The sequence below is a fragment of the Camellia sinensis genome, chromosome 8 (assembly GCF_055761805.1).
Source record: "Camellia sinensis isolate YWXY chromosome 8, ASM5576180v1, whole genome shotgun sequence".
Lineage (NCBI taxonomy): Eukaryota > Viridiplantae > Streptophyta > Magnoliopsida > Ericales > Theaceae > Camellia > Camellia sinensis.
The window spans coordinates 176427919-176500007 of NC_138968.1; the positions used below are offsets into that span (position 1 = coordinate 176427919).

General features: G+C 39.9%; 2 protein-coding genes and 1 long non-coding RNA gene across 3 annotated transcripts; all 3 read left to right on the forward strand.

Moving 5' to 3' along the window:
• The first annotated feature begins 19688 nt into the window (after positions 1–19688).
• On the forward strand, positions 19689–21247 carry LOC114262866 (anther-specific protein LAT52). Its single transcript, XM_028203281.2, has 2 exons — positions 19689–19893; positions 20696–21247. Exons 1-2 carry the CDS (start codon positions 19743–19745, stop codon positions 21031–21033), a joined length of 489 nt encoding a protein of 162 aa, XP_028059082.1. The 5' UTR covers positions 19689–19742; the 3' UTR covers positions 21034–21247.
• A 21410-nt stretch (positions 21248–42657) lies between these two features.
• Positions 42658–48368, forward strand: LOC114262826 (ubiquitin-conjugating enzyme E2 35). The gene is made up of 8 exons (XM_028203242.2): positions 42658–42838; positions 43049–43076; positions 43392–43478; positions 44136–44194; positions 47226–47267; positions 47358–47431; positions 47648–47745; positions 47941–48368. The coding sequence occupies exons 1-8, from the start codon at positions 42803–42805 to the stop codon at positions 47976–47978; spliced, it is 462 nt and encodes a 153-aa protein (XP_028059043.1). The 5' UTR covers positions 42658–42802; the 3' UTR covers positions 47979–48368.
• A 706-nt stretch (positions 48369–49074) lies between these two features.
• Positions 49075–54752, forward strand: LOC114262827 (uncharacterized). The gene is made up of 5 exons (XR_003629483.2): positions 49075–49168; positions 49549–49625; positions 50387–52696; positions 52779–53699; positions 53790–54752. It is a non-coding gene; the product is annotated as an uncharacterized LOC114262827 (long non-coding RNA).
• Positions 54753–72089: the final 17337 nt, after the last annotated feature.

A 72089-nucleotide genomic window follows, 5' to 3' on the forward strand; every position in this document is an offset into this window, starting at 1 on the left:
CAATGAGTTACAGCATGTCCCGGCAGACTGGGATTCAGTTGATTGGCTTGACTCACTCTGTGTTCTATTTTCCATTCCGATTCCAGTGCCAGTTTGGCCATGATCAGGTTTGCCCGCCAGAGGGAATAGAGTACCCAGCTGCATTCCCAGTCCGAGGTGCGCAGCTTGCTCGATACACGACAGCATGGAGGATTAGAGAGCTCCTGGCCCCCGCTCCCACTTTCAGTTGCACTTTGTCTGATGAGTGCATAGATTGGCTTAATGAAGTGGCACAGATTGGGCCTAGCTTGGCATCAGAGGCTTCGACCAGCTCTGGGAGGAGGCGCAAGAACACCTGATATATCTATGCCCCGGATTTATTGCTTTATTAGTACTTTCAAGTTTTCTTTATGAATGTAATAAAAAACAACTTCAATTTATATGCAAGAGCAGGAGAACTCTGTATTGAAATCAATGAAATTGAAGGTTGTGGGTACTGAAAATTTTTCACTTTGGTCCAGAAATGGTCTAAGTTGTAAAAAGATTAATTTGAACAAAGTCAACTTTTATCAAAACTTTTCAAAGTCATTTTTGATATGGATTAGAACTGGACATGCCTGAAATCTGTCACTGAGATGCACAACCTCGGATCCTAGCAACTGGAAAGTTGCCCCTAGTCTGAATAGTACCGTAGTACTTCATGGCAACGAAAAGTTGCCCCTAGTTTGAAAAGCACTGCACCGGAGGTCATAACCGAACTCTTGAATGTTGAATAGACAAAGATGACCGAGATGATCAAATGGACAAAGTTGATCGAGGAAAAGCTTATGGCTAAACTTCAGGACGAAGTTGCCTACGTATCCCAAAGATGGGAATCAAGCCTTACGTAGTTCAGGCTTGGGTTCACTCGAGTATTTTCATTCTCCTTTTACGCTCTAACTTTTGTCAAGGCCGCCCTTTGCAGGTTTTCAACCTTGCGAGCTCAGTTTTTATAATTTCAAATTTTTTTCATGCTCTAATTTTTGCCTAGGTCGCCCTTTCGGATTTTCGGCCTAGCGAGCCTCTCAGGGGTAATATTTCTTCAACTTGTCCATATTGATCGGTTGTGAGAACTCTAGGCCATCTAGGTCCATCAGAACCACAGCTCCACCTGACCAAATTGACTTGATGATGTAGGGGCCAGTCCAATTAGGTCTGAACTTACCCCTAGGGTCATGAATGGGAGCTCGGTTGTCCTTGAACACTAAATCTCCTTCCTTTAGATTCTTGGACTTAACTTTCTTGTTGAAAGCTCGGGCAATTCTGCGCTGATAACCTTGAACATGGTACAGTGCTTTCAGTCTTCTCTTATCAAAGAGCATGAGTTCCTCAAATCTACTCTGTTGCCAATCTGCTTCGGCTATCTGACACTCGGCCAGTACTCGCAAAGACGGAACCTCAATTTCAATAGGCAGAACGGCCTCCATCCCGTAAACCAACGAATACGGAGTCGCCCCAGTAGAAGTTCTAATTGAAGTTCGGTAGCCCCACAGAGCAAACGACAGCTTATCTAGCCAGTCCTGGTAGGTTTCCACCATCTTCTGCAGTATGTGTTTGATGTTCTTGTTGGTGGCCTCAACTGCTCCATTGGTTTGCGGCCGATATGTGGACGACTTATGAAAAGCCACGTTGTACTTCTCCAACAAGTCAATCACTTCCTTCTTGAAGTGGGAACCATTATCTGAAATAATCTCGTTTGGGACCCCATAGCTACAGATGATGTTGTTTCTGATGAACTTCGCAACATGTGAAGCCTTCAATACCGCATAGGATTGGGCTTCAACCCACTTCGTGAAATAATCTATCGCGACCAGGATGAACTCATGCCGATTCGACCCCTTCGGAGTAACAGCCCCAATCACATCGATTCCCCAAACTGAAAATGGCCATGGCGAAGTCATGTTGTACAGCTTCGATGGCGGAATATTCATGCGGTTTGCCTGGATCTGACACTTGTGGCATCGCCAAACAAAGCTGATACAATCCTCCTCCATGGTGGACCAATAGTAACCTTGTCTGAGGATCTTCCGCGCTAGCATTACCCCGTTCATATGTGCTCCACATTCTCCTCCATGGATGGCCTCCATTAGGCGCTTCGATTCTTCAGCTTCTACACATAGCTTATGCATTCCCAGATGACCTCTCTTATACAGCTTACCCCCGTAGATTATGAACTGAACGGCCATTCTTCTGATTGCCCTTTTATCCTTGGCATTTACCCCTGGCAGATATGCTTCATTCTCTAAGAAATTCCAAATGTCGCAATACCAGGGGTTCTCATCCTGAACCTCGTCTATGGCAGCAATTGATTCGTATGTCGGCGCAAACTTCTGGTCAATGATGACTGGACGCATCCGGACTCCAAACGGGATGTCTATCATGGAAGATAGAGTTGCTAATGAGTCTGGGAACCTGTTGTTCTCTCTTAATAGATGAGTGAAGTTTAGCTTCTCAAACCAAGGAATTAACAAGTCCAAGGTTTGGTGATACATTATCATCTTTTCCTCTTTGACTTTCCAGTCTCCTTTTGCTTGAGACACAACAAGGTTCGAGTCCCCGATGACGTCCAATCGTTTAGCCCCTAGTTCCAGGGCTGCTTCTAGACCGGCAATGCATGCCTTATATTCTGCTTCGTTGTTCGAGACTTTGAACCGGAGTTTGAAGGCTAGAGGGATACGGGAATTGTCGGGTGCTATCAGCAACACCCCTATCCCATATCCGTACTGGTTTGACGCTCCGTCAAAGTACATCGTCCAAGTTTCATCTTCGATATGCAAAATGGCCTCATCTGGGAATAAGTACTCAACTGCTTTACTCCCTTTCACCGGATGATCGGCTAAGAATTTTGCTACTGCTCTTCCCTTGACTGACTTGCGCGTCACATATTTCAAATTGAATTCGGAAAGCAACAGCAACCAACGAGCTAGCCTACCCGTAAGTGCCGGTTTCTCAAAAAGATATTTGATGGGATCGAGTCGTGAAACCAACATTACAGAGTGAACTAATAGGTAGTGCCGCAGCTTCCTGGTGGCCCATACCAAGGCTAAACAAGCCTTCTCCAACGATATGTAGCGAGTCTCATACTCTAGCTTCTTCTTGCTCAGATAGTAGATGGCTTTCTCCACCTTGTTCTCTGATTCTTGCGCGAGCACACAGCCCATTATAGTCTCAGTTACTGAAAGATACAATATCAACGGTTTCCCCGGCTCTGGCAGTGACAACACGGGCGAGTTCTGTAAATATTCTTTGATCTGTTCAAAAGCAGCTTGGCATCGGCCGTCCCACTGGAATTTCTTTCCTTTCTTCAGGAGACCAAAAAGTGATTCACAAGTCAAGGTTAATTTTGTGATAAACCGTCTTATGAATTGCACTTTACCCAGAAAGCCTCGCACATTCTTTTCAGTCCTTGGTGGTGGCATTTCTAAGATGGCCTTGATTTTGGAAGGGTCAACTTCAATGCCCCTTTGTGTAATCAGAAACCCCAGCATTTTTCCCGCTGTAACACCAAACGTACACTTCTGAGGATTCAGCCGCAACCGAAATTCTCTGATCCCTTGAAAAAACTTTTGCAAGGCGGTGTAGTGGCTCTCTTTTTCTTTGGACTTGACAATCATGTCATCCACGTACACCTCAACCTCTTTGTGGATCATGTCATGCAATATTGTGGTCGCGGCCCATTGATATGTAGCTCCAGCATTCTTCAACCCAAACGGCATCACTCTGTAGCAGTATGTCCCCGACGGGGTGGTGAAGGCAGTCTTTTCCCGGTCTTCTGGTGTCATCACTATCTGATTGTAACCTGAGAAGCCATCTATAAATGAAAGTAAAGCATGCCTCGCTGTGAAGTCCACCAACTCATCAATATGTGGCAAGGGAAAGTCGTCCTTCAGACTGGCTCTGTTTAAATCCCTGAAATCCACGCACACCCAGATCCTGCTATCCTTCTTCGGCACGGGAACGATATTGGCCAACCAAGTCGGGTATTCGGATACCAGCAGGAAGCCTGCGTCGATTTGCTTGGTGACCTCTTCCTTAATCTTGAGAGCCCAGTCCGGGCGGATCCTTCTGAGTTTTTGTTTGATAGGTCAGGCCTCGGGGTCAAGAGGGATCCGGTGCTGTACAATCTTAGGATCGATTCCAGGCATGTCTTCGTAGGACCACGCGAAAACATCTTTGAAATCTTTTAATAAAGCGACTAAATGCTCGCGTTCCTCCGAAGACAACATGGACCCGATCTGGACCAGCCGTGGGTCCTTCTCAGTACCGACATTCACAGTAGTGATTTCATCAACTAAAGGTTCAACAAATCTTTCCTGCTGTTATTCAATTAAGCGTTGTAAAACCAGCAGAATTTCTTCCTCGTTTTTTTTATCAAAATTTTGAAAGTCCTGATTCAAGCAATAAATCAAAGGTACAGAAAAGTACTTAGAAACCACAGCCACATCATTCTCATTAAGCACATCCAAATTGTCCGATTCTTCGGTTACAACAGACTTAAAAGAGAAAGAAAAAGACGACCTGGACAGGACTGTGGTATCCGGGTTATCACTCCCAGGAATACCGAACTTAGACTCAGTCGAGCTGGAACCTGATTCCGACTCACAAGACTCGGTGGAATTAGATTCCGGCTCACTACCTGACCCAGTGTTGCTTGACAAAAAACCCTCTTCATACTGCCAAATGAGAGATGGTGCGATGGATGCATCCAAAATGTTTGCTGGTAGGCCCGCAGCCGTTTCATTCCCGATCATGGACACTGAGAAGTTATCCCCCAAGCACTTCTGTTCGATCGGAGGATCTGAAAGTAGACAAGCCAGTGCTACCCCCATTTCAATTTCAAAGTCCTCAAACTCCACTTTCTTGCTCTGCTCAGCCTCAGCTAATGGGTCTGTCTGCTCTTCGGCAAAATCATTCCCGGATAACTGCAGATCAAAGAAGATCTCAAAGCCCGGTACGCGCTTCCTCTCCGCGTTCAGCCACGGCTCTGGGAAGCCACAAAAAGGAAAGTCCTTCCCCTCCTAGATGAAGGGTCTGTTTAGGGTACCCTGAATGGGTCGGTGCATTAGCTCATAAGGCTTTCCGGCCTTCTTTGCTCTGGCTCTTCCGGCCATTTCCTTGTCTTTCCTTATCCAATCCTCTTTGGTGGGCAGGTAACCTAAGCCAAAGGTATGTGGGTTGTGTGGCACTTCGGCCAATACTGCGACGCCCTTCCGGCCACTCTTTCCCAATCCCATCCCAGGGATGTGCTGAAGTTTGTTCATGAGATACACTGACTGTGCACTAACGTACAACCCCTCATTATCAACCAAGATGTTCTGAACGACCCGGGCCTTGGCCAGGGTAAATCCTGATAAGAAGACATCCTCCGCGCTATGTTCGATTTCCAAAACCGGTGTGGACACCTCTGGTGGCGGATGGATCGATGAATTCTCAAAAACTATAGCCACCCCCTTCCCATGGGGGTATTTCAACATCTGATGCAAGGTGGAAGAAACTGCCTTTACCTGGTGCAACCATGGTCGCCCCAAAAGTAGGTTAAAGGTTGCGGGAACGTCCAAGACATGGAAATCAATCTCATGTTGTCCTGGACCAACCTAGGTCTGAATTTTGACAGTCCCCATCACCTCCCTACTTGTGTTATCATACGCCCGAATCACCTGGGCAGTTGGCACGAAGTCCGCGGGCTTCAATCCGATTGCATATGTCGTCCTTGACAGGCACACATTAATGGCGGATCCTGTGTCAACAAGAACCACTGGTACCCATTTGCCTCTACATTCCACAGAGATGTAGAGAGGTTTGTTGTGATTTATGCCCTCAGGCGGTAGTTCTTTGTCGGAAAAGGTCAACGTCGAGGGACCTCCTCCCGAAAAAACCAATCTAACTAGCTGCTCCGGCGTGGTGTCTACCGAGAGTTTGGCCTTGTCCATGGCTGAAAGGACGGTCTGTCTATGTACTCAAGAAGCCATAAGTAGTCCCCAGATGGAGATGTCTGCTTGTATCTTTTTCAACTGTCTCAAGACGGCCTCATCTTCGAGTTGCTTTTCTTTCTGCTTCTCCGCTTCCTTATCCTTCCCAGATGCCTCTGGTTGATCTAGGTGTAGAGGCTTGAAATACCGTCCACTCCTAGTCATATGATCGACTTCGCCGATGTACCAGGTATCATCTTGTTGGTTACTTCCCCAATCCTCGTCCGTGTGGGCAAGACATAGGTCATCGTCCTCCCACCACATTCCATCGACAGCCGACAGACACCTGTCCGGCTCCGGTATGACCGTTCTCGTACTCACAGTACCCTTCATCCATATGCTCGCAGCATTCTCTGTCTCTGCGCACACAACAGTTTTAGTCCCCACGTGGGCCTTAGCTTTCCTGATTCTCTCAGAATCCTCAAACCTTTCCTGTTCCAACTGTGTCAGTACAGCTGGCTGTTCATCAATTCCTGTATTCAAAATGCTCCAATCCTGAGCGAAATTCTTGACACCGGTGTTCTTCGGTGATTCATTTTGACTTCCGGCCCTTCCGGTCACAACTGATATTCTCGCCCCTGCCGAGCCCTGTTCTGGTTGGAATTCTTCCACAACATCTGATTGATCATCCAGCCACCCGGTAGCCTTTGTCGATTCCTCATAATCAAACCAGTTGACTGTCGTGTCCCCTGGATCTTGGTTATTGAAAAACTGGAGGTTGGCAAAGTCCTCTCCCACAGCTGCTAAATCATCTGCCCTTTGCTCAAATCTATCCCCTGGATCACACACATCTCTGCCCTCTCTAGCAATTCTACACTTAACCTAGCCTGGCCTGTTGACAGAATGTAACCACTCGAATTGTAGGCTTCCTCAGCGAGACTCCCAGACTGCTCAAACCTTGACTTAACAATCCCATCATCTTCTGCAATCTCCCCTGTTCTATCTTCGACAGTCACCACCATTGGTTCGGGTTGGGTTCTGGAGATGTCCAACATGCACAAGTCAGTGCAGTCGGGAAAGAACACCTCCGGCTTAGGTAGGTGGGAAAGAGTGATATAGATGCTAGGATCGTAAGACACGACCCCAGTCTGGATGAAGTTGATACGTTTGGGAGGTGGAGCTTGGTTGTGCGGAGGGAGAGGGTTGGTTATGACGTTGGGTTTTTCTGGAGGCAGGATCACCCCGTTATCGATGAGATCTTGAATCTCATGACGTAATCGGTAGCATTGGTCGGTGTCATGACCATGCTGTTGGTAAAATGCGCAATATTTGGCTGGGTTGTGGGTAGGGGGAAGTTTTTCCAGTAATGGCCGTGGCTCTAGGGGTTTCAGGTGCCCCTTTCTGATTAAAACCCCTAAAGCCTTGGACAAGGACATGTATAGTGGGGCGAAGGCTCTTTGGCTTTTGGGTTGGTATTTGGCTGTTTGTGTATTGCTTCCAGACGCGCCGGAGAAAGGTGTGGCTGCCATGGGTCGTGGAGGGGGGATGGTGGTGACCATGCTGACTTCCGAAGCCTTTGTATTCGCAGCACTGCTTGTGCCTACGTTGTTGTTGCGGTTGAAAGTCCTTCGGGGCTGCTCCTTATCTTGGTCAATCAGACCCTGGTTCATTACATCTTTGATCTGTACTCCCATCTCATGCAGATCAGAAAAGGTAGGGAAGGGGAGCACGATCATTTTTTGCATCAGTTTCGGCTGGAGATTGCGCATAATCATCCGGATTTGATCTTTGTCGGTAGGCCTCAGGGTCATCATTGAAGCCTTCGCCCTCCACCGAGTTACGAAATCCGAGAAGCTCTCCTTAGGCTCCTGCCTTGTTGTTTCGAGATCTCGGGTTGCAATCTCGATTTGGGTATTGTAAGAGTATTGTGCAATAAAAGCCTTGGCCATCTCGTCCCAGTTCCGCTTGACATCATCTTCTAATTTTGCATACCAGATAGCGGCCACACCTGACAAGGTCCGGCCGAATAGTGAAAGCTTCTATGGTCTGGTGAGGCCCATCGGTCGCAGTATATCTGAGAACAACCGAAGATGGACCATGGGATCCCCGGATCCGTCAAAGCGGTCGATTTATGGTATCTTGAACCTATCTGGCAGCGTCACGGCCACGTCAGTATATTCGTCCTCAATGTCTGGGATGAACTTCACCCCCTGGGATTTCTTGAACAACTTCTCGAGCTTGCTCAATTTCAATGTTGTATGGTCTACCTCGAACTCAAAGGGAGAGTCCGGTTGATTGACAGGCGTAGGTGCCTTAGATAACTGTGGTAGAATCGGGGGTGGAGCAGGCCCCGTCGGGATGTCCGTATCTCCCTGGACATTTAGTGCCTCCCTAGGTACTGGAACTCCTGGTGGGGGAGGAGCTGGGTGTAAAGCAGATGCCCCGGTTTGTTGTTGCACCCTGGCAATTAACTCTGCCTGCTGGGCCATGATCTTGGCTTGTTATTTGGCAAACTCATCCCGGCGAACAGCGTCCTGTTGCATGGCTCTCATGGTCTCCTGCATCTGGCACATCATTTCTTCAACTCCTGTCGGTCCCACCATACTGCCCTGATCTATCTGAACTACTGGCAGGTCTATCTCTATAGCAATAATTGAGATCTCAGTCCGACTGTCCACTGATGGGGTAATCCACTGCTCTGCAACCTCTGCTCGGATACACTGCGTCTTCTCGACCTCCGTCTGATAACCGAGGGTAGGGAATGATACACTGGTTGTCCGTCGACCAGATCCTCAGATCGATAGAGTCAGCAACCTCTTATCCAGAGTGCTGGGGGAATATCTGCTTGGTCTGAAGCAATAGTGCTAAACTGCCCCCTAACAAAAAGATAAATAAAGCAATAATAAGGAAATAAACGAGCAGACAAACGGACAACATAACAGCATAAATAAACACAACACATAGTCAGGTATATTTAACACGCAATTGATACACTGTTCTCAAAGACTAATCAGTATTCCCAAATCACTGTCCCCGAAGCTGAATTTGATACCCGCAGATAACTGATTCCGAAAAAACTGAACTGGTGCCCGCAGGCTTGATACCCAAAATACTGAACTGGCGCCCGCAGGCCTAATGCCCAAACTTGTAAACTGATACATGCATTCGTATAGAGACGCACTATAAAAGCACATAACAAATGAGTGAGAGCCAAATCACCCCTATGTTGGGGTAAGGTTTCCCTGTCCTATTTTGTCAGGAGCTAGGGTTTCACTACGCACGCAGCGGTTTCAAACAACCTACAATCAGGCAAGCAACCTGTCCTAGCTTTGGAATGGTCACTATGGATTTCGAATATGCACTAGGTCGAATGGTCAAAAGGGGTGCCCCGGTAAAACCGTGGTTTGTGTTCCCATACTGGCAGAGCCCATAACCAGTAAGCCTTATGGCACGCAGCCTCTGGCAAACCGCTCAAGAATAGCATATGACAAACACGGTATCCTAGGCGCACCAATGTAAATGCAATGCAGAAAGACACATAAGTGCAATCAAAACCAGATATCATGAGCTCGAGTCAAGTTCTCTAAATCCCCAGCAGAGTCGCCAGAAACTGTAGACGTCCCCGAACGCCCCGAGAGGGAATCTCGTTTTGTTCATTGGGCTCACTACAGTTCAGGACTCAATGTCACGGTCCTGTATCTAATCTCGCAGAGTGCAATGCAAGACCGATGAATCGTCAAAGAGTCAAATCCGGCAAATTGTTTTTGAAAATAGATTTTTTGAAAGAAATGCCAAACATGGACTGCTTTGCCAAATACAGAGTCGCCACCTAAATATTTTATTCTTAAAAAATTTAGGAAACCCTGACTCGTGCCTAAGGCCACGTGTCCGTCATCACCAAAGTTGCCTCGGCTCGGGAATTTAGGTACGATTGGGGAAGGTCACTTCGTGAGCACCCCCGCTCGTCCGATCAAAGATCGGCCTCTACTAACCATGATATCGAGTTTTGAAAACATTATGCGTTCTTATTCCGCTTATTAGCCTAGATTTACTATGTGATGCGCACAGCATACAAGTATAGACTGGATCGCCTGAATTGGAACTAAACATCTCATGTTTATTTTTTTGAAAATGGTTTGATGGTGCTACTCGTAAGTAGGCTAAGACGTGGATTTGCCACCCTCGGGTGGGCTTAGAAAAAAATGATTTTACCACTCTCAAGTGGGCTTAAAACTCGCATTTAATGAATTGTTCTAATCCAAATAACCCAACCTTCACCCACAAGCATTCAGGCAGTTATATCACATAAGCAATTAGCCTGATGGTAAGCATGCTATCATGGCAGTCACTCACACGCATGCAAGGATGCTAAAGCATAAACACTTACCGAGTACTCCAAGCCAAAACAGAAGCTACATTAGAAATCCATGCATGATCCTAACTATACAGAAATGCCTAATGCAACACATGGCATATGATGATGCTATAGCTAACACGTATTCAATTTGGAATTGAAATACAAATGCAGTTAGTATGATACGTCGAGCCCGGTGCATGCAATACAGATGAATGAATGCAAACATGTGAGCATAAGTATACTAATTGAAACACGCCCTAATCTAACCATCATAAGCTGGTAAATAAAAGGGAGAAAGACGTGGGGTTGGAAGACATACATCACACACACGCACACTTATTACAACATTGCCCTCTCTCGGAGGGTCCGAATAAATAATATACAGTCCGAAAGTAATACAGTCCGAATGAATAACGAATTACAATTAATTATTACACAACCACTAACTAATTAACAAATTAGCTAAGTAAGCAAATAAATTAAATGAATGTGACTACCTCGGCTCTGTTTTGGATGATAATAGATGCATGCATGCTCGATGCGCTTTGTCGGTAAATTCCATCACGATGCCTCGTCTCGCCTTTGTTTGCAGCTGATTTCAAAAACTTACACAAAGCTCCAGAAGGCTGAAACTCCACCTTGGGAAAGCCACCGACCAGGTATTGGCTTGGAAAACCCTTGCCGACCACCCCTTATGGTGGAAACCAAAAAAGGTGGTCGGCCTACCAGGAAACCTGGTCGGCCGACTACTTTCTGCCCCTGGACTCTGGCTTTTCTGCAACAAAGGCAAGAAGGAAAGAAAGTAAGGTACTTTCAACATATGTGTGCGCAACCACTCCTCCCCGTCCTTGCACAAGCTCTAGGGAGTGTGGCCCTCGGTCTTCGGGCCATCAACCACGCATCTCAATGCATGATGGCCGAAGAGTCAAATTGCAGGTTTTAATGTGACATGAATGCACAAATACACACTTAAGGCCTAAACTCCATCATGGGAAATTCGAAATGTTGGCGACCGAGAATCGAGGCACGTTTCGTCACTTGGAGTACGAAACGTCCCTCGTTTCCCGTGCTTGGACTAAACCCTACTCCAAGCACAATGCAACAAGCAATGCATGGCACATGCAAATGCGACTAGCATGCAATCCTAAATGTGATGCAACCAAGTGATGCAAGCATGCAAAGGATAAAATGCAAACATGCACCTAGCATATACAATGCTAACACTACATGGCATGCACAATGCTCGTGAACTAAGGCATACTCAATGCGACTATCAACCTAGCATACACAATGCGAGGAATGGCATATCATGGCATGCACAATGCTCCTAACAACCTGGCTTACGCAATGCAAAGGCTAAACATGCAACAACATGAACTACATGGCATACTTGATGCAAGATGGACTTATACCAATGTGAGTGGACCACAGCCACACTCACATCAGTGGCCATTAGGATGGAAACGAGACAACCAAAACACATGCAAACTTGCACGGATACAAAGGACCGTCCCTAAGGCATAGCATACCACTCTACCAAAGCATGGCAAGGGATGTAATATGGCATAGAATAGCATAAATTACAACTCTGAAACAGCATGCAATATGGTCCCGAAACATGCAAATATGTCACACAATGCAAGCTAGGGGGCCCGGGTACCGAAACTAGTGAAGTGCGTTACACTAGAGGTACCCAAAGCAATGCACCAAAGGCAAAACCAACCCCAAACAGACCCTAGGCAGGTCTAAAACAGTGGGGAAATAGCCTAAAATGGTGGCTCAACATGCAAGAAAATGGAGCTCATTCAATGGTCCGAAAACAAGGCATTCATGCACAACTCTCAAGCACACTTAAGGAGTACAAAACATGGAAATATGGCACTGATACAAGCTCTAAAATATGATGTATAATGAGCCTAAAACATGAACACACCTCAGCACATGCATGCAATGGACCTCAAATCTCAAAGTTAAGCATGGGTATTGAACTACAAGCATGCAAAACAAACATCATTCAATCACGAGACCCAAAAACAGAGCTAGGACAGTCCAAAATAAGCACAATATTAGTTTATGACATGGCCAAAAAGTGATAAAATCAAGGGCCCACAAAGCATACAAAGAAAGCTAGTGAACCATGAGTTGTTCTACAATTATATGAAGCATATGAAAGCTCATTAAACCAGCCAAAAACATATGTATGCCATGCCAAAATATGCCCTGCCAAAATATGCCCAAACAAGCACTGAAACTCAGTCAATGCATGGAAAAATGATGAGCTCCTTTGGAAGGCCATGCAAGGGGGTTACTCTATACCTATATGATGGACACATAAAAGGTCAAAAGCACCTCTGGAAATGAGTTATGACAACCTTAAAACTCACCAAATAGGCCCTAGAATTGGTCTAGGAAGCATGCAATAAAAGGTCCCTTTGAAAGGCCTTGAATAGGATTGCTCTACACATGCATCATAGACATAAAATATGGAAAAATGGGCTCTGGACAGAGCTAATGCAGACCATAAAACTCACAAAATAAATCCTGGAATATGACTTCACAACATGCAAAATGGAGCTCCTTTGGAAGGCCAACAAAGCTAGTAAAGAGAATGAGGGGTGAGAGGGTCACCCCTCTATGATTTTGGAGCTCAAAGACACATCAAAGCCACAAAAATACACTGGATTTCAGTGGCTAAGAGGCCAAAACAAGGCCAATGCAAATGTTCAAATGCATGGCTCAAAGCATGAGGAAATGAAGCATGCAAGGAAGAAGATGACTTCAAACAGAAAAGTGACCTCAATAAAACTTAAAGAGGAGGTCAAAAAAAGACTTTCTTCAGTTTAGGTCGAAGTCTAAAAATGCTCACAAATAGGGCTAAGATTTGAAGCAAAATAAGCCTTAAAAGAGAGATGGAGCAAACAAGGAGGTAGATGGCCTCAAATAGAAAAGTGTCCTGAAACAAAGTTCAAGAGGGGCTCAAAATAAGACACTTTTCAGTTCATGCCAAAGCTCGAAAATTCTTGCAAATGGAGCTAAAGTATATAGCAAAATAGTGCAAAAAGGGGGTAAATGAAGACTTACCCTTGTAACACAGCAATGCAGCAACTTCTGGACCAAGAAAGTGAACCTTCAACCTCTAAAAATCAGTCCCAAGGTGCTTGAATGGATGGTGGAGGTGGTAGGCTATGAGGTGTAGTGTAAATGGCCAAGAATAAGGGTCTATGGAGCTTAGAATGTAGAGATATGGAGAGGTGTATGCAAATGCTCCAGCCAAATATTTTTCTAACCCTTGCAAATGGAGAGGAGGGTTCATTTTTATAGAGGAAGAGAGCCAAGGCTTCTTGGAGAAGCCTCAAGAAAGGGTCAAAGCTTCTCAAAGAAGCTTAAGCAAAAGGGTCAAGCTTCTTGGAGAAGCTAGAGCAAAAGGTTCAAGCTTCCTCAAGAAGCTAAAACAAAAGGTTCAAGTTTCCTCAAGAAGCTAAAATAAAGGTTCAGAAGGTTCAAGCTTCCTCAAGAAGCTAAAACCGAGGGTTCAGCCAGCAAAAAAAAAAAAAAAAAAGGCCAATTGGCCAACAAAGATGGCTGACCGACCATCAATGGTACCGATCGATCGACCGACCACAACTGACCGACCGACCATCAAATGGTGCCGACCGATCGTCAACGGTGAGACCGACTGTCAACGGTGCCGACCGACCGTCCATTAATGGTGTCGACCGACGGTCCATCAAAGGTGCCGACTGACCGTCCATCAATGGTGTCGACCGACCGACCGACCGTCCATGGCTGGTGGCAAGAAACCAAGGTCGGTGGCCTTAAGCCATGGCCGGTGGGTTTAGAGAATGGCAGACAAGCCACTCTCTACCCTTCAAAGCAAAAACCAACAAGTGTTTAGTCCAACCAAGCACAAAACAAACAAGTTAAGAGATCCTGAGGCAGGGCACTCGGCCGAGGCCTCCAGGAACTCAAAACGAATGAACATGGATGATCATCGAGTGTTCAAACGATGACGTCCAAGTCTTGAGGACGGTCAAAAATGGGGTATCTACACCTGTCATCATTTTTGTTTATCCATCACTGTCCAAGAAGAGTGATTGAACAATAACTGAGTTGCAAGTTTAATTTGTGAACATAATCAAAGTTGAAGACATCACTTTCTTGCCTTAAAAAATTAAATAAAAAAGTTCTAAATTAAAAAATTAAACTTCTGACATCAGTCATGTATCTGAGTGCCTGACTGATCAACAATTTCTAAATTAAAAAATTAAACTCCTGACTGAGATTCCTTTTTGTTTTTGTTTTTGTTTTGTTTGTTTGTTTTTTTTTTTTTTCCACATGCTTAGACTTGAATAAAATTTTAATTGGCAACCTCATCCCGACTCTATATTGCTCATCTTAGTTTTGTTTAATTTCAATTTATAGAAGAAAATCAATTTTGATAATACCAATATTTTGAACCAAGAATTTTTAGTGTCTGTACATGATACAACCTAAAATTATATGAATGAAATATAATTTTACTTTTTTCTTCTTTTTCATTTAAATATAATTCCAATTTAATTCCGTACCCACCTGTTGTGGATTGTGTTAAGCATGTTATATTGTTATTGTTGTTGATTGTAACATTATTTTTGTTCATGCTTTTGAATTATTTATCCATAAATCTATATTAAGCAGGTTATAATTTTTAAATCATTTTGTTATTCATGCTTTTGATTATGAATGTATTAAGCAATTTATAATTGTATTAAGCAAGTTATAATTGAAATTGATAGATTTTAGGGATTAATCAGGAAATCAGACATTTTGGGGTTGTTTTTCCTATTAATAATCCAATGATGGGTTGTGTTTTTCCTATTTTTTTCTTTCATTTTTCTACTTTCAAGTAATCAGTATCATTTATTAATCCGGTAAATTGGATTGTGATAATTGAAATGGATTGTCTTGCTTTTTGGCTTCTTATATAGTTGTGGCTTTTTGCTTATATTATTTTTTAATTGTAGTTGGTTTTCTATTTGGCTATATCAAACCCAAGTATGTATTCAAAAAATAGCAAAACTTAAGCCCTTTGATTTTAGAAACTAATATAACCTTAAGTCAAAATGGTTTTTCAAGAAATGGATAAAACACCAAGTTTACACACAACTAGAGAACTATATTCAACTGTTTGGTCCAGTCCGATGAATGCATATTGCAAAATTGATCAGTTTCGTGCTCCAAGTTAAAAGTGTGTCAAGCCAAAGGGGAAAACCAAATGAAGAGGTAGGAAAATACAGAGTCTTATATGACATTTAGTCAAAAAACCACTTCCCATCCCAACGGCTCTGATATGTAACTCCCTTGCTCGAAGCCCTCTCCCCACCCCCACCTTCAACACCCATCATTTCATTTCATTTCATTTTATGTCGTTACATATCTATTTTAGTTTGTTTTGAAGATTGATTGTAACATTCGACCTTTTTTTTTTTAAATATATTTATTACATTGTTACAGTGATGCTTAGTTTGTTGTTATGCCTTTGAAATGGATTGAGCAGGCTGTAATTTTATCTTGAATCATTGTTTATTATGAATGAATAATGGAAATGGGTTGTTTTTCTTTGTTATTTTCTCATCTCAGGAAATCAGACATTTTTGGGATATGGGATGGAATTTAAGTTGTTGAACATATGTTTTATGTGTTGTTGGAAATTGTTGTTTAGCGGATAAAGCTCTCAACTTTGATAAATAGGAATTGTTGCTTATAGGCTTGGATAGTCAAATTTGCTGATTTTTGAATTTTTCCTATCATTACATTTTTTTTTTCACTATGTGTTAATCTTCTATAATAAAGTGCAAAGATTCCTTACACTTCTCATATTTGGTTGATTAAAAGAATAATGAAAAATTCATTGCAATGGGAATCATCATTTATCTCATTCCAGTGAACCAAATAAAGTATCAATGAGATTGAAGTGTTTCAAATATGATTAGTGTTTTGATAAATGATTTAAGTTATTTTGATAAATGTGTGAATTGAGTTTCCTTTTTTAACATGCAAAGTAATGTTCTGTGATCTTTTATTTTTATTTGATTGTTAAAAATTAGAATTATAGTGAGAAAGAAATAGCCCATTGTATTTAAATCATGGCACAGTTAAGTAATCAAATAGTCATTGTACAGCCCATTGGTATTTAAACTTAATCTATTTATGGCACTATTAAATGAGTTATTTCTTTACTACAGATCTTTGGTGTTTTAACCTCTTTAACAACCTTGGAGTTCATTTTAATTTATATCATGGACAACATTCATATTTTTGGTTATGTATGTTTACTTTATAGCTTATGAATCGAGGCTTAATTTCTTACTTATTATTTATAATTTTTCTTATAATCAAATGCTCTTGTATTTTTTTTTGCAGGTGGATGATATGTTAGAGGAAACAGTAACATTAGATCTCTATACTCATTTTTTATTTATACATTCCTTAATATAATTTTTCTTTGACCTTTCAAATGCATTATACACAGGTTTAGTTTCTTCAAAACAAAAATGTCAGTGTTATGATCCATAATGAACGAGACTTCAATGTCCTCTATGTTCGTGGGTTAAACCCACTAATCAAATTTATTTGTTTCTCATTTTTTTTTCTTAATAATTTTTGCTTATTTTTTTAAAGGCAAAGGCAAATGCAAAGGCAAAGGAAAATGAGAAGTTTAAAGGAAAAGAAAAGGAAAACTACTCAAGAAATGGAATAAAAAATACACAAGTGGTATGGTTCTTTTCAAGTTTGTTTTGGAACATGTATAAAGAAAATCATGGGAGAAATGTGATATTTTGAAGCATGCATAATCTCTGAGTAATTTTCTTAATATTACTGATTTTCAAACTAAATTATGCATCCTTAAAAAATTATAAAGGATCTTTTACAAAGATATATAAAATTTCTCAAATGGAATATGGAAGTAACTAAAGTTTAAAAAAGAACACAAATGATGAAAGAAGGAAATAAATTGAAAGTGTATTTTAATTAAAATTGTGTTTAAATTATGATCAAGTCAAACTTTTGTAGGATTGGGTTAAAAAAGCTATGGAGCTCAAGAGGATAAATAAGACTACATTACTTCGATGAAATTGTAATAAGGTATCTTTGGTTCATATTGTTTTAATATCTATTTTCCGTATTATGTCAATATGCTAATGTTATTGCTTTTTTAAATATTAGATTGTTGTGTATGCTCCTCACTGGAAAAAGTACATAGAACTTGATACTCGGACATTTCAGAACGTGATGGAGAACAAGTTTGAGGGTGTCCAAGCACTTTAGAGGCGTCCAAGTACTTTTTTGTAAAAAAACAAGTTTAAAGACATTATATGGCATAAATTTTGTAAAGTTGACAAATATTTTGTAAAGTATATCCTTGATGTTAACCATTTTTGTAAAGTTTCCTACTGGTATGTACTTCAATGAATTTCTAATATTTTTGTAAAGTCTCTTATCAATATAAAAGATTGGACCTTATGGATTGTTATTGAGTGTGGACAGTAAAGTGCCTTTGAAAATTCACTAAATTTAGTATCTTTGCATATTTTGGTGGAAGTCACATATGCTTGACATGGATTTTGTGTAAATTTAGTGTCTGTTGTGCAGGAATAATTTATTAGTGAGTTGAAGGAGGATGTTATAGTATGGCTATGAATTTTATGTTTCTTGATTAAGAAAGACCAATGTATTTAGATGCACTATTTTCATGGTTTGTTTATGAATTCATTTTTCTTTTCATGACCTATTGATGTTTGATGTTTTATTCCTATTGATAGTTGATGTTTTATTAGACTAATTTGAACTATTTCTTAAACATGGCTGACTTTGAAAATATGTTAGAGAATGAGGTGGGAACTCTTAAAGGTATCACCCCAATTATGTGAATGAGGAGAGAAGTTTACATTCATGATACATTCATTAGGAAATACAAAATTTGAAATATATTAGTTATTTATTTCAGTTTTTTTTTTTTATATCATTTGTTCCTGTTTTATGTGATGTTTTAAATAAGAATGATATTATCATTTTAAATTGATTTATTATAATTGAATTTTGTAGCACGTGTGGTATCAAACAAAAATTGTTCACAGTGCCTTCAAGCATGGGTTATCCCTAGTCATTCAATATAACCCCTCATGTTCCCAATCACCCAACACAATATCCCACCTATCCACCTTCTCCACCAATTATAATACTACGTGTTTGAGAGGATAATTTATATTTATAAATTGGGCCGAGCTGGGCAATGAGCCGTTATGGGCCACAATACGGAGGACAGAGTAAAAAGACCTTGAAAATTAGTCCGGTCCCAGACGGCCCGAAAGTTAGTCCGGTCCCTGAAAGCGTATTGTTATCTCAGTCCAAAGTAAGGCTCTTGCCACTAGACTAAGTAAAAAGGCTTGGTAATTAGTCTGGTCCTAAAAGAGCAACGGTTAGCTCGGTCACCATACTAAAAGTTATACCAGTCATGGCGCAGTGGTATTAGATCGGTCGGAACCATGATAATAGTTAGCTCGGTCCAATCATACTGTGGTCTGTACAGGGGAAACCGGGATAAGAGGAGTGAATGGAAAAGCCGAGCTAAGGTTAGCTCGGTCTAGTCTGCGGCTTAGCATAGCCATGCTTACCTCGGTCATGTTGGAGTCTGGCCATGGTAAAACCATCTAACTTGGTTTAAGCAGTGAGTGGGGTGTTGAAGGATAAGCATTGTCTTTCAAGAGTGTGAATCCAAGGAGGACTCTACATGGAGGAGTAAGAGTCCTACTAGGATTATGCCACGCGGAACCTATAAAAGCTCACAACATCACTTATGGAGGGGTAACACACAACTTTGATTCTCGAATACACAAAGCTTTTTGTTTTTGTCTATTTTGCTGACTTAGGCATCGGAGAGGTATCTGGCACACACCCGCTAGCTAGCTCACGTTTGTATTTTCAGGAAGTAAAGCGATGACGTACGGAGGAGCGCAAACTTGATCAACAGGATTATACGAGAATGTTTATTTCTTTCCCGTACAGTGTTCATAGTTCGACATTATTGAATAATTATTCATTTTTGGAAATAATCTGAAAGGATAAAAGTGATATATTTTCATAATTAAATAAGTTAAAATATTCGAATTCATACATGATGATACAAGGTGATATCTATCAAAAAATGGGAGGGGTGTTAGCGTAATTATAACCCAAAACTTACACCATTATTAACATTGAATTGAAAGAGTCTCCTTGACAAAAATATGTAGAGAAGAATAAGGAATCACCGCACACACATAACGGTTCACCTCTCTTTTCTCTCAAAACCACCACCTCTACCATTGTCTCTATCTATAAAATGGCCTCCCTATACCTGTATTCACCGCAACACACCAACAACACACCACAACACACACACCAAGAGGATCCTAACAACAACCCCAAAACCAAAAATAATGGCAAAGGCCGTCGCCCTCCTCGCCCTCTGCGTCTTGGCCTTCGCCACCATCGCCCAATCCCACGAAGAGGTATTCAACGTCGAGGGTAAGGTCTATTGCGACACATGTCGTGTCATGTTCCCTACCAGAGTCACCCAGTACTTGGAAGGTACACCATAATACATCCTACCCTACCTATATCGTCATTTGCATTGATACATGCACACAAAAATTAATGTATAATTTGATTTTATGTTTCACTTTTTTGGGCAAGAAATGTGGATGTTGTGTTGCCATGCAAAAACACACACAGTGACAATGTGCTTTGATAGCTATATAAATGGACATAGAAAAGAGAGGCTCCACTAAAACATCTCCTTTTTTGTTTTTTAAGGTCAAATATAATTTTAAATTTTTTATTTTTAGTATATTTTTATGTTTGGTATTTTTCTTTTCATATTTTAGTTAATTTTGAAATTTACTTAAGGGTTCATTTGGGATGTCAGTTAATTTTTTAACTTTTTGATTATTTTAGCCTGTAGTTAAAAAGTCTCGTTTGTGATAGATTTTTTGGCTTTTTTAACTTTTGTCAGAGAGAAAATGAAATGATTATGAGCTGAATGTGATATTTTGTCTTATTTAGCAAAAAAATCTATTTTGTCTTTTTGTTATTAAAATAGTCAAAAAAAAAAATTAAAAGCCTAATCAAACAAAGGCTTAATCTGTATGTACATAAAAAAATAAAATATTTATAAAGAAATATGGAAAAAAATTAAAAATTCAAAAAAAAAAACACACAAAAATGCTCTATAGTAAATTTTTTAAAGATTTCTTTAGATCCATCTAAAAAAAAAATAATTAATTAAAATATTTTTAAAAATTAAAAAATTTCAAAAACTCAAAAGGTACAATTTTTTTTACTAGCATAAAACAGAGAATGAAATAGATGATATGTGCTTATTCCTATGCAGGTGCTGAGGTGGAACTGAGATGCAGGGCCATTGAGAATGGCACAGTGACCTACTCAGTCTCCGGAAGAAGCGGAGCTGGTGGTTGCTACAGCCTGAAAGTCCACGGCGACCACCAGGACGAGATCTGCGACGTTGTGGTTGTGTCGAGCCCCGACCCCAGCTGCAACGAAATCGTCTCTGAGATCGACAGTACCAGGCTGTGCCTCACCCATAACAGCGGCATTGAATCTGCTGTTCGCTATGCCAACCCCATCGGATTCGTCAAGACTGAGGCTCTCACCGACTGTGCCGAGGTGCTCGATGAGCTTAGTTTCGTCCCAATTGAGCTCCAGCACTAATTGAAGAGGTGACTAAGGCTTTTGCCATGAATAAGGAACACTCGTGGCTTCTTTTTTATTTATTTCTTTTCTTTCTTCTCCTCCTCCTCTCCCGTATGTGTGTGATGTGATGAACTTTGTTTGAGCAGTAATGCAATATGTAACAGTGATGTGTGACGAAGTGTATTTGTAGGGGAGAAGTTTATATTAATAAAATGTGTTTTGGTGCGTCAAAGCGTATTTGTATATCTTTTATATATATATATATATATATATATGTTAGAGGAATGGATTTCACTATTAATTTCCGGTAAATTTGAGCTTTTATTAATATAGGTCCCACACCTCGATTTGGATGGGTCCAAGTGGCAACACGTTCCTTGCCATGTGGTGAACAAGAATATATACTCAGGTGGTCGAAACCATTTACGAGTGAATGAGAAATTGATACTGTAGTAAGCCTCATAAACATGAAATGTTTTGTGTGGTTCCCTTGAGTTGGTATCTAAAACCTTGTCCCACATAGGAAACTTAGAATAGTTTCAAAAGTGTTTATAAGCTCTAAGTTGGAGACCTTGGGTTGGGCCCCAAGGGGTACCCAAGTTTTGTAGGAGGAGGAGTTATGGACAAACCCAAATCCATCACCACACGCGCGCGCCGCCGTCCGTCCGGCCGGGCCGAGGCGGGCGCGGGTGTGGGTATGGGTCTAACCCGTCCTTTATTTTTACTCCGAAATTATTTGAATTTTTCCAAATAATTTTCAGCGGGAAAAGGAAGTATAAAACTGAAAGTTTGAATTTAAATTTTTCGGTTTCTCCTTCTCCAACAGTTGCGTCTTAACCTTGTGACGGTTCTTTCCAATGGGCATCTATTCCGGTTTAGGCACTTCCCTGCCTATATATATATCAATCCTCCATTCCAGATAAAAGAGATATATAGTTTTTCCCGTAACCAGTCTTCTCCTTTTTCCCTGTTTCATACATTCTTCATTTTGTATCTGGTGTGAGTTCGAAATACCACAGCCTGGTTCGCTGTACAATCAGTTTGCAGTGCTGCATCTGTTTGGGGTGATTGTTGAATCCTGGAGACAGGACGTCCGTAATTCTCAAGCACCTAGGAGAGGACGAATTTCTGTCTTAAAGACACAGTGTCCAAACACTGGCCTCAATCACAACATTTGATTTAAGTTTGATTCTGAAGAAAGTTGTAAGTGTTCACTAAGTCTTGTGTTTATTCATTATCTGTTTTGTTATTCTATTAAGATTATCTGTTCTGTTTTATTATTCTGTTAAATTAACTATTATTGAACTAATTTTTGGATAACAAGTTTAAGACAGAAATTATCTTTTGCTTTAGTTGCTGTTTTACGTGTTAGATTCCAGTATATATGTTCTTCGGTTTAAAACAAAAACAAAATTTAATTTACAGCATTTTGAAGTAGTCTGTGTGTTTATCTTCTAGACAGAATAATAAAATAGTCTGAGTATAGATTCCAATTTATTTGGGATCCACTGGTGAATGATAACATTTTGAGTGGTTGTTTTATTCTTTATTTCATAACTGCAGAAAGTTACGTTTTATCACATGCCTGTTGAACAACATGTTTTTCTTTATTTTATTAGAGCACTGGTACCTTTATCACATGCCATGTGTGTTGATAAGTTTTTTAATATATGAGTAGTCTGTTTGTTTCTGGTTTTTTCTTTTCTTTTTTATTTTTTTTTGTTTAAACAAATTCGTAGTGCTATTATATTTGGTTATCCATTTATTTGGTTTCATGGAGCATGATTAGTTTTGTTGTTAACCAGAAAAGATATATACAGAATGTAAATCAAACAGACATGTTGTACTGTTTTTAAATAAGAATAAATTTTTGTATATAATTAATTTTTCTTTAATACACAGTATATGCTCTATAATTCTTGTTTTATTTAGTCATATTCTGTTGGTCTTTATATTTTGATTAATTTGATAAGATAATTCATTTGGTGAAATTAATCGATTCTCTTAAACAGTTTGTTTGTTTGATTTAGTTTATGCTACTTATTTTGTCTGTTTCCAATAAATATATATACTTGATCTCCTCATATTTATTTGTTTATTTTCATATAGAATATTTTGTTATAGAATTTTGTAAGATTATTTATTCTTTTGGAAAATAATTTCTGTTTAATTAAATTGTTTTATTAATCAGAAAGATGGCAACTGAGAGTACTGTTGTTACTCCTAATCCCATTGTACCTCCACCGGTGGTTTCTATTCCGGTTGTTACTCCTGCTCTGACTCATGGCCCGGGTCATGGACATGTTCCAGTGAACCATGGGGAAAAACCTGAAAAATTCAGTGGTACCGATTTTAAAAGGTGGCAACAAAAAATGTTATTTTATTTAACCACCCTGAATTTGGCAAGGTTTTTACGAGAAGATGCGCCAACATTGAAAGAAGATGAGAGTGATGCGCAAGTTGTCGCTGCAGTAGATGCATGGAAACATGCAGACTTTCTCTGCAGGAACTATATCCTCAATGGATTGGACAACACACTTTACAATGTGTATAGTCCGATCAAAACAGCAAAAACGTTGTGGGATTCCTTGGATCGCAAATATAAGACGGAAGATGCAGGAACAAAGAAATTTGTTGTTGGTCGCTTCCTGGATTTTAAGATGGTGGATTCCAAGACGGTGATCAGTCAAGTCCAAGATCTACAACTTATCTTGCATGAAATTCATGCAGAAGGTATGTCTCTAAGTGAGTCTTTTCAGGTAGCAGCTATGATTGAGAAATTACCGCTATCTTGGAAGGATTTCAAGAATTATTTAAAGCACAAACGCAAAGAGATGTCACTGGAGGACTTGATTGTTCGGTTGAGGATTGAAGAAGACAACCGTGGGTCTGAGAAGAAAAATGGGCGTCATCCCATGGAGGCCAAGGCTAATGTGGTGGAACAGAAGCCTAAGCACAACAGTAAGAAGAGGAAGTATCCTGGTGAGAGTTCAAAACGTAGCTCTGGTTCAAAGACAAGTGAAATTCAAAACTTCACAGGCAAATGCTATGTGTGTAACAAGCAAGGACATCGTGCCAAAGATTGTTACAAGCGTCGGACTCAACGAACCATGAAAAAGAAACCTGCTCAAGCCAACATAACAGAGGAGGAAAATCTTTGTGCAATGATTTCAGGATTACATGTGTCTGGTATGGTGTCTGAAGTAAATTTGGTAAGCAACCCCAAAACATGGTGGGTGGACACAGGTGCTACACGTCACATTTGCTCTGAGAAAAAGATGTTCTCCACATATCAAATGGTAGATAACGAGGAACAACTTTATATGGGCAATTCTTCTACCTCCAAGGTTGAAGGCAAGGGACAAGTAGTACTCAAGATGACATCAGGCAAAGAGCTTACTTTGAAAGAAGTCCTGCATGTACCAGAAATTCGAAAGAACCTGGTATCAGGATCATTGCTGAGCAAGAACGGGTTTCGCCTTGTGTTTGAATCTGACAAATTTGTACTCACTAAAAATGGGATGTATGTGGGGAAAGGATACTTGAGCGATGGGCTCTTTAAACTAAATGTAATGACTGTGGTTCCTATTTCTAATAAGAATAACACATCTTCTGCTTACTTTGTGGAGTCTTTATATAGTTGGCATGGTAGATTAGGACATGTTAATTATGGTACCTTGCGTAGATTAATTAACTTAGAATATCTACCTAAAGTTCATATTGTTGCAAATCATAAGTGTGAAGTATGTGTTGAATCAAAATTGACTAAGGCATCTTTTAAGTCAATTAAAAGAAATACTGCACCTCTGGATCTAATCCATAGTGATATATGTGATTTGAAATTTGTTCAAACACGAGGAGGGAAAAAATATTTCATCACCTTTATTGATGATAGCACTCGGTACTGCTATGTATACTTGTTGCGAAGCAAAGATGAAGCCTTAGAAAAATTCATAGAATTTAAGGCTGAGGTAGAGAATCAACTTGGCAAGAAAATAAAAGCTATAAGGAGTGACAGAGGTGGTGAATATGAAGCACCATTTGGTGACTTATGTTCACAATTAGGGATAATACATCAAACCACTGCACCTTATACACCTCAGCAAAATGGAGTTGCTGAGCGGAAAAATCGCACTTTGAAAGAAATGATGAATGCCATGTTAATTAGTTCAGGGTTACCTCAGAATTTGTGGGGGGAAGCTATTCTTTCCGCTAATTATATTCTCAATAAAATTCCTCATAAGAAGTCTAATAAAACACCCTATGAACTGTGGAAAGGTCGAAAGCCTTCCTACAAATACTTGAAAGTGTGGGGGTGTTTGGCTAAGGTAGCAATACCAGAACCGAAAAAGGTTAAAATTGGACCTAAGACTGTTGATTGTATTTTCATAGGATATGCAAACAACAGCAGTGCCTATCGGTTTTTGGTACATAAAAGTGAGGACATAGAGATTCATGTCAATACAATTATCGAGTCTAGGAATGCATCATTCTTTGAAAATGTGTTTCCTTGTAAATTGACACAAGAGCCTAAAAGGACATATGATGCTGCTTTTGACAATGATCAAAGGCAAGTTGAGGAAAACCCAGAGGAAAAAATCGAGGAGGAACCCAGACGTAGTAAAAGAGCTAGGACGGAAAAAACTTTCGGTCCTGATTTCTTATCATACTTACTGGAAGAGGAGCCTCGAACTTTCAAAGAAGCAATGTCCACTCCTGAAGCTCCTTCCTGGAAAGAAGCTATCAATAGTGAAATTGAATCAATTCTGCAAAATCATACTTGGGAATTGGTGGATCTTCCACCAGGCTGTAAGCCTCTTGGTTACAAGTGGATTTTTAAAAGAAAGATGAAGCCGGATGGTTCAATTGATAAATACAAGGCGAGACTTGTAGTTAAAGGTTACAGGCAAACTGAAGGAGTAGATTATTTTGATACTTACTCACCTGTAACAAGAATAACGTCTATTCGAATGTTAATAGCTATTGCAGCTTTGAATAATCTTGAGATCCATCAAATGGATGTTAAGACTGCATTCTTGAATGGCGATCTGAATGAGGAAATTTACATGGAACAACCAGAAGGGTTCGTGGTTCCAGGGCAAGAGAAAAAAGTGTGCAAACTTGTGAAGTCTCTTTACGGTCTAAAACAAGCACCTAAACAATGGCATGAAAAATTTGACAATGTAATGATGTCAAATGGCTTTAAAATTAATGAATGTGATAAATGTGTTTATGTGAGAAACACAGAAAAGGGATATGTCATTGTTTGCCTATATGTAGATGATATGCTCATCCTTGGTAGTAATAATGATATGATCAAAGCTACCAAGAAGATGTTGAACTCTAAGTTTGACATAAAAGATATGGGAATAGCAGATGTTATACTTGGAATAAAAATTACAAAGACATCTGAAGGATATACTTTGTCACAAGGACATTATGTTGATAAAATACTTGAGAAATTTAACAAGCATGACGATCGTCTCGCTAAGACCCCTATAGATGCTAATCTTCATTTGATGAAGAATATGGGTGAAGGTGTATCACAAGTAGAATACTCCCGGATCATCGGAAGTTTAATGTACCTTATGAACTGCACTCGTCCAGATTTAACATATGCAGTTAGCAGATTAAGCAGGTATACTAGCAATCCAGGAACAGACCACTGGACAGCAATAGTTAGGGTACTTAGATATCTAAAGTATACTCGAAACTATGGGCTGAACTATATGAGATATCCAGCAGTTTTAGAAGGTTATAGTGACGCTAATTGGATATCAGACACTAAAGACTCTAAATCTACCAGTGGTTATGTCTTTACATTGGGAGGCGCAGCAGTCTCATGGAAATCATCCAAACAGACATGCATCGCAAGGTCCACAATGGAGTCCGAATTTATTGCTTTAGATAAAGCAGGTGAAGAAGGAGAGTGGCTTCGTCAATTTCTAGAGGATATCCCAATGTGGCCAAAACCTGTGCCAGCCATTTGCATTCATTGCGATAGTCAAGCAGCAATGGCAAGAGCACAAAATAATATGTATAACGGTAAGTCTCGTCATATTCGACGTAGACATAATACTGTTAGGCAACTGCTCTCAAATGGAGTGATCTCCATTGAGTACATAAGGTCAAGAGATAATATCGCGGATCCATTAACCAAAGGTTTGACCAGAGAGCAAGTTTTAAGATCATCGAGGGGAATGGGTTTAAAGCCTTTTAACTAAAGAGTCGTCATAATGGCAACCCAACCTAGTTGACTGGAGATCCCAAAATCTAGGTTCAAAGGGACAACCGAATTATGTGTGACTCATTAGTATCACTAAGGGAAACTTTTTCCTACCCTTTCCTATGATGACATAGTGATGTCTGCAGCGCTAATCAGGTTAAGCTTTGCTTTTAATGATATTCATAGCTTGGAAATCCAAGTGGGGTATAGCAGAATACTCTTAATGAAAATCACCTATATGAGTGTGAACTGGGCCGGTTCAATGAGAATTGATAAAAGGCTGAATTCTCTAGAGCACTCAGGAAAACCAGGTATTGTCCAGGGCCAAAATGGGCACAACCGATAGAACCAGATTGTGTAAGAAAATAAAACTGTGTGACAGACTGTTGTCTCGGTTTACACCAATGGCAGAGTAGTTCAAGACATCATGTTCACTAATCAGCCAGTAAACCTGATCGTCTTTCACAAGGGAAGGTTCAAAGTCAAAAGCTACCTATCCTGTGCAGGATATTTTCAGTTTTGTACTCTCAGTGTCTGCATGTTGTTGCATTTTTCGTTTTCAATTTCATTCATGTGGGGGATTGTTAGAGGAATGGATTTCACCATTAATTTCCGGTAAATTTGAGCTTTTATTAATATAGGTCCCACACCTCGATTTGGATGGGTCCAAGTGGCAACACGTTCCTTGCCATGTGGTGAACAAGAATATATACTCAGGTGGTCGAAACCATTTACGAGTGAATGAGAAATTGATACCGTAGTAAGCCTCATAAACATGAAATGTTTTGTGTGGTTCCCTTGAGTTGGTATCTAAAACCTTGTCCCACATAGGAAACTTAGAATAGTTTCAAAAGTGTTTATAAGCTCTAAGTTGGAGACCTTGGGTTGGGCCCCAAGGGGTACCCAAGTTTTGTAGGAGGAGGAGTTATGGACAAACCCAAATCCATCACCACACGCGCGCGCCGCCGCCGCCGTCCGTCCGGCCGGGTCGGGGCGGGCGCGGGTGTGGGTATGGGTCTAACCCGTCTTTTATTTTTACTCCGAAATTATTTGAATTTTTCCAAATAATTTTCAGCGGGAAAAGGAAGTATAAAACTGAAAGTTTGAATTTAAATTTTTCGGTTTCTCCTTCTCCAACAGTTGCGTCTCAACCTTGTGACGGTTCTTTCCAATGGGCATCTATTCCGGTTTAGGCACTTCCCTGCCTATATATATATCAATCCTCCATTCCAGATAAAAGAGATATATAGTTTTTCCCGTAACCAGTCTTCTCCTTTTTCCCTGTTTCATACATTCTTCATTTTGTATCTGGTGTGAGTTCGAAATACCACAGCCTGGTTCGCTGTACAATCAGTTTGCAGTGCTGCATCTGTTTGGGGTGATTGTTGAATCCTGGAGACAGGACGTCCGTAATTCTCAAGCACCTAGGAGAGGACGAATTTCTGTCTTAAAGACACAGTGTCCAAACACTGGCCTCAATCACAACATTTGATTTAAGTTTGATTCTGAAGAAAGTTGTAAGTGTTCACTAAGTCTTGTGTTTATTCATTATCTGTTTTGTTATTCTATTAAGATTATCTGTTCTGTTTTATTATTCTGTTAAATTAACTATTATTGAACTAATTTTTGGATAACAATATATATATTAGTGGCTGATACGCGTAATACGTGTGCAATTCAGATAAATTATAGTTGTGTATTTGTGTGACAAAGTGTATATGTATATTTTATATATATATATATATATATATATATATATATATATATATATTTATGTATTAGTGGGTGACACGCGTAATACATATGCAATTTAAATAAATAAATATAAAAATTAATAATAAAGAGTGTTCTTGAATGAAACTTAAGGTCTTAAATTCAAATATTACCCACATTTTTTACTAATATTTTTTTATTTTAGGATAGAAAAATTTGTTACGTGACAGAAGAAAAAGTCACTACACTATTAAATATCAAGTCATGTATTCACATATATAATAATATAGATATATACAAATATATATATATATATATATATTTAAATTAATAAATGGTGTGCATTGTCGTTCTGAATTAGATAATAAATAGAAAATTGCAAAGTAAGCTTAGAGTCCATTCAGGATCATGACGTACTTTTTTAAAACAAAATTGTGTTACTATACTTATTGATTAAATTAAATGCACGGATTTGATACAATAGCAACTTCTAATATATTGGATTGTTTGCTTCTAAAAAGTAATTTGCTCTCTGTCACATGCACTCACAATTATAAAATCTTGTATTTAATAATTTTTACAATGAGAGAATTAGATGGTGTAATTGTAAATACATGAAGATAAAGTGACACGAAATTTTTGAATACAGAAAATCTCAGTCTAATAAACAACTTGTCAAAAGACAATGGTTTTGGCTATGTGATAAAAAAATCACTGGTGAAAAAGTATATTGGATTATCAAAATTAAGATTTGTGAGGATGTATTTTCTGAATACCAACACGTGACAAGGTGATGCTGACGTGTCAGCCGAGGTGCCACGTGTTCTAGTTGCGAGGCCGAGGTGATCTCGGTAAGGCCGAGGTTATCTCCGAAAATATCGGAATCCGAGATAAGAGGATAAAAGATAAGGGACAAGAGTCCTAGGATAAAGAGGAGACTTTGCTAAGATAAGGATAAAGCTCTTAGGGAGTTTATCTTTATCTCTTGTGAAATCCAAAGTAAGCACTGAATGGGAGTCCATAGAAGTCAGGCTTCTAATGGGATTAGGATTGAGTTGGCTATAAAAGAAAGGCACCCCCATGGGTCTAAGGTATGCTTTTTATGTTTAAACTTGTGAGTTTAGCACTTGATTATCTTTGAGAGATATACTGACTTGATCGTCGAAGTGCCCCCAGGTGGAAGAGCCACCGCCGGAGCCTTTTCTTTCTGTTACAGGTTAGCTGAAGCCATCTATTCTGCCAGTGCTTTTCCAGCTGATTACTAAGCGGGCAGTGTGGTCAGAAAATCACCCACACAATTTGGCGCCGTCTGTGGGAAAGAAAGAAGAATAGATGGCCAGTAACGGACAGAAGAAAAACATTGGGGGCGACACTCCTGCTAGGAGTGGCAGACCAATTGACCTTGACATTGAAGGAGACAACCACAATATAGAAACTCATGACCAGGGCCACGGAGAAAAAGACGTCGGCCAGGAGGGAAACACTTCGAAGAGGACAGACCAAGGCAAGTACTATCACAAAGATAACCTTCAAGTATGGAGGGATAGGCGCCTACGGAGGGATGAGGTAGTAAAAGAATTGGCAAACAAGTTGGCAGACCTACAGTCGGTCGTCAACTTCATAATGCAAAACAATGTCATGCAGCCACCATACCCGCTGCAAGATACCCCGATGCCAGCAACTAATACCCAGAAGGGAGAAGGAAGAACAATTCCCGAAGTCCCTCAGCACACCAGGAGCGGAAGGCACTCTCACCGACCTTCCAGGGACGTCGAACGAGAGGAGCCGAGACGAGAGGAGTCCCGAAGAACGTATCACACGAAGGACCCAGAGCCCAAAGAACATCGGCATGTTCAAGGGCAGGCGCTCTGCTTTGACACAACACATGGAGAGAGATCAAAACGAGCCCACCACGAGGCTGAAAGTAGTGTGCCAAAAAGATTGAAGTCCAAAGATAGCCGAGCTCCAGGGAGGAGTAAAGAAGACTTGAGAGATTACCTCAAGAGGAAACAACAGAATGCTGAAGCCGAGGCAACATCCCCGGTTAAGCCAAAGACACCATTCTCGGTAGAACTGGACAAATTTGAAGCACCAAAAAGATTCAGTATGCCGAGGTTCCAAATATATGATGGTAAGTCAGATCCCAACTTTCACGTTGGACTATACCTGAATTCAATGGCGTTATATAGTGGGAACGAGCCGTTGCTCTGCAAAGTATTCCCCTCATTCTTCGGGGAAATTGTATCAGATTGGTTCCATAAACTACCGAAGGGAAGCGTAAAAACTTGGGAAGGCCTGGCCGAGATGTTTGTGGCCAGGTTTGTGACAAATAAACTACAGCCCTTGAGGGTCGACGCACTGATGGCTTTAAAAATCACCAAGGACGAAGGCCTTAGGGCCTACGCAAAAAGGTACTACGAGGTGTTCAATCGAATACCTGATTGGAAACAAGAGGTGGCGGTCGTGTCCTTCAAGAACGGCCTGAAAGATGACTGCCGACTACGGAAATCTTTGGCAAAGACACTGCCAAAAAACATGAAAGAACTCATGGCGAGAATCGAGAAGTACGCCAGAGCCGAGGAGGATGCGTCGGGAAATAAAGAAACAAAGCAGGAGAAAGGAAACGGCCCGCCGAAGCGAAGTCGAGGTAACAACGAACAGACCAAACAATAAACGGAATTGAAGGCTAAACAGGCAGTAACGACTATATTTCGAGTCCTGATCCACAAAGTCTTGGATCAAATACGAAACCAACCCTATTTTAGAGGACCGACAAGAACACTAGGGGAATTTATGGGAAGAAACGTCGGTAGGTGTTGCGCTTACTACAATGAAGAAGGGCACCCAACTCAGGGCTGCAGAGCCCTAAAAGCTCACTTAGAAGACTTGGTAAGGCAAGGACATCTGAGGGACCTTATTGATGAGGCCAGGACTAGAGAAGAACAGGCAAGATTGCCTCAAGCACCAGCAGCTCCGCCTCCTCCAGCACAGCAACCACCCGCAGGAGGACCACTGGTGGTTAACGTAATTCACTCAAAGGTGAACGAAAACGACATACGAGGGGAAACCCAGAAGGTAAAACACCTACAACACGTGAACCAGGTTGGACATAAAAGACCTCGGCCTGAAGAATACCAGAGACCGACGATAGCCTTCACTGAAGCCGACCTAGAGATGGTCCAGCATCCACATAATGATGCCTTGGTAGTATCCTTCCAGGTTGGGGAGTGCCAAGTGAAACGCATCCTGATTGATCAAGGCAGCTCTTGCGACATCATGTATGTTAGATGTTACAAAGAGCTGGGCCTTCATCCTGATGACTTGGAGCAATCCAATGGCCCGATGGTCGGCTTCAATGGAACGCCGACGTGGCCGCTGGGCGCAACAAGCTTGGAAGTACAAGCTAGCACTAAGAAGATCAGGACAGAATTCATGGTGATTGACACACCTTCGCCATACAATATCATCTTGGGAAGGCCATGGTTGCATGCAATGGGGGCAGTTCCCTCAACATTGCATCAACTACTGCGGTTCCTAACAGTGCATGGGATTGAAGAAGTCAGAGAAGATCAACTGTAGGCAAAGAATTGCTCCATGGCAGCAATGAAATCCACCTGCAATATTCGAGAACCAGAAAAGGCAGAAATTAAAGATGAGGACGTCGAAGTCCTAAAAGACGTCGGCAAAGAACCATCCGAGAAAAGCGAAGAGGCATTGAAGAAAATCTTCGTCCAGGATGGGGATGAAGAACGCTTCTTTCTTCTCGGATCGGGCTTAGCCGAAGAAGAGGAAAAAGAGTTGGAGACTTTTCTAAGAGCCAACATTGAGGTGTTCGCCTGGACACCTTACAAAATGCCTGGCATCGACCCCGAGGTCACTTGCCACAGACTGAACGTCGACAGGTCGGCAAAACCTGTGATTCAACGAGCCAAAAGACCAACGTTGATGCACGTCGAAGTAGTAGAGGAAGAAGTGGACAGACTTCTGGAGGCCGGGGCCATCGGAGAAGTTCATTACCCGACATGGCTATCCAACACAATAGTGGTAAAGAAGAAGAACGATAAATGGAGGGTCTGCGTAGATTTTACAAGCCTGAACAAAGCTTGTCCCAAAGACAGCTTTCCTCTACCTAAGATTAACCAGTTGGTAGACGCCACATCCGGACATGGAAGGATGAGCTTCCTGGACGCTTACAGAGGATACCACCAGATAGCCATGTACCCCCCAGACGAGGAGAAGACAGCGTTTATCACCCTGAAAGGGCTGTATTGTTACAAGGTAATGTCTTTTGGGTTGAAAAACGCAGAAGGAACTTACCAAAGGTTAGTAACCAAGATGTTCAAAAACCTGATTGGCCAAACAGTAGAAGTCTACATCGACGACATGGTCGTGAAGACCAAGGAACCAAAGGGCCATCTTGCCGACCTAAAAAAGGTCTTTGATATACTCAAAACATACCGGCTCCGACTCAACGCATCGAAGTGCGCGTTTGGAGTTGGATCAGGTAAATTTTTGGGGTACCTGGTAATAAGAAAGGGCATTGAGGCCAGCCCAGATCAAATCAAGGCCATCCTAGAGCTGAAAAGCCTGACGTCGGCAAAACAGGTTCAAATGCTTACTGGAAGGGCCGCAGCCCTAAACAGGTTCATAAGCCGAAGCTCAGACAAATGTAAACCTTTCTTCAACCTGGTGAAGAAGGCTACGGACTTCCTATGGACTGAGGAATGTAAGGCCGCCTTGGCCGACCTAAAGAAATATCTGACCACGGCTCCAGTCCTCTCAACACCTGAACCTGGGGAAGAACTGTTTTTGTACTTAGCAGTTTCAAAACACGCGATAAGTGTCGTGCTAATCCGAGAGGAAAAAGGGGAGCAAAAGGCTGTTTATTATGTAAGCAAAACCTTGGCCGACGCAGAAACAAGGTACCTACCACTAGAGAAACTAATGCTGGCCTTAGTAATGGCTTCAAAGAAGCTAAACCATTACTTTCAAGTGCACAAGATTATAGTGTTAACAGAGCACCCACTAAAGTCCTTGCTACAACAAGGAGACTTAACTGAAAGAATAGCAAGATGGGCAGTGGCCTTGGGCCAGTACGACCTGGAGTTCAGACCAAGAACAGCAATTAAGGGCCAAGTTTTGGCCGACTTCGTGGCCGAATTCACACCAGAATCCATCGAACATCAGGCTCCGTTGAGCCAAGATGAACAATGTCCAAGCAAATAAGGAGAAGCCCAGCCAAAGGCAAAAGAACAAGAAAAGGAAAAACTCAAACCCTGCAGCATTTACATCGGCAACTCCTTTCGCCTATTTGTCGATGGGAGTTCAAACCGGCAAGGAGCAGGGGCAGGAGTAGTGTTAATATCTCTTGATGGGGAGATATTGGAACAGTCTATTCGATTGGGGTTCAAGGCCTCAAACAATGAGGCAGAATACGAAGCACTGATTGCAGGACTAAAGCTAGCAGAAGCAGATGAGGTAATAATTTTTTGTGATTCACAACTTATAGTAAATCAAACAACAGGAGAGTTTGCAACCCGAGATGAGAGAATGTCGGCATACGCAAAGGAAGTCATCAGGCTGGCAGCCTTGTTTCGCAACTGCCGACTACTTCACGTCAGTCAAGATGATAACAACCACGCCGACGCGTTGGCCAACTTGGCAAGCTCAATGCAAACTAGAAAAACAAGAACAATAATGATCGACTATCTGTCAAGCTCGAGCATAGACCAGCTGATCACAGAGCAAGAAGCAATGTGTGTGGACTTGGGACCAAGCTGGATGAATGCAATTATTGCATTAAGAAGGAAAGCTGCCAGAAGACCATAAGGAGGCACACAAGATCAGATTGAAGTCGGCAAGATTTAGTCTGACAGCGGACGGACATCTCTACAGAAGGTCCTTCACTGGACCCCTTTTAAGGTGCATACACCCTTTGCAGGTGGAAGATTTTCTATACGAAATTCATGAAGGGATTTGTGGAAGCCACGCTGGGGCAGATCATTAGCTCACAGGGCCATTACCCAGGGATAATGGTGGCCCTACATGCAAAAAAATGCAGAAGCCTACGTGAAGAAGTGTGAACAATGCCAAAGGTTCGCACCTTTGATACACCAGCCAGCTGCTGACCTGAACTCTGTATCCAGTCCATGGCCATTTGCCCAATGGGGCATGGATCTCATTGGGCAGTTACCCAAGCAACTAGGCAAAGGAAGTACTTACTGATAGCAACAAATTACTTCACGAAGTGGATAGAAGCGGAACCTCTTGCCAAAATCCGAGATATGGACGTCAAGAATTTCATATGGAGAAACATTATCACCAGATTTGGTATTCCAAGAGCAATAGTTGCCGACAACGGAACGCAGTTTGACAGCAAACTTATCAAGAACTTCTGTGCGAAATTTAAGATAAAGAATTATTTTTCAATACCAAGTTTTTCCCAAAGCAATGGGCAAGCCGAAGCATCCAACAAAGTAATTCTGGACGGAATAAAGAAGAGACTGCAGGCAGCAAAAGGAAAATAGGTATACGAGTTGCCCAATGTACTCTGGGCATATCGAACTACGCCGAGAAGATCAACAGGGGAAACCCACTTTGCCATGGCCTACGGCACAGAAGCAGTTATCCCACTGGAGGTCGGCATCCCAAGAATCAGAACCTAGGAAGTAGAGAATGGAACTAATGGCATACTTCTAGCGCAAGATCTGGATCTCTTAGAAGAAAGAAGGGAAAAAGCTGCAATTCAGCTCGCATCATACCAGCAGCAGCTTACTAGAGCTTACAATAAGAAGGTCAATCCAAGGGATTTTCAGGTTGGCAACCTAGTTCTAAGAAAAGTTGTTGGCAACAAGAAGGATCCCAGAGAGGGCAAGCTTGGCCCAAACTGGGAAGGGCCCTACAGAATCACTTCGGTATTGGGCAATGGAGCATACAGACTTGAAGACAATGAGGGCAAAGCATTGCCAAGACCCTGGAACACTTGTAATTTGAAATTTTTCTATCATTAAATGTTCCTTGTTATTTCTTACCAACATCAACAATAAAATTTTAGCAAAGTTCTCCAAAGACTTGTAAATTGATAAAAGATGCATAATGATTGTTTCTGAAATAATGAGAACCCAAGTGGAACTCAGGTTCACATTGGGGGCAGAGAGAAGACAGTAATGCTTAACGCTTGTTGAAATTTGTAGCAATTTACAAGTTGAAGTTAAGCTGAGATAATTGTTTATCTTCACTTGTTGAAATTTGTAGCAATTTACAAGTTGAAGTTAAACCAAAGCAATGCTTAACGCTTGTTGAAATTTGTAGCAATTTACAAGTTGAAGTTAAGCTGAGATAATTGTTTATCTTCACTTGTTGAAATTTGTAGCAATTTACAAGTTGAAGTTAAACCGAAGTAATGCTTAACGCTTGTTGAAAGTTGTAGCAATTTACAAGTTGAAGTTAAGCCGAGATAATTGTTTATCTTCACTTGTTGAAATTTGTAACAATTTACAAGTTAAAGTTAAACCGAGATAATTGTTTATCTTCACTTGTTGAAATTTGTAACAATTTACAAGTTGAAGATAAATCAAAGACAAGAAACTTACCGAGGTATATCATCGGTAGGCATAGTCGAGGTGTGTCACCCCGAGAAAGTTACATAAAGGAGGAAGAGTGTACATGTGTAGAATATACTAAGTATAGAATCATGCAAAGGCAAAAAAGAAAAGACAGGAGTGAAAGCACTTAGAAAAAAAAAGTTATATTCATTCACCAAAGGGCACATCGGCCATACAAAAAACATACATTGTTCCAAAAGATAAAGAAGCAACAAAATACAAGTAAGTAAAAGAAGAACATAAAACTAAGGCTTCTCTCCTCCAGATTGTTGAATTTGAAGATCAGATACCACATTGGCCTCCTTCTCTGCCGTTATCTCGACGTCAATTCTTGGAGAGTTTCTTCAACAGTCTTGACCTCAGAAGGGATGTCGGCTGGTGCAATGTCGGGAACAACTTCTTGGACAACCTCATCGCCTTCTTCATCATGAGTCAAGTCTAGGACTTGCTTACTCTGAAGAGGGGACTTGGCCCTATTAGCATCTTTTGATTTTCTAATCAAAGCCTCGTCCTCTTCCTCCTCGGCCTCATCCTCGGCATCAGATTCGCCGACATCTTCACTCGGAGTTGGGGCTGGAGGAAATGGCAAGGGAATGGCATCGGCTTTCCGCAATGGAGAATCATCAGGAACATTAAGCTTTTTAAGAAGGGACATCCAACCAAGGGTGAAACCCTTGTTGCATGCTTCTTTCACTTGTTTTTCATAGGCCTCAGTAACGTTGGCCATACCCTGTGAGTACGCCTTTTCGTCAGCGTCTTTGATTTCAGCTTCTTTGGTGGCCAGGGCCTTCTGAAGCTCTTTTTCAGCTTGGGCCATTTTTTCCTCGGCCTCTCTCCTTTGCGATTCGGCCACCTTCCTAATGGCCTCAGCAGCCTCAGCCTTTTCTTCGGCTTCGGTCTGAGCCTTGATAGCTTCCTCAGCTTGGTCTTCCAGCTTCTTCATTTTTTACTGGAAGCCTTTGTTGGTCTTTTGGAGGCTGGAGACCTCCCTCTTCATCTCGGCAAGCCTCTCCCTGTTCTTAAAAGACTGCATTGAGAAAGAGTGGGCATGCTGGATGGCCTGAAAGAAAACAGAGGTATTAAAGAATATTCAAAGTATGAAATAAAGAGAAAGAAAAATTTACCAAGTAGAAGACATTTACCTGAACAGAGTGTTGAAGCATTAAAGCATAGTTCTCATATTCACTATACGGGGCATTTCGCTCCAGGTCGCCTGGAAGAAGCAGGGTGGTACTGAGTGCGACGCCGACGTTTATATCATCAGCACTATCACTTGCCATGACAAGCTTGTCTTCCAAAGTAATTGTGGGGACCCCGGGGGCATCGGGCTTTTTTTATCCCAAAGTTGTGGCGGAAGAAGACCTCGGCTTTTTTGGTTGTTGGGATTCTGATGGTTGAGACTCAGAACGCCTCTTCCCAGCAGGAGGCTGAGATTTATCACTCTCAACCAACTTTGAGATAGGCAGAGTGTCTTCAGACTCAACCTGAGCTATCTTGGCCTTTGGTTGAGCCTTTTTTATTCTTTTTGGTTTTGCTGGAGGTTGGGTTTGTGTTGGTTGTTCGTCAATGGATGATGGAATGTTGGCTAGGAGGTCTTTAGCGACTGGCTTTGCACGACCCATCTCGGCTGTAAGAACAAAACGTCGGCGACGCTTTCTTTGGGATGGTGGAATGAGGTATGGAGTTGAGGTCGACGGCTGTTCTGCTGGATCAGAGGTTGATCCTTGGTCTGTTCGCGATATTGATGCAGCTGGAAGAGTTGTAGCAGATGGAGGAGATAAGCTCTTCTTTTTGTTTCTCCTGGGGACGTCGAGGAGAGCTGATTTGTATGTTGGGATGAAGTTGAGAAGCAGGGGTGCCTTTCGCTTCTGAACTGGCAGGTCTAATAATTTCTTTAAATTCTTGTTGAGAACAAAGGATTGGCCAAAGTTTTTTGGCGGCTGAGGAAGAACTGCAAAAGCAAAGACAAAGTAGACATTAGGAAACGGATAAAGTATACAAGACTTTAAAAGTAAAACAAGTATGAATGTAGGGCTCTTACCATTACCCTCTATAAAGATTGATCGTGGGAGAGGGAAGAGATGGAGGTCTTCATCTGGGGCGGACTCCCAGTTCCTCGAGGTAATGAAATAATCGTCACCGGCTCCCTTGTTGGAGTCTGGGAGGTCGGCTATAATTTTAAATTCTGTGGACCTCGGCTTAAGGTAATAAATGTAGTCTTTTTCTTTCAAGTTAAGGCCACACATGGTATAGCAATATTGGATGTCGGCAAGGGTGATCCTAGCGTTTTCCTGTTTAGCTAGGGCTATAATACCATTGATCACTCGGTAAGAATTGATGGCCAGTTGCATAGGGTTCAACTTATAGTAATGGAGAACCTCACGAAACAGAATGTTTAGTGGAAGCCAAAGTCCACACTCGATAAAGGCGACTACGGGGAAAGGCATGGAGTCGGCAGTGGGCATAATGGAGTCATCATCCCCAGCCAACCTCAAATGGACGTCGGCTGGGATCTCAAACTCCTGTCTAAAGTATTCTAGTTTGAAGGGGGTGTTTACCCTATGTTCCCACATACCCATGATATCAGCTTAATCTTAAAATGTGGGTCTCAGAGGATGTTTTAGAAAGGTTATTGGGACCTCGGCAGACAATAAGGTAGGTGCAAGTTTCAGTTTTTTCCTAAGTTATGGGTTCTATAGACAAATCCCAGACCTAAATCTACGGAAACACGGATTGAAAGCAAGAATCTGGAAAAGATGCAAAAAACAGAAAACAAAAACGAAGTTTCAGAAACAAGAATTGAGATGGGCTATCAAGAATATGAAGAATACAAGAGTATATGGCTAAGAACAGTGGCAAAAGTGCAAAGAAGTGGTGAAACAGTGCGTGTGTTCAAGATGTGTGCAAAGACAAAATCATGGATGAATGCAGTCGAATGAACGATTTATGAATTAAAAAAGCTTGAAACAGTACAGTAATGGCGACAGCAAAAAAAGAAGAAACATCAGGGAATTGAAAACGAAAAGAACAGTAGCTTACCAGAAAAAAAGGAAGCGGGAAAGGGATTTGCCGATATCCAACGACGGTTGCCAGAGCAGAAGACCGGTGGAAATCTCACCGGAATGGGTGAACGGAGAAGGTTGCAGAGCTTTGGGAGCTTAAGCAATGAAGGGTTTCGAAAGCTAGAGAGAGATAGCAGGAGATTCGAATGAAAAAGTGAAGAAACGGAAAAAATGGGGAAAAGTTTTTGATTAAACAGAAATGGCGGCAAAAGCAATCAATATGCCTAGAAGAACGAGGGCGTCAGACGGGGCACATGAAGAAAGAGGTGGCTAACAGGCGCGTCACGTGTACGGACCAATAAGAAGGAAACGCGTGGCTAAAACGGTTAGGTTGAAGTGCATGACAGCTCATGCGCGTAAGAAGGTCCTTAAAAATCTTGATTTTTTAGGGAAAGCATGTCGGCCTGAAATGAATGATCTCGGCTGTTAAATTTTAAGCCGATTTACTGAAAGAAAATACAAATATAGGTTCCATCACCTCAGAATGCCGAGGTAATAGAACCTAGGGGGCAGTTGTGGGGATGTATTTTCTAAATACCAACACGTGGCAAGGTGACGCCGACGTGTCAGCTGAGGTGCCACGTGTTCTGGTCGCGACGCCAAGGTGATCTCGGCAAAGCCGAGATTATCTCCGAAAATATCGGAATCTGAGATAAGAGGATAAAAGATAAGGGACAAGAGTCTTAGGATAAAGAAGAGACTTTGCTAAGATAAGGATAAAGCTCTTAGGGAGTTTATTTTTATCTCTTGTGAAATCCAAAGTAAGCACTGAATAGGAGTCCATAGAAGTCAGGCTTCTAATGGGATTAGGATTAAGTTGGCTATAAAAGAAAGGCACCCCCATGGGTCTAAGGTATGCTTTTTATGTTTAAGCTTGTGAGTTTAGCACTTGATTATCTTTGAGAGATATACTAACTTGATCGTCGGAGTGTCTCCGGGTGGAAGAGCCACCGCCGGAGCCTTTTCTTTCTGTTACAAGTTAGTTGAAGTCATCTATTCTGCCAGTGCTTTTCCAGCTGATTACTAGGCGGGCAGTGTGGTCAGAAAATCACCCACACAAGATTAAAAAAAAGGTACAAGAATATAATTTGTGGATAAAATTTATCTTGAATGTAGTGTGTTACATTTAAATAATTTTTGACCACTCGATATGTATTTTTTTATATGATTTCCCATGCACTAATTTGGCATTTTGGTTTGTGACGTGGTGCTCTTGTTTTTGTTTTTGTTTTTTTTTTTTTTTTTTTTTAAATAACTCCACGTATTGACTTTGGAAAGAGGTCAAGAATTGGAGTTGCTTGTGGGTTCAATGGAAAAAAAAAAAAAAAAAAAACAGAGCAATTGAATTACATCATTATGAACCCATTCCATTTTTGTTTATAATTGTAGACTTTTTAGTGGAAGAAGGAAAATAATAATTATGAATTGATAATTAAATTATTATATTATAACTCTTTCCTTTACTTTTTTTTTTTTTTTTCCCAAACAAGTGGTCATCTTTAAACAAAACCTTACGCTACCCACATTTTTTGAATTTTTAATAAATTAATTACGTTGAACCTGGAAAGCTAAGGTTCAAGTGAGGGTAGTATTTATCTTTTATTTTATCTTGGTGTTTAATATTTTTATTGTGTCAATTTTATTTTTCAATTATTAAATATGTGTTAACGTAGTCTCCATCGTTTGCACCATCACTATTCATGGGCAAAATCAGAAAATATTTTTTGAAGAAAAAAAAATACACCTTTTGCAAAAAATTAATAGAAATGACGAGATTTATTAAGGGAGGGCCATTTTTATAGTCACTTTTAAATTGACTTAATAGAAAAATATTAAAAACTAAAATAATATAAGCATATATTTTTAAAGATCAAAAGTATAAAAATTGTAGAATAAAAAAATTAAAAGTAAAAAATGTAAATATTCATTACTCGAGAAGTACACATTGGATGTGGTCGTGAATCACATGAACCTACTATTTTCATATTTATTATTTTTATTATTTAGCTAACAATTTGACCAAGTGTCTCATGAGCATTTTTCTATTAGTTTTATTTGGTAGGACTGCAATTCAATAAGACCATGCCAGGTTCTTAAAAATTAAAAATGGATAATGATCCAATTTCAAATTCAAAAAATGCCACTTTTTTGGATTTGGGGATGCTGCTGCGCGGGCTGCGCAGCAGCATCTGCTGTGCGGCGAAAATGTGCCTATTTCGAGGTTTATTTTAATAATTCGAACCGTTCACATTTTAGAATATATCAAGTAGAATATGTCTGTAAAAAATCAAGTTAATTGAATATCATTTACCTATTCATCCACACACATTTGTATTCATTTTAATACTTTAAATCACAATTATTATTTATTTTTGTAGATAGAAATGTGAGTGGATGAATGGGTAAACGATATCCGATTAACTTGATTGTTTACAGACATGTTCTACTTGATGTATTCTAAAATGTGAACGGTTCGGATTATCAAAATAGGCCCCGAAATGGGCCAATTTCCGCCGCACAGCAGATGCTACTGTGAGATAAAACGGAACTCACACTACTTCGGTTTTTTTTTTTTTTTTAAAATCAAAAAATTCTAAAAAGGTTGAACATTTACAAGACAAGGTAAATATGATTTATCCAAATCTTAAATTTTGAATTTGTGAGGAAAAGAAAAAAAAGAAGTATAAATCCAAGATTTTTAGCCCACAAAATCAAGATCTTTTGTAACACAATTCAATATTTTTTAATTGCTCTAAATGAAATTTAATATACATATATATAAATTTTTTATTTATAAAATAATTCAAGATCCAAAGACAGTATAAAATAATGAATTGGGGAAATTACTGATCAGTGAGGATCAGAAAAATAATTTATAAAAATGTGAAAATTTTTATAACTTTAATTATTAATGTTTATCATTTTTTTTTGGTATATAATTTTTTTTACCCCTAATGAATTATTATTTTGGACTTGGATTCTATTAGGGCAAAAGTGGACCCAAACTCATATATATGGGCCGGCCTCAGTGCTCCATTATTCGGTGCTGGCCCACTTAGAGAAATGACATAAAGCAGCGTTTGTTTATGGAAGAATCACCGATTTCGCGTTTTTTGAGTTTCTGAAAGTCTCTCTCTCTCTCTCAAACCCTTGCGTACTCTGCAATCGAACATTCTTCTTCAATGGCTAACAGCAATCTACCTCGAAGAATCATCAAGGTTCGACTCTCGATCTCCGTGTCTTCTCTCGATCTCTATGCTAATTCACTCGATTTCTCTCTTCATCTTCAACCTCTCCGATTTCGGATTCAACCTCACTTTTTCTTCGTATTTGCCTCGCGTTTTTCTTTTTCTTTATTTCTATCATATTTGCTTCGGTTTGGATGTTTTTGCTCGTTTTGATCGGTTTGTTTTTTTGTAATCTTTCAGGAAACTCAACGTCTCCTGAGCGAACCTGGTAAAGTTCCTCCTCCTCTCTCCCCCTCTCTGTCTGTATATATACGAAATACGTTTTTATAAATTATATATCGCCTATCTTGTGTGCTTTTTGTTTGAATTTTAGCATCTGAAATGTTACTGTTTCAGTAGCAAGAATCTTTTTTCTTTTTCTTTTTCTTTTTTTCTCTTTAGTCATTTGTGCAGAGATTTATGAAGATTTAAGAATTGTTTCGTTGTGGACTGTTGAGTAAATGATTTCTTTTTTGTAATTGGAAATAAATTGTGAATTTGAAGTGTAATTCATCTTGTATGTTCTTGTTATCTGTGTGTTTAGCGCCGGGAATAAGTGCGTCGCCTTCAGAAGATAACATGCGGTACTTTAATGTCATGATTCTTGGTCCAACACAGTCTCCTTATGAAGGTAATGAACTCAACAGCATTTTCTTTCATAAGCATGTATTTAAAGATACAATCAACAATTTGATCACATTTTTTTGGATCACATTGATGTGCTTAATGTTTAAGCTTCACACACTAGCATTGACCTTCCATTTGATCATTGACAATACTGTGGAAAAGAGAACTTATTCCTAAACTTTTTTGTTTTGCGTGGGACGAAACTTGACTCAAGTAACCTTTGGCAGTTGCATTTGGTTGAGTTGTGTGGTGGATTTTGTTTTATTGTGCTCAAAATTGTGATTTTTAGTATTTTCTACATTTTATGGGCAAAAGAAAAGCCTCAGGTTGGAATGAATTCACCGGGTTGGTTCTTTAGATGCTTCAGACTTTCTAGAAAATTGGAAAAGTTAACAAAAATCTTTCAGCTCTTTTGTTGAAGTGTTGCCTGCATGTGTTCTTAAACTTGTTTCTCGAATTCTTTTCCAAGAGGCAATGGGTTAAAAATATTGATTTGATGTCCTTAGTCTTTGTTGAGGAAGTGGTGGGAGAATTACTAAAAATATTTTTCCTTGACAGTTAGTCAATTTACGGGGAGGTGGTTTCAAGTTTTTGTTTTTTTTGATGATATGCTCATCCCTACTTTGATGCAATTTCTTCTCTTGTCTTACCATCTGTGTAGGGGGGGTTTTCAAGCTGGAATTGTTTTTGCCTGAAGAATACCCAATGGCTGCCCCCAAGGTATATTATTTTTTTTACTGAAAAGTCCAGCAGTTAAATGCTGTTAGCCATAAAGGTTTGTACAATGTGAATAATCTCTTGCTTTATTTTGAGGGGATGTACAAAACTTAGTTATTGGGCATTATTGTTTGTTTGCTGTTTTACTTCCATGCACAATTTATTATTAATCAATCATCATGAACCATTCTGTGTTTTTTACTTTCTTTGGGGATCATCATTTTACTTCCTTTGTAGAATTGTTTTGTTGTGAAATTTTGAGGTAGTTGTTTTCTGTAAACTCACTCCACCCCCCCCCCCCCCCCCCCCCCGGCGTGCGTCTCTCAAAGAAACCATATCTGTAGGCTAAGATGTTGTCTGTTGGCCAAGGGAGGACATAGGTCTGGTGGCCCGCAAAGAAACCATGTTTTTCCCTACTTTTTTCTCCTTGTCGACCAATGTTTTGAAGAATTTGTTGCTATATTAAAAATCATTCATAATGCTGGACTTCTGGTAAAGTCAGTTTCTGAGTTTATGTTTTGTTGCATACATTTATTTCATTTGTTGTGTTTTTACTGCATTTTGTGTCTCTCGTATGCATATTGAATTTGATTTTAGCCTTGTTTTCTTTCTCTCCATCATTTGTTAACCCATGACTGGGTAATATGCCTGGCCTTCATGCTGATGTGTTTAAGAAAAGGATAATTTGTATTTGTTCTACTTTTAAAAGTGATTAGGGTGCCAAACATCTTATAGTTTACCGCTTGGTAAAAGGATGATGGTCAAAGACTGTTGAATGAACATATGAAGATGATGGTAAACAAGTAGATGTTACAAGATAGGAATATTTTCATACATGGGTTCAACTTGTTTCTCTTGCATGACACCAAGATCTGCTGCAGCATTCAGGATGCCAAGTGAAAAGTCAAAAAGAAAGAAGATTTGGATTCTACGCTGCAGTTTCTAGTGCATATGGAGAAAGTAGGCCATAATGTTGCTTTTCTCATTTATGTTGCACTAGGTCTCATTTTTTAATTTAGGTATTGCAGCAGGCCTACAAAAAGCTATTGAAAGTTTTTTAGGCAAATCATGTGACCATTGAATTTCTGACAAAAAAGGGTCAAAACCTACTAGTTTAAACTTCTAGGCGTGCATCAGAGACACTCCTGTTGAATCTTATTTTGGGAGTATTTTCCCTGCAAGTCTTCAGTCATTTTGTAAATTATGTTGCATTAGCTTTGTCTTCTTGTTAAAACCCATTGTGGTTATATCGCATTAGATTTGTGATATTTTAAACCCATTATGGTGTTGTGCACTGATTTGGCTGAATTATTGCTAACAGATGCTGGCAACTTGATTATGATGTATTTATGGATTATTGACTTTTGTTACATGTTTTTTTTTCTTTCTGAATGAATCACAGTAATAGACTTAAGTCTAGTGTAACAGCTGTCATTACTTTTGGTAACTGGTTGGAATTTTTGGGCCCTCACTGGCAACATAAATTGTATTGCTTGGTGGGCTGCTTTTAAACTTCTGTGACTAGTATGGTCAATGGTGTATAATATGTTCCTAACTTGGAATGATGGCTGGATGGCTATGGTTTTTTTCTTATTGGTATCATATGAATCTTTATGAATGTTCTTGGAAAAAGGCATGTGGCCTTTGTGTTCTTACTCTGGATGTTACCTAGCCAAAAGAATGCATTGAGGCCCCGTTTGTTTTGGGGTGTAATAGATGGGAGGGGATTAGGATGGAAGTGGAGTTATTTAGTGTTGTGTTTGATTGTAGAGTTGGGGAAGGGATTAGGATGGAGGAGAGGATTAAGATGAAGGTTGGAAGGGCGATTAGGATGGAGGAGGAGGAGGTGGTATTAGAAAAATAGTGAGGGAATTAGAAATTTTCTTATTTTTTTTATTTTTTACATATTGGGAATTTTTTTTAAACATTAATGTTTAATTTTTTTATATTTTTTTAATTTGTTTTATTATTTTATATAAAAATAATCTAACAATTCCTACACTAACAGTTATCATCAAAACAAACACAATTTTACTTAATCTCCTCACTATCAATCCCTTCACTAACAATCCCCTCACTATGAATCCCATCAATTCTACCTCTGAAAACAAACGGGGCCTAAAAGTGCTGTGTGGTTATTGTTGGTTTTGTACTTGTGACTGTCTGTGTGTTTGGTGATTTAGAAATTTGTAATGCATTTGGTTTACTTTTGTTTCCCAGTTCATATTGACCAATCATAGTACAAACTTAACCGAGTTTTGCAATTTGTTTGCGTCACATTATTGAGTTGGATTGATGATGCACATGAAATTTCTGTTGAAAGCAATTAACAGCTGATTTGCCCGACTTTACTTACAGATGCTGCTTTTGTCGATGCTATCCAAAAATTACAAATCATGTTCATTTGATAGATTGGAAAGATTTTAAAATGCAGTCCATTGGTGTTGCAATTTGATATTGTTGTTTTCAGTGTATACAGTTTGTGCTAGATTTGGGTTTATTATATACTGTCAACTCTATATGGCGGTTTTCACATGCACAATTAATTGGTGCTTATAGGGTTTTGGCTGGATTTCAATGAGTAGTAGCATAGTATATGATTTCAATAAGTGCATGCTAAGTACTTTGACTGCTCCATTAAGTCAACTTATCTTGAAAGGTTGTTTTGGGTTTCTTTGTGTCTATACCATTTTCTCATTTGGGCTACTGCTTTGGTGGTTACTTCTACCTCCTCCAACTTAATGTATCTGCACTACTGGTGTTATTGGTCTTCGTTGCACATTTTAATTGCGCTCTCTCATCTCCAGAACTTGTATAAGGTTTATTTTGTAAACGCATTCATTTGATTCCTCCTTTTGGTCTACTGCTATTCTTCTTTATCAACATTTTTATTGCGTTGCACACATATTATAGACTTGCAGGCAGGCGCTCATGTGTTTCCTGTGTTATTGATGGAACTTCGTTCAAGGTTTTGCTATTTGCACAACGTTTGACTGACATAGTCATTTTGGACTTTTTTTTCCCCTTGTAACAGGTTCGATTTCTCACCAAAATCTACCATCCTAACATTGATAAGGTTTGTCATACTTGTGCCTACACTTGCCTTATTAGTTGTCAGATTTAATTGTTCTGGCCTCTTACAGAAATGATCTTTCTTTGAATGCAGCTTGGAAGGATATGCCTTGATATTCTTAAAGACAAATGGAGTCCCGCTCTTCAGATTCGAACTGTACTCTTGAGGTAACTATGGTTCTAGATGTTTTGCTGACATGATCCAATACATTTTACTTGATGATGATAAGAATTGTGTGGTTGCGAACTGATTGGAAAAATGAGCAGAATTGTTTATGTTTAGTCGTTTTGATTTGAGTTCGAATAATTGTCAGTATCGTTTTATGGTTTGCTGATAAAATATAAACTCATGATGTTGGTAATGTCTGATTATTTCGCTTTTAGCATTCAAGCACTTTTGAGTGCTCCAAATCCAGATGATCCTCTATCTGAGAACATTGCAAAGCATTGGAAAAGCAATGAAGCTGAAGCCGTTGAAACAGGTATCCTGGCAACTTTGTCTTTGTAGTAATCCAAATAATATAATAAAAAGGAAAAGAAAAACAACATTCTGTTCATATTTCTGTTTTGACCATGTTGACCAAATCATTATGGTTCCTAAAAATGATTTTTTACGTAGTAATTTTCTTCAATAAATTATATGGTCTTTACTGGATTATGTTCTCTGAACTATGCAGCAAAGGAATGGACCCGTTTATATGCAAGTGGTGCATGATGAAAATGGTGACCAGGTTCTCCGCAATTAACATAATATGCAATGTATCCTATTGACCGTTGAATTTAAATGAAAATTTGAAAGAATTGATGGTCAGATGATTCGAATTGAGTATTCTCCAAGCTTCCAACTACTGCTGATGACCTTGGATCCTTATCTTGAAATTGTATAATTATATAAGATGCTCTGTGTCTTTTGATCATGGATTTTTAATTAGTGCTGTGACTTCTTTTTTTTCCGTTTTTTTTTTTTCCTTCTTATTCTTCTTTCTTTTCTTTTGTTGTTTTTTTCTTTCTTTTGTATAATTATATAAGATGCTTCTGTGTCTTTTGATCATGGATTTTTTAATTATTCTATGGGAGCTGGGGATTAGTGCTCTGACTTTCTTTATTTTTCCTTTCCTGATTATCATTATTATATATTCTTCTCATTTAATTCCTTATTATTATTATTATTATTATTATTATTATTATTATTATTATTATTATTATTATTATCATCGTGTGTGGAAATATTGGGTATATTACTAATTCCTGATCTCATACATTTTGGTTGGTATCAATTAGTTAGCCATGCCTAGGAAAATATTGGGTATATCATGTGTTGGTATATTGCTAATGAGAAATTTATTGCCAATAGTCCACTATGATTGGATTAGTGGGAGCAATGCGATTGATGACCTCACATGGAAGAGTATGAGATGCTCTTGCTGTTGTATGCAATATTTACTCATGGTCAAGGCATGCCATTTCCCAACCTACATCCCAGGCTCGAGCTTCATGGCCTCTCCATCTTTAATGGGCTTAAAACACACGAACATAGTATTAGATTAAGTAGGAAGTTATTTACAGAACGGGCTAAATCATGTGCAGGCTTCACATCTTAACATTTAATTTTACATATACACAAATAATCAAAACAACAATGTTAGAGAATCACAATTTTTGTGGTCATAATGGTTCAAAACTATCAAAATGACGTCGTTTTAGCAATTTTGAGCCATTGTCGTATTGAGTGTAAAACATGTTAAAACGACGTCGTTTTAACAATTTTAAGCTATTGTGATCATAAAAATTGTGACTCTCAAACATTTTTCTAATCAAAATACTTGCTAGCCAACTTTTTATATCCTGTAGTACAGGAAGATCAAAAAGGAGTGATTTGATTACATAGTACATCTACCAAAAATTGTGAGTCTCTGTCCATACACGTGCTTTGCGCAAATTTTGTTCCTTTGCCCACTGTATCGCTTGTTGACAAGCCATTACTCCCTCCTTAAATAAACAAACATTTGAGCATACATGTTTTAACACATAATTTTAACTATTTCATTGAAGATATGCTCTTTAAAACTTTCAGCAAGCTTTTTCACTTGCCCAAACACCAGGTAAACCACAAAGGACATGTTGTAGCCCAGAAACACACAATTTTCAAAAGTCACAACACAAAAACACAATTTTCAATACAAAAAGTCTCAGACTCACAACGCAGTCACAGAGCACTGATGGGTCTGTCTGATCCTTATCTCCCAACGGCTATATTATTATATTTTCTTTCTTTTCTTTTGCAGCAAAGCAAAGCAACAACACCATCTTCCAGTGGCAGAGTAGAGGCCAGCCATGATAATAAAGACCCCCCCGAATGTAGGTACGGACTATGTACTCTGCTCTGATGGGTGTGTATGTATGACATTACGTAGCTCTATTGTATTATACTACTAAAAAAAAAAATTTAGATAGAATATTATACTAAGGGTTTGGTTATGGTGTGCAACTTACACCTTACACTTTATACCTTACACTTACACCTTACACTTACACCTTTTGTAAAAAATTAAACCTTACACTTACACCTTTTTTGAGGTTGCACACCATGTGCAACCCACTTACACCTTACATCTTACACTTACACCTTACACTTACACCTTATACTTATACTTACACCTTACACTTACACTTTTTGTATAAGTGGCACATGGTGTGCACTTGCACACTTAAGAAAACTCCTTATACTAATTATTTGAATATGTGTATTGTGATGGGATGTACCAAAATTCTTGTGGTTGTTTGAAAAGTTGCTATTTTAGTAGATTATTTTAGTTTTTGATTATTTTAGTAGGTTAAAATTTTTGTGTTTAGGAAGATAGATTTTTTTATAGTTGAATGTGATATTTATGAGAAAAAAAACGAAATGATCATAGGTTTAATGTGATATTTTGTTTTATTGGTTATTTTAACCTATTTTGTCATTTTGTGAATTTTAGCCTAAAACGCCAAAAAAAGCCTTTGCCAAACACTTGGTTAAATTTTTTGAAAATTGAATTTTTAAAATTTTTCATATTTTTTTATTTTCACTAAATTTTTTTAATATTTTTGTGTGCGTTGTTTTCTGACCACACTGCCAAACAGGTACTCACCTGGAGAGCACTGGCAAAATAGATTGCGCCCGAACGACCTGTCACAGAAAGATAAGACTCCGGCAATGGTTCGTCTTCCCGGGGGTACTCCGACAATCAAGTCAATACTCAGTTATCTCCCAAAGATAATAATTAGTGCTCAACTCACTAGCCAGAATACAAAAAGCGTACTTTAGACCCATGATGGTGCCTTACTTTTATAGTCAATACTAACCTGATCCCTATAAAAGCCTAGCTTCTCTTAGACTCTAGACTCTAGCCCAATGCTCATCCTCGACTCTCCAATAGATAAAGATAAACTCCCTAAGAGCTTTATCCTTATCCAGGCTGAAGTCCTCTCCCATTCTAAGACTCTTATAGCTTATCCGTTTATCCCGAATTTCGGCATCTCCGTAGATAACCTCGGCTTAGCCGAGATCATCTCGGCGTCATGACTAGGACACGTTGCACCTTGGCTGGCACTTCGGTGCCACCTTGGCCACGTATTGTTATCCAAAAAATATGTCCCCACAACTATCCCCTAGGTTCTATTACCTCGACATCCTAAGGTGATGGAACCTATATCATTTGAACCTATAGCACGTCGGCTAAGTTTGCTCAATCATTCGTTACCGATGTCATTATTCATTGGCTCCATATGACCAAAACTTGTAGTCTGTTTTCATCAATGCTGTAGAACCAAGGACCAAGTTTTTCCAAGTTCTTTAACCGAGATCGTTTCCCTAGCCGAGGTCTTTGCGTCATTAAGTCAAGAACTCCAAGAGTTTCAACACGCGTATGAGCTGTCACGCGCAGTAATTCAACCGTTTTCGCCACGTGTCCTTTCCCTATTGAATCGTACCTGACACACGTCATCAAGTTGCGTCGCATTTGCGTGCACCGCCTGACAGAGACATCGTCCTAGGCACACTAATTGCGTTTTTGCTGCATTTTCGTGTTTTGATCAAAAACACTTCCCTCTCTCTTCGCCGTTTCACTTTTGCATCTTCGTCCTCTCCAAACTTTCTCTCTCTAACACTCATCTCCCAAATCCTCCATTTTCATTCTCTTGAAGCTTTCTGCAACTGTTTCCATTTTCTTCCTTCGGCGAGGCATTCACCGTCCTGCTACTTGTTCCACCGTCGTTCAACTTTAGCATTCATTTCACCGACATCACTCTTCCTGGTAAGCCACTGCTTCCCTTCGTTTCAATTTCTTATTTCACTTCAAACTGTTATGCTTGTATACTGCCATTGCAAATCTGTTCATACTCTTAAATAGTTACTTGTTTGTTGAATTCTACCATTCGTCATCTGTTTCATGATTCTGCTTTTCTACAATCTGTTGCTGGTATACACACACACGCGCACATGTTGTTCATACACTTGACGTTGTTGTTAGCTTGTCACCGTTCTTGATTTTGCTTTCTAGGTGCTGAACCAAATACATATTTATTATTCTGCCACTGTCCTTGGCTTTGTATATCTGTACATGTTTTGTAAAATGTTCTTGAATTCTTGTTTCATCTTCTTGAGTTTGAATCATGTTCTTGTTTTTGTTTTCTTGTTGCATTTTGCCAGATTCTTGCCTCCAATTTCCTGTTTCCACATAGATTTTTAGGCTTGGGTTTTGATAAAAGCCACTTTCCCTAGGAATATTGGAATAAATTTCCCTAGATCTTAAAAAGCCTCTGCCTTTGCTTCTGTTCTGAGTTTAAGCCGAGGTCACTTAAACCTTAACAAACCACTTTCTTCTAAAATCTAACACCTTCCCCATTTAGCCAACGTTATGGGTATGTTCAGGTGGAGGGTAGACACCCTAACTAAGCTAGAATACTTTAGGCATGAGTTTGCCATCTCTACCGACGTTCATCTCAGGTTGGCTGGGGAGGAAGACTCCATGCTGTCCAAAGACGACTCCATGCCCTTCCTAGTAATAGCCTTCTTAGAGTGTGGACTTACGTTCCCTCTTGACATCCTCTTTCGAGAAGTCCTTCACTATTATAAACTCAACCCAATGCAATTAGCCATTAATTTTTACAGAGGCATCAACGATATCATTGCCTTAGCTAGCCGAGAAAATGCTAGGGTAACTCTAGCCGACATCTAGTACTGCTACACCATGTGTGGTCGTAAGTCATAAAAATGCTACATTTATTACCTTAAGCCGAGGTCGACGGAATACAAACTCATCGCCGACCTCCCTAATTCCAACAAGGGTGCCGGAGACGATTACTTCATCATCTCGGGCAACTAGGAGTTCCCTCCAGATGATGATCTTCACCTCTACCCTTTAAGCCGTACACTGTTCAAAGAGGGAGATGGTAAGAGCCAATACTTGCTTTCAAGTCTTTTTTACTTTGATATTTTTTGTATGCTCTAACGTCTGTTTGTTTTATTTTGCAGTTCTTCCTCAACCACCCAAGGACTTCCGCAAAATATTCTTCCCAAGCAAAGACTTCAAGAAGTTGTTGGGTTTGCTAGTTGACTAGTGAAAAGCCCCTCTGCTGCTCAATTATATCCCAACCTAAAAGTCCATTTTCCCTGACGTCCCGAAGAAGAGCAAGTCCCCTCATTTTGCTACAACTCCTGCTACAACTTCATCACCTCGGCTAGATCAAGGATCAACCTCTGATCCAGCAGAACAGCCATCAACCTCTGCTCCACAACTGATTCCACCTTCCCAATGCCAACGCCGACGTCGGGCTCCACTGTTCGCACCAGCAGGCAGGACTCGTAGTCGAAGACGCCGAAGTTCTGAGGCATCGGCTTACGATCTAGCCAACCCATCAACCGCACTTCCAATGATCCGCCTTGGCACTAAAGTTACTATTGCCATCTCCGCCGACGAAATGGGGCGACAAAAAGCCGTTGCTAAAGACCTTTTTGTCGACATCCCCAATGTCGTCACAGTTCAATCTTCCCCTTCCCAGTCTCAACCCAAACCAAAGCCAAAGAGGCTGAAGAAAGCCCAAGCCAAGGCAACGGTGACTTAGATCGACTCTAAGGACACCTTGCCAATCTCAAAAATGGCTGAGGTAGAAAAAAATGCCTCTGCGCCGAAAAGAGGCTCGCAAAAGCTGCTCCCTCCAAATCCACCCGGTCAAAGAAGCCGAGGTCAGAGCCTACTACAACTTCGGGGTCCTTGAAATCCGATGCCCCCTAGGCCCCTCCAATTACCATCGAGGACAAGCCAGTCAGAGTCAGTGACAATGCGACTGACATTGAAGTCGGCGTTGCCCTCTCTACTTTCCCAAAGACCTCGAACGCAACGCCGAGGCCAGCGAATACGAAAATTTCACTCTAATGTTGCAGCATTCCATACAAGTAAGCCCCTAACACTTGGTACTCTCCATCCTCTATTTTTTCCATACTTAGAGAGTTTTATTTAACTTTTGTTTTTTCCATTACTTGTAGGCGATCCAACATGCCCACTCCTTCGCAATGCAGGCTTTCGACATTAAGAAAAAGTTGACCCGCAAGACCAAGGAGGCTGCTGGTTTGCTCAGGACCATTAATAAAGCCGAGGCCAAGATGAAGACATTGATAAATCAGGCTAAGGCAGTCAAACAGGCCCAAGACGAAGCCGATGAAAGGGCGGGGGCTGCTGAGGCTGTCGTTGAGGTCCTTAAGGCTGAGAAGAAAAACGCCGAGGCCAAAATGATCGAAGCCCAAGCCGAGCTCTGAGATGCTTTGGCCGCCAAAGCCGCCGAGATCAAAGCGACGGACAAGAAAGCATACGCCGAGGGGGCAACCGACATTCGTGAGGACTACAAAAAAACAAGTGAAAAAGGTATGCAACAAGGGTTACACCCTTGGCTGGATGGCTGCCTTGAAGGAGTTGGCTGTCCCCAAGGATTCAACTCTCCGAGATCACAACCTCCTCATCCTGCCATTCCCCCCTACTCCAAGCCAATCCGAGGACGAGGCTGAGTCCGAGGAAGATGTCGAGGCCGACTAGTCTGAGAAGGCTGAAATTATTGGGCCAAGTCCCCAACTCTGAATGAGCAAGTTTTAGACTTAACTCAAGATAAGGGGGACGAGGTTTCAAAAAATGCCTCATGCGGGAAGACAACATCCGAGGCGCTTATCGCCAAGAAGAGCCTCGACCGTACTATTGAAGAGATCGATGCCGAGCTCACGACTGAGAAGGTTGTCGAAAAGAGTTCCCAAATGTCTTTTGAGGACCAAACCCATCTAGCTGATGACGCCGAATAGTCCTACCATTAACTCTTTCTTTGTACTTAGTAATTTTCTGAACAATGTTTTCAATTTTCATATTTGGTCGATGTGTCACTTTTGTAATCAGAACAAGTAGTCTTTTTGTAGGCCGAAGTGCCCTTTTTCTTCTTTTAATGCAAGTACAACTTCTTCTTTCAAGTGTTTGCTTATAAGCTCTACTGCTTCCATACTTAGAATATTTTGCATGTCTTCAGTTTATGCCTTTAGCCGTATAGTCTTCTTGGATTAAAATTCCTCAGACATAACTTCCAATCTTGTTCATCCTGGCCTTGGCTTAACACTTGAAAACATTTGTAAAAAATATTTTCACAAGTGTTATTTAAAACTTGCTACTTTACTTTTATTTATCAAGACTTCTGTCTTCCATTATCTTCCAAATCTTGGGAACATGGTAATCTCGGCAAGTACATGGATACTTCTGTCAACATATCCTTAGCTTTAACTTCAACTTGTAAATTTTTCTTAAAATTTTAACAAGTGTTAAACCAACTTTCTTTCAACATAATCTCGGCTTAATTTCAACTTGTAAATTTTTTTTTAAATTTCAACAAGTGTTAAACCAACTTTAGCTTGTAAATTCCAACTCCCAAGCATCATTCTCCAGCTCTCTGTCCCCTAATGTGAACTTAAGTTCCACTTGGGTTCTTATTAAGCATACACCTATGATTTTGTCACCGAGATCAAATTCGAACAGAGACTGGTCGAGGTTATCAACCTCGGTCTCTCTATCAATCTGACTGATATGTACTTAGTGTCGTTCAAAGTTTTCAACAAATCTACGTTAATTCAACTTAGTTCAACTCTATTATATGTAAGTATAATTCAACTCTGTCATGTAATAAGTCTAAGTTATTCGTCATGTTTCAATCAGAAACATCGCCAACTTAGTTCAACTCTATTATATGCAAGTATAATTCAACGCTGCCATATAACAAGTCTAAGTTATTCGTCATGTTTCAATCAGAAATATCACCAACTTAGTTCAACTCTATTATATTCAAGTATAATTCAACTTTGCCATATAATAAGTCTAAGTTATTCGTCGTGTTTCAATCGAAAATATCGCCAACTTAGTTCAACTTTATTATATGCAAGTATAATTCAACTCTGTCATATAATAAGTCTAAATTATTTGTTATGTTTTAATCAAAAACATCGTGTAGACCACCCGAACTTCCTCCGCGCGCGAGGGCGCGAATTGGGTTCTAGCTATTACAATTCGGACTCCTGTCATGGTTTTGAATCTAATCTCACAAAGTGCAATGTAAGACTGATAAATCACCAAAGAGTCCAAATCCGATAATTGGTTTTGAAAAATCAATTTTGAATCAAAAAGCGCCAAACATGGACTGCTTTACCAGATTTTAGAGTCGCCACCTAAATATTTTGTTTTGAGAAATTTAAGAAACCTTGACTTGTGCCTAAGGCCACGTGTCCGTCATCACCAAAGTTGCCTCGACTCGGGAACTTGGATACGAGAGGGGAAGGTCCGGAAATGAGCACCCCCGCTCGCCCGATCAAAGGATCGGCCTCTACTAAGCATGATATGTTATTTTTGAAAACACATGTGTTCTTTTTCCAATTATTAGCTAACTTACTATGTGATGCGCACAGCACACAAGTATAGACTAAATCGCTCGATTTGAAACAAAACATCTCATGTTTGTTTTTTAAAATGGTTTGAAAATGCTACTCGCAAATAGGCTAAAATGTGGATTTGCCACCAAACAAGGTGGGCTTAAAACATGATGATTTGCCACCTCAAGTGAGCTTAAAACTTACATTTTGATGAATTATTCCAATTCAAGTAATGAAGCCTTCATCCACAAGCATTCATGCCGTTAAACACTTAAGCAAATAGCCTTATGGAAAGCATGCTATCATGGTAACACTCACACTCATGCAAGGATGCTAAAGCGTAAACACTCACAGTGTACTTCGAGCCAAAACAGGAAACTAGTTAGAAATATGCATGATCCTAATTATGTTAAGTGCCTAATGCAAAGCATGTAAAAATGCAACTAAATAGACTCGACTATTCTAAAATGGCATATGAATGCAACAAATTGATACATGTATTCAAATAAGCATTAAAATACAATGCAGTTTGAATGATGCGCCGAACCCGGTGCATGCAATACGAATGAATGATGCGCACATGCAAAGCATAAGTATGCTAATGGAAACATACCCTAAAACTAACCATCAAAAGCTGGTAAATAAAAGGGAGAAAGACGTAGGATTGGAAGACATTCACACACACACGCACACTTATTACAACATTTTCCCTCTCGACGGAGGGTCCGAATGAAATAAAAGCCAACTAGCTACGCTGATTAAGCTAACTATTACAAACCAACTAATTAACTAACTATTCTAGCTAATTAATTATTACAAATCAAATTGAATAACTAGCTGATCTAAGTTAATTAGAGTATTACAAAGCACTAAACTAAATTAATTACAGCGTAGGTAATTAACTACAGGTAGCTAAAAAAAATGATAAATGGCCTCGCGGGCAAGGGACATATGCATGCTCGGTTACGTCCTCCTAGAAATCCACCGCCTTGCCTTAAGACGCCTCTGTTTACACTCTTTTGAACCTTGGAAAATTACACCGATTTCCATATTGCTTCTTTTTTATCTCAAGAACACCTTGAGGGCTGAAATTCCTCATGTTGCTGCAACAGAGCACAAGCAGAGGCAAGATAGTATATTTGCAAGGAAATGTATGCATTTCTACACTTCTTATCATATCTCAAGCTTAAAAGAGTATGGCACTTGACTTTCAAGCCGCCAACCGAGCATCTTCAATGCATGGTGGCCAAAGGATCGAGCTTGCGCAAAACTCAATGAATGCACACATAAGACTCGAAAGGCCTCCACCCTATCATGCATAATTAAGGGCGTCGACGACCGAGAAATGTGACACGTTGCATAACTATGAGTATGAAACGTCCCACATTTCTCGTGTTTGGATTAAAGTTTGATCCAAACACACGCAATACATCACAAACATGTTATCTTGGCCATGTTTTACTTGATTCATTTTGTTTACACATTTTAGATTACCAATTAGTCTATTAATCGGTTAAGTCCAAAAGTGAGAGTCCTCTAATTGGAAAGAGGGTCTAAACCACAAGCACCTTGAGCATGGAAGAAACTTCATGTCGTTGGTTAGTGAAAACCCTCAAGAGAAGGTTAAAACCATTAGACACGAACGCCTCAATTCCGTTCTCAAGCCAACAAGCAGCTTAAGACCACTTTCAATGTGATATAACAAACAAAGAATGGGATGCAATGGTGCATATTCCAGCACTGAAATAGGATGCTAAATGACATCTAAACACGAAGACGATGCATGCAAGACATACTCGGAGTCAAAAGCATTGAAGCTAGCAAAGAGCATAACACTATAAGCATACAATACTAAGCCTAAATGACCAAACCAGCCCCGGACAGAGGTTAAATGTGCCAAAACAGTGGCTGAAATATGCTGAGATAATAACATGAAAAGCAAGAAATGCATGCTCATGCATTGGCCCATGAACAAGGCATAAAAGCACAACTCTCAAACATAATGAAGAAGTGACAAATGTGAGAATGTGACTACACTATATACACTGAAATTACATGCTAAATGGTGTCATACCATACAAACATCACATGCATAGCATGCTATAGTGCTCAAAACTCAAGACTAGTTAAGGCACTTGCACCATAGCCATATCAAGCAAGCCCTAAAGGACCAAGATGACTCAAAACAGTCGTAAGGTAGGTCAAAACAATGCTAGTAACATGATGGAGTGTAGCCAAAACAACCTAGCATAGTAAGCCAAAACACTAAGCATGCAAGGCCAATGAGTGGGATTACACTACAAGTACCAAAACCAAGCAAGGGGTGACTCCACCAATCAAAATCAGAGTTGTAACATGGCAAAATAAGACCAAAAACATGCTGAGATGGTAGCCCAAAAGCTTAGACAAGTGTGATAACTGTGTCTTGTACTATGTTAATTAATCATGATTATGTTTGTAATTATGTGTTTAATGTGAATTTGGGTGTTAATTGCATGATTATATGTGATTTTGGCTTTGTATCTATTCACCGTAGGAAAATCTGTTAGAATTTGTGCTTTGAACTGAAAATTGAAGGCTTTATCGGCTACAGAACCCGAAATTGACTACGCCATTGTGAATGGCATAATTTTTAGAGCCTGTAGTGAAATTTAATTAGAAATTAGTTTGAATCAAAATAATTAGATTAAACTGATTGAATTGGGTACAATTAATTATCCTTAATCAAGTCTATTTAGATGAGCCTATAAATAGACCCTTATACACTTAAACTCACCATATGTTTGAGCTCAAAATCTGAATTTGCTCTCTAGAGAGAGAGTGTGTTGATTCTAGAGAGAGAAAGAGAGAGAATTGTGCATTTTGACTCAAAGATTGTGAATTGGGAAGCTACACTCAAGAATTAACAAGAATTTGTGAAGATTGAAGCTCCTAGGTGAGTAAATTCACGAGTTTAAGTTGTGATTTTGTGAATTCATGTTAGATGATGATCAAGGACTTGAATTGAGTTAATTATGATGAAATTGAAGTCTAAAATGCACATGCATGTAGGAAATTGCCATAAATTTGCATAAGCTAGCATGAAATATGTTGATTATGAAAAATTAAGCATTGAAGCATACATGCAAGCATAGTTTTATTGAGTTTCATGGTTAGGAGCATCATTGGTGCTAATTGAAATGGAATTGGGGTCAAAGACTAACATGCATGTTGAATTGATAGAGATATGAATTTTGTATGAAGTTTGAATGCATGGGTTTTGATCATACAAAAGAAATGAGGATTCATTTGAGAATCGGGTTATGATTTTGAACAATTTGGTCTCATACTCTTATATTCTCATGTAGTATAATGTGTTTGCATGTTTTTGAACCAAAATCATGAGTTTGGAGCCTTTGAACATCAAAATTGAACTTCAAGAACAGTTTTGGAAAACCCAGAATTTGGCATGTCCGCTCGATCGGGGAAAACGCCGCTCAAGCGTGAAATGCTGGTTCCCAGCAATTTTGCAGACATTGTCGTCCGCTCGAGCGGGGAGAATCACGCTCGAGCGTCCAAGGCATATGTTTGACCCTCAACTCGAGCGTCCGAATTAGCGCTCGAGCGTGAATATGAGGCAACCAGTACTTTTGCAGACCTAAAGGGTCCGCTCGAGCGGCCAAAGCCGCGCTCGAGCGGGGAGCCCTGTTTCAGAAAGTTTGTAAAGATGTTTTGTGTTTCATTTTCCGTTCTCTTCCATTTCTGAGCACTCTTAGGCATGCATTGAACATTGTAAATGGAGTAAGAAGATAATAAAGATGCCTAAGAGGAATGCATAAGTTAAGAACGGATGGAATCGTTTGTGACCCATTATGTTCATGAAATGTGTAGGGTCGAGCACGAGAGTAAATCCGCCGGCAGATCACTGTGAGTAATATCTTAATAAAGATATTTTCAAGTATGTCACTTTCCAAATACTACTTCTATATAAGCTCCATGGATTTGTTGATTTGAAATATGAATGAGTATTCTATATGCCTAATTTGTATAAGACCGTTTAATACGTTTGATAAAGTTGAATTGGGCCTAAGGCCGTTTGCCATTTGCCATTTGCCGTTTGCCGTTGATATGTTTGATATATAAGAATTTGGCCAAAGGCCGTTGGATATGAATGATTGGGCCAAAAGCCGTTGGACATGAATGATTGGGCCAAAGGTCGTCGGATATGAACGATTGGGCCAAAGGCCGTTAGACATGAATGCAAAGATGCGCCAAAGGCCGTTTGAATATGTCATTTGATATGTTGGAATACCGTAATGGGCCAAAGGCCGTTTGAATGAAAGGGATCATGATCATGAATATGAAATGCGCATGGATATGAATATAAAGAGAACGGACCCGAGGCCGTTTGATACGCCTGATATGTTTGAATTGGGCCTGAGGCCGTTTGATGTGTTCGAATTGGACCAAAGGTTGTTTTGAATAGAGAGTTGGTTGGACCAAAGGTCGTTTCGTATAGATGGACCCGAGGTCGCATTGTTTTATATAAGAATTGGACCTGAGGTCGTTTTGCATATGGACATGATGTGTTGGACCTAAGGTCATTTTGCTTTGTTGAGATTTATAGATCTGGTGTGAATGAGAATAGTGGTTCAAATATGTACATTACAAGTATGATTCATTTATGAACGAATCTCATTCATTAACCTCTTTATTTTGATATTATTCACTGGGCGTTAGCTCACTCTCATTTATATGTATGTAGGTGAGCAAAGGGACGTTCAACCCCAGCCTTAGTGGAATTTAAGAAAGAAACCCGAGTTTTCTAAAGTCAGCCCAGGTGCCTCACGCAAGAGGCTTTGTTTATGATCTTTTGTATTCCTTTTTCTATTTCTATTGGTCATGATAGACCGGTTATGTGCATAAGCTTTTAGTTTAGCTGACTATGTGTTTGAATGATCCTGGGTATACAAGATGTTAACTACTGGTATGTGGTGTTAGTTATTATTAAGTATATGTGAAATATTTTGACATGCCATGTGAGCATAGCTCATTGGACAAAATTTTTAAGATTGCTTCCGTTTTGGCCTCTTCACTCTGTTGCTATACACTTCTTTTGGTTTGAGGTCGTAAGTAATCTCATGATTACTGGTCGGTTATGACCTTAATCTACAGGGGCGAGTTCGGGTCATGACAACAAGCATGCATACAAATTAACTCATGATCAAGGCATAAGACACAATTCTCCAAAAGTATTGAAAGAGTGATAAATGCAAGAATATGGCAGAGGTATATGGTCTGAAATAACATGCCAAATGATGCTATGCCATGCAAAAAGCTCAAATATGACATGTTAGAGGTCCCAAAGTGCAAGGCTAGCAAAGCTAAATACACTATAGCTATGCAAAGCCAAGCATGCATGACCGAAACTACTCAAATCAGACCTAAAGCATGCTAAAACATAGCCAAAAATGTGCTGGAGTAGAGCATACGCATGTTAGATCAATAGGCTAAAACACCAAATACACTAGGCTAGTGAACCAAATTGCACTACAAGTGCAAGGAGCATACAAGAGTTGACCATGACAACCAAAAACAGAATTATGGCAGGTCTAAAAATTCATAAAAATGAGCCTAAACAAAGCCACAAAGAAGTAGAAACACAAGCTCTTTTGATGGGCCATCAACACATGCAAACAAGAGAAAATGAGGGGGGACCACCCCCACCTATTTGGGACCTCAGAACCACCTTTCTACCACTGAAATTCCTCTGAGTTTCAGTGGTAAGAAGGCCAAAAAGAGATGGTCCCAAAGGCCTTAAAAGATGGCACAAAGCAAGGCAAAACAAGCCACCAAAGGGGATAAACCACTCCTAACTCAAACTAGGCCTTAAACCATCATTTTAAACACTTAAAAATAGAACTTTTTGCAGTTGAAAGCTAAGCCTAAAATAGCATGCAAAGGTGGCTAAGAGAGTAACCAAAACAAAGCTTTAAAAGGGAAAAATGGGATTACCTTTGAAGCACAGCAACAACAACACCTTCTTGAGCCAAAAACCAGCCTTTTGAAGCTCCCACAAGACCCTCAAGCACCTCAGCAACAAGGTAGAAGTGTTTGGCTAAGAGGTTGTGTGCAAAAGTGTGAAGAAAGCTCACTTCTAAGCACTATGGAGCACAATATATATATATATATATATACAGAGAGAATTCTAGAGAGAGAGTCAATTTTTGTCTCTAAAAATTCTGAACCCTTGAAAATGGGAGATAGCTCCTCTTATATAGAATATGCAAACCAAAGCTTGCTTGAATCCCTCCCTACACGTGTAGGAGGGATGCATTCTATGCCCAACAGCTGGCACAGCTAGTACCAAAAATATTTGCAGAAAGTGCAGAAAGGCAGCCGACCAGTTAAAGGGGTCGACCTACCACCCCACCTGGTCGACCGACCACCCAATGTGGTCGACAGGGACAAAAGTTGGTCAACAGGGCAAAAAGAGGGTCTCCCAAGAGAGGAGAAGGTGGTGGCATGCTGCAGACCACTTAAGGTGGCCGACCGACCATCAACCATAGCCGACCGACCACCTAAACTGGCTGGCAAGGGAGAAAACTGGTCGACAGGGCAGAAAAGTGGTCTACACCACTGTTTCTCCCTCCAGGCAAAAGGGGGGACCAAGAGTTGGCTTAAAACAAGCACAAAACCAAGAGAGTTCAAAGACTTAGAGCCAAAAACCTCGAGGACTCCAAACGAGCGTGAACATGCGCAATCACCGAGCACTCAAACGATGACGTCCAAGTCTTTAAGAAGGTCAAAAATGGGGTGTCCACACATCGCCAACTTAGTTCAACTCTATTATATGAAAGTATAATTCAACTCTGCCATATAATAAGTCTAAGTTATTCGTCATGTTTCAATCAAAAATATCGCCAACTTAGTTCAACTATATTATATGCAAGTATGATTCAACTCTGCCATATAATAAGTCTAAGTTATTCGTCATGTTTCACTTAGAAACATCGCCAAGTGACTGGCCAGTCGTATTACACAAGTTTTGATATTAAAAATCGAGCTAAAATTTTATTTATTACTTTGGCTAATAACAAAAAACTTTAAAAAAATAAAAAATCTAATGATAGAAAAACATCAGGTTGTAAGTATTCCAGGGTCTTGGCAATTATTTGCCTCCACTGTCTCTAAGCCGACGTGCTCCATTGTCCAAGACCGAGATGATTCTATAAGGTCCCTCCTAATTTGGGTCAAGCTTGCCCTCTCTGGGATCCTTTTTGTTGCCGACGACCTTTCTTAGGACGAGGTCCCCGACTTAAAACTCTCGTGGGTTCACTTTCTTATTGTAAGCCTTAGCAAGCTGCTGCTGGTATGCCCCCAACTGAATTGTTGTTTTTTTCCTTCTTTCTTCCAGTAGGTCCAGATCTCGGGCTAAAAATGCATCATTAGTCCCATTCTCCACTCCCTGGGTTCTGACCCGTTGGATGCCGACCACTAATGGGATTACTGCCTATGTGCCATAAGCCATGGAAAATGAGGATTCCCCAGTTGATCTTCTCGGCGTAGTCCGATATGCCCAAAGTACATTGAGCAACTCATCCACTCACTTTCCCTTTGCTGCTTTTAGCCTCTTCTTAATTCCATCTAGAATAGTTTTGTTGGATGCTTCTGCTTGTCCATTGCTTTGAGGAAAACTTGGAGTGGAATAGTAATTCTTGATCTTGTACTTTGAACAAAAGCTCTTGATTAGCTTACTATCAAACTGCGTACCATTGTCTGCTATTATTTCTCTTGGGATCCCAAACCTGGTAATGATGTTCTTCCATATGAAGCTCTTACATCAATGTCTCGAATCTTTGCAAGGGGTTCAGCTTCAACCCACTTGGTGAAGTAATCTGTTGCCACTAGCAAGAACTTCCTTTGTCCAGTTGCTTGAGGTAGTTGTCCAACAAGATCCATGCCCCATTGGGCAAATGGCCAAGGGCTGGACACTGGGTTCAAATCTGCTACTGGTTGGTATATCAAGGGTGCAAACCTCTAACACTTCTCACATTTTCTGACATAAGCTTCAGTATCTTTCTGCATATAGGGCCACCAGTACTCCTGAGTAATAGCCCTATGAGCAAGAGACCTGCCCCCAGTGTGGCTTCCACATACTCCTTCATACAAGAAGTCTTCAACTTGTAAAGGATGCACACACCTTAAAAGGGGACCACTAAAAGATTTTCTGTAGAGATGCCCTTCTGCTGTCAGACTGAATCTTACCAACTTCAGTCTGATCTTGTGTGCTTCTTTATGGTCATCTGGCAGTTTTCCATCTCTGAGGTATACTATTATCGCATCCATCCAGCTTGGTCCCATCTCCACACACATTGCCTCATGTTCTGTGTTCAGTGGTTCTACACTTGGACCTAACAAGTAGTCAACCATTATTGTCCTTACCTCTCCTGATTTCATTGCACTAGCCAGGTTGTCCAAGGCATCAGCATGGCTGTATTCATCTCGGCTAACTTGCTTTAGTCGGCAATTTTGGAACAATGCCATCAGTTTGCCCACCTCCTTTACATAGGTCATCATCCTTACATCTCGAGCTTTGTATTCGTCTGTTGCCTGGTTGACGATAAGCTGGAAGTCACAGAAGACCATTAGCTCGTCGGCTTCCATTGCTGCTGCCAACTTTAATCCGACAATCAGTGCTTCGTACTCTGCTTCGTTGTTTGAGGCCTTAAACCCCAAATGATTGGATTGTTCCAGCATCTGTCCATTCGGTGATACTAGCAATACTTATGCCCCCGCTCCTTGTCGGTTTGAACTTCCATCAACAAACAAGCGAAAGAAGTTGCCAACGTAAATACTGCAGGACCTGAGTTTCTCTTCTTTCCTCTGTTCTGCTATCCCCAGCTGGGTTTTTTCTTGTTCACCTGGACATCGTATACCCCGGCTCAACGAAGCCCGATGTATGATGGCGCCTAGTGTGAACTCGGCCACAAAGTTGGCCAAAACTTGGCCTTTGATTGTTGTTCTGGGTCTAAACTCCAAGTCATATTGGCCCAACACCACTGCTCATCTGGCTATCCCGCCTGTCAGATCTCCTAGCTGCAACTGGGACTTCAGAGGATGTTCAATTAACACCACAATCTTGTGGGCTTGAAAGTAATGATTCAGCTTCTTGGAGGCCATTACCAAAGCTAGTGTTAGCTTTTCCAAAGGTAGATATCTGGTCTCTGCATCTGCTAGGGTTTTACTCATGTAGTAAACTGCCCTATGTTCTCCCTTTTTTTCCCTGATTACCACTGCACTTACTGCATGCTCTGAAACTGCCAAGTATAAGAACAGCTCCTCTCCAGGTACTAGATTTGAGAGAACTGGAGCGGTGGTCAAGTATTTCTTCAAGTCGGCCAAGGCGACTTCGCACTCTTCTCTCCATAAGAAGTCTATGGCTTTCTTCACTAAACTGAAGAAAGGTTTGCATTTGTCAGAACTTCTGCTTATGAATCTATTTAGGGTTGTAGCCCTTCCAGTCAACATCTGCACTTGTTTTACCGACGTTGGGCTCTTTAATTCCAAGATGGCTTTGATTTGATCTGGGTTTGCCTCAATGCTCTTTCTGGTGACCAAGTATCCCAGGAATTTTCCTGACCCAACTCCAAATGCGCACTTCGATACATTGAGTCGGAGCTGAAATGTCCTTAGGATATCAAAGACTACCTTCAGGTTGGCCAGATGATTCTCAGGTTCCTTGGTCTTCACGACCATGTCATCAATGTATATCTCCACTGTTTTGCTTATTAGATGTCTGAACATCTTAGTCACCAATCTCTGGTAAGTTGTTCCTGCATTTTTCAACCCAAAAGGCATTACTCTGTAGCAATACAGCCCTTTAAAGGTGATAAATGTAGCCTTCTCCTCATCTGGAGGGTACATGGCTAGCTAATGATACCCTGTATAAGCGTCCAAAAAGCTCATCCTTCCATGCCCTAAGGTGGCATCTACCAATTGATCAATATTGGGCAGTGGGAAACTGTCTTTGAGATAAGCCTTGTTTAGGCTGGGGAAGTCCACGTAGGCCCTCTACCTCCCATTCTTTTTCTTCACAACGACCGTGTTTGATAACCATGTCAAGTAGTTTACCTCTCGAATAGCTCTGGCCTCCAGAAGTTTACCCACTTCCTCTTCTACTCCCTCAACATGCATCAACGTAGGCCTCCTTACTCGCTGGATGACAGGTTTGGCCGACTTGTCCATATTTAGTTTATGGCAAGTGACCTCGGGATCAATGCTAGGCATCTCGTATGGTGTCCAAGCAAACACCTCATGGTTTGCTCTCAAGCCTTTTCCTCCTCCTCGACCAGGCCTGAGCCGAGAAGGAAGAAGCGTTCTTCATCTCCTTGCTGGACCAAGATCTTCTTCAGGGCTTCCTCACTTTTCTCGGCTAGTTCTTTGCCGACGTCCTCAATGACTTCCATGTCATCATCTTCAATCTCCGCTGTTTCTGCTTCTCGTATGTTGCAGTTGGATTTCATTGCTGTCATGGAGCAATTATTTGTCTGCACCCAATCTCCTCTAACCTCCTCAATTCTATGTTCTGTTAGGAACCGCAACAGCTGGTGCAATGTTGAGGGAACAGCCCCCATTGTATGCAGCCATGGCCTTTCCAGGATAGCATTGTAAAGAGAGGGAGTGTCAATTATTGTGAACTCAGTTTTTACCTTCTTGGTGCCAGCCTGCACATCCAAACTTATTGCCCCCAGGGGCCACGTCGGCATTCCATTGAACCCGACCATTGGACCATTGGATTGTTCCAGATCATCTTAGTGAAGGCCAAGCTCCTTATAACATCTGACATATATGATGTCACAAGAGCTGCCCTGGTCGATCAGAATGCGCTTTACCTGGCACTCTCCAATCTGGAGGGATATTACCAAGGAATCGTTATGTGGATGCTGCACTATCTCTAGGTCGTCTTCAGTAAAGGACAACACTGGTCCCTAGCACTCGTCTGCCCTAGGTCTCTTCTGTAGAACTTGATACACATGCTGTAAGTGTTTTACCTTCTGAGTTTCCCCATGTATTTCGTTCTCATTGACTTTCGAGTGAATCACATTGATCACTCGAAGTCTGCCTGCTTGCAATTGTGGTGCTGGGGGAGGTGGTGCTGCCGGTGCCTAAGGCAGTCTCGCTTGCTCTTCCCTTATCCTGGCCTCATCTACTAGGTCCCTTAAATGACCTTGTCTTACCAGGTCTTTCAAATGTGTTTTTAGGGCTCTGCACCCCTGAGTTAAATGCCCATCTTCATTATGGTAGGCGTAGTGCTTCCCCAGACTTCTTCCCATAAATTCTCCAGGTATTTTCTCTGGTGCTCTATAATAGGGCTGATTCCGGATTCTCTCCAAGACTTTGTAAACCGGAATTCGGAACACCGTAGTGACTGCCTGTGCAGCCCTCAATCATGTCTGTTGTTTGTTGTATCCAGTGTTACCTCGGCCTCGCTTCGGCGAGCCGTTTCTCTTCTCTTATTTTGACACATTTGTCCCCGGCATGTCTTCCTCGGCCCTCGCATACTTCTCTATCCTGGCCATTAGTTCCTCCATACTTTTTGGCAGTATTTTTGCCAATGATTTTCGAAGCAAACAATCATCGCTCAGACACGACTGCCACCTCTTGGTTACATCCTGGTACTCGGTTGAATACCTCATAATATCTCTTGGCATAAGCCCTGAGGCTTTCATCCTCACCTATTCTCAAACCATTAGGGAGTTCACCCTCAACGGTTGTAGTTTGTTTGTCACAAATCTAGCCACGAACATCTCAGCTAGGCCTTCCTAGCTTTTCACAGTTCCTTTCGGCAACTTGTGAAACAAGTCTGATGCGATTTCCCCAAAGGATGAGGGAAACACCTTACAGAGCAACGGCTCGTTCCCAGTGTATAGTGCCATTGAGTTTAGGTACAAGCCGACGTGAAAGTTAGGGTCAGATTTACCGTCGTATATCTAGAATCTCGGCATGTGGAACCTTTTCAGGGCCTCAAATTTGTCCAACTCCACCGATAACAGCGTTATCGGCTTGATCGATGAGGTTATCTCGACATCTTGTTGCTTCCTCTAGAGGTAATCCCTCAGATCCTCCTTGATCTGTCTAAGAGCTCAGCTATCTACGGATTTTAGCCTCTTGGGCGCGCTACTCCCGGTGTCTTTATGAGTCCTCTTGGACCTCTCTCCATTAGTTGTGTCGAAACAAAGTTCCTTCCCTTGAACATGCCGATGTTATTTGGGGTTGGCTTCTTTGGTACGATGCATCCTCCGAGAATCTCCCTTCATTGACTCTCCTCACCCGACTTCCCTTGAAGGTCGGTGAGAAGTTCATTGGTCCTAGTGTACTAAGGGACCACAGGGACTGTTTTCTGCCCCCCTCTCTGGGCATTGTTCTTGGCCGCTGGAATCGGCGTGTCTTGTAACAGAAACGGTGGTTGCATGACGTTGTTCTGCATCATGAAATTGACGACCGATTGCAGGTCCGCCAATTTGTTCGGCATTCCCCTCATCTCTCTGTTCCTCCGCAGGCACCTTTCTTTCCATACTTGAAGGTCGTTCTCGTTATAATACCTGCCTCAGTCTGCCTTCTTTGGTACGTCTCCCTCATGGCCGACGTCCTTCTCTCTGGGGTTCTGATCCCGAGTTTCTTCATTGTAGTTATCCTTCTCCACGTTAAGGTCATTGTGCTTACCACTCCCAGTAGAGATGTCGTCCCCAACCTTTTCTTTCTGTCCGTTGTTGGCCATCTATTCTCCTTTCATTTCCATAGACGGCGCCAAATTGTGTGTGTTGTTTTCTGACCACAGGCACTCAGCTGGAGAGCACTTGCAGAATAGATTGCGCCCGAACGACATGTCACAGAAAAATAAGACTCCGGCGGTGGTTCGTCCGCCCAGGGGTACTCCGACGATCAAGTCAGTACTCAGTTATCTCCCAAAGATAATAATTAGTGCTTAACTCACTAGCTAGAATATAAAAAGCGTACCTTAGACCCATGAGGGTGTCTTACTTTTATAGTCATCACTAACTTGATCCATGTAGAAGCCTAGCTTCCCTTAGACTCTGGCCCAATGCTCATCCTTGACTCTCCAATAGATAAAGATAAACTCCCTAAGAGCCTTATTTTTATCCAAGCTAAAGTCCTCCTCCATTCTAAGACTCTTATAGCTTATCCGTTTATCCCGGATTCCGGCATCTCTGCAGATAACCTCGGCCTAGCCGAGGTCATGTCGGCGTCATGATTAGAACACGTGGCACCTCGGCTGGCGCTTTGGTGCCACCTTCGCCACGTGTTGTTATCCAAAAAATATGTCCCCACAATTTTAAATATTTTTTTTTTTAGTTTTTAGTTACAATTAAAAAGTATAACATTAAAGAAATTCACTAAATACCAAAAATATTAAAAAATATAAAAATATAAAAATTCAATACATTTCGTATCCTTGTGTATTTATTAATTTTTTAAAATATTTTACTTGTTAGGTACATCATACGTATAGGTTAGGTGTATCTAAAAAGTAAAAAAAATATTCTACTAAAAACAAAACAAAAAAAATACGAATTATTAAAAATTCAATTTTTTAAAAATTGAATTCAAAAAATTAGAACCAAATTACTCTTTCACTTTGGCATGTTTGTTTGGACGGAATGGATATGGGGGGAGTGTAATCCACCACATTATTAGTCGTGGGCTACATTGTCCCTGGACTGTTTGGTTAGACTGGATTTGTTCCCTATGTTTGTTTAGTCATGAGATTAAATGTCTGGATTGGATATTTTATTGAATCATATGTTTGTTAGGGATATTATGGAGAATGATAAATGCTTAAAAAATTATTTTGCCTTTTTGAATTATTTATTAAATAATAGGAATATTAAATCTGAATTATAAATTTTATTTGATTTTTTTACTAGAACTTTTTAAAAAATAAATAAATAGAATATTAATAAAAATTATATAAATTTATTCTAATTTGTAGTTGAGATTTTTAAATTTTATTTTATTTTACTAAGTATAATTAATACCATATGATTATTAAAATAAATAATTTAATAAATAAATTTTATTTTTAAAAAGATATTAAATAGTAAAGGGTCAAAAATATAATTTCATTATATAATCCCATGAGATAAGTTATCTTCTAGATTGTCCCCCCCTTGGGATAAAACAATCTCATAGATTTAAGATTCATAATCCAGTGCAAAAATTTTGAATCAAACAACGGAGTCATTCTCATATTTGAATCCTTCCAAACAAACACCACCTTTGGATCTCCCTTCCTCCCTCCCCCTCCCTTTACAACTCCAAAATCTCTCATCACACAACACCTCCTCAACCATCCAGATTTGTTTGAGAATTGATTTTTTTAATTTTTAACAAAAAAATGTGTAAAAAAATATATATAGAGAATGAGTTGACTTTTTATAGTTTTTTTTTTTTACTAATCTAGAGCTTGTTTTTTTAATGACTTTTTAATTTTTTATGAAAAAAGAGAAAAAAATAGAAAGAGTGAATTGATTTTTGTAGTGTCTTTTTGGCAAATTTAACCCCTTCCCAAACAAGGCCTACATATTTATAGTTAAATTTTTTTTAGTAGCCTTATACTATACGTAGATCATTAATTTGAATAAGGCTTGGAAATTTTTTCACTTGAGAATTATGGGACTTTTTTATTATCAGCTATTCATTTTATAAAATGTATTGAGCATATTGATTTGGACAACTGTGCTTTGATCAATATATTTTTTTTATGAATATTTATATATATTGTGGGAAAAAATAAAAAATAAAAAAACATTTATCGATTCAAATAATTAAAGTGAATACTCCCCAACAATAACCTCCAAAAATATTCACCCAAAAAATACCCTCCAAAATCAAGATTCCCAACTGAACCAAAATAAATAAATAAATAAATAAATAAATAAATAATTGTACTAGTGCGCATTTATTTCCAATTATTCCACCTCAATTATTCTTGTTGCACCTACATTTTCTACTTTGCTATTTGCCTATTATTCTTTATGAACAATTCCAAATATATATAAAATTTATATAAAAAACTTAATAAGAATGATGTCACAATATTATTATTGTAAATAAATTTATTTTTAATGATTTTTATTTTGAAATAAATGATTCATAATGAATCATATTATTATATATAAAAATTATATATATATATATATATATATATATTTTATTTATATAACATTACTTATTCTCTATATATAGGGTTGTTTTGGGAAGTAGATTAAAAATTAACTTTTTAGTGGTTTTTTGCCATGTGCTAAAATAGCACATGTTATTTTAGCACATTATCCTATTTATGTTACAATCATTTTATTTAAGTCACATCATCTCTATATCACATTACTTCAAACTTAACTCATATTTTATATTTTTTTGTAAAAAGTTAAAAATATACTAATCTAACACTTTCCAAACAACCCCTTAATTTTATTTTGACATTTTAAAAAAAATATATGTAAAAAAATAAAGAATTAATATAATTCAAAAAAAATTAAAAATCAAAAAATTAACTTTTAATCTCTTGTGAAAAGAGGCCATAGATTCATCTCCCACTAATCCAAAAGTCACAACAATTTACCAATTTGGGAAATGTAAATGCAAAGATCAAAAATTCATTTTTCTTCCAAAGGAAGAGACTCTTTCTTTTTTGATAGGAAGAGACTCTTTCAATGCCATTGAAAGGGACAATTTTTACATGTGTACTTGCATTACAACCCCCTATCAAAATCATTATTACCAAATGGGACCTCCCTACCTCTCTTTCACCAAGTACAATGTCTTAGAAAATTGACTATTTTAATTATTTTTTATAAAAAAAATATGTTAAAAAAATAAAGAGAGTGATATAAT

What these genes read in the sequence shown, in the direction of transcription:
- LOC114262826 (XM_028203242.2), top strand. Translation starts at nt 42,803, where the DNA reads ATGGCTAACAGCAATCTACCTCGAAGAATCATCAAG. An exon ending in AACACAGTCTCCTTATGAAG is followed by an intron (nt 43,479 to 44,135) that starts GTAATGAACTCA and finishes CCATCTGTGTAG; the next exon opens with GGGGGGTTTTCAAGCTGGAA. An exon ending in AGCTGAAGCCGTTGAAACAG is followed by an intron (nt 47,746 to 47,940) that starts GTATCCTGGCAA and finishes TGAACTATGCAG; the next exon opens with CAAAGGAATGGACCCGTTTA.
- LOC114262866 (XM_028203281.2), top strand. Translation starts at nt 19,743, where the DNA reads ATGGCAAAGGCCGTCGCCCTCCTCGCCCTCTGCGTCTTGGCCTTCGCC. An exon ending in AGTCACCCAGTACTTGGAAG is followed by an intron (nt 19,894 to 20,695) that starts GTACACCATAAT and finishes ATTCCTATGCAG; the next exon opens with GTGCTGAGGTGGAACTGAGA.